General features: G+C 37.7%; 3 protein-coding genes across 3 annotated transcripts in view; 1 reads left to right on the top strand and 2 right to left on the bottom strand.

Moving 5' to 3' along the window:
• Window positions 1-1,783, top strand: part of LOC117330071 (GS homeobox 1-like) — a 2,200-nt gene extending 417 nt beyond the window's left edge. The window contains exons 1-2 of the mRNA XM_033888290.1: window positions 1-136; window positions 1,383-1,783. The exon at window positions 1-136 is cut by the window's left edge and continues 417 nt beyond it. Coding sequence (XP_033744181.1) covers window positions 1-136; window positions 1,383-1,783 — 537 coding nt within the window. The remainder of the gene's footprint in view (window positions 137-1,382) is intronic.
• A 32,517-nt stretch (window positions 1,784-34,300) lies between these two features.
• On the bottom strand, window positions 34,301-36,003 carry LOC117330070 (uncharacterized protein DKFZp434B061-like). The gene is made up of 3 exons (XM_033888289.1): window positions 35,724-36,003; window positions 35,052-35,235; window positions 34,301-34,466 (listed from the first exon to the last, which is right to left on the bottom strand). Exons 1-3 carry the CDS (start codon window positions 36,001-36,003, stop codon window positions 34,301-34,303), a joined length of 630 nt encoding a protein of 209 aa, XP_033744180.1.
• An 832-nt stretch (window positions 36,004-36,835) lies between these two features.
• LOC117330069 (iron-regulated protein FrpC-like) lies at window positions 36,836-60,521 on the bottom strand. Its single transcript, XM_033888288.1, has 11 exons — window positions 60,214-60,521; window positions 47,919-48,167; window positions 47,358-47,605; window positions 45,095-45,256; window positions 43,987-44,148; window positions 43,285-43,557; window positions 41,841-42,140; window positions 40,418-40,690; window positions 38,861-39,106; window positions 37,331-37,484; window positions 36,836-37,172 (listed from the first exon to the last, which is right to left on the bottom strand). The coding sequence occupies exons 1-11, from the start codon at window positions 60,519-60,521 to the stop codon at window positions 36,836-36,838; spliced, it is 2,712 nt and encodes a 903-aa protein (XP_033744179.1).
• Window positions 60,522-72,089: the final 11,568 nt, after the last annotated feature.

The raw sequence follows: 72,089 nt of genomic DNA, 5'->3' as shown, positions 1-72,089 counted from the left end.
CATCCCGGGGGTTACAGTCTTTCCCGATATCACCATCAGCCTTTCCAGGGGAAACAACAACCACCAAGCTCTCCCCTGAGGAGCCCCGGTCAACAACAGACAGACAATCTTAAAAGGAATAGACTATCAAGTATTGGTAAGAATATTTTTATATTGTTTTGTATTAATTTTGGTTTATTAATTGTCCACGCTACGTTGACAGATTTTTAATAGATTGTTTTTCATGTTGGCTTAATTTGTAATTTCCTAAATGAAAATTAAATCCTATTTCAAAATAAGTATTTGAACATATCCGTATGATTATTTAAAAAAAAAGAAAAAAAAAACATTATTTTGAAATTTCCAAATATAAATTACATATATGTATATAAAGATTATTTGCAATTTAATTATGTTAAGGAACAAAACTTTATCATGCGCTAATCACTTATCTACTGCCATGATAATTTTAATGTCAGAAATATCGATAACATTGAAACAACTTTATTTAAAATGAATATAATGATCAAATACATAAAAAAAATCAGTCTCAACAATACCTTGGTCATGTGTTTGGTTTGAATTTAAATATTTGTTAATAGAAGTTCATTGTGTAATATTGAATCAAAACTAAGAGTTTAATAGTATTAACAATAAAATCCTTTTATAAGAAAAATTAATTGAAGGAATAAATGTTTCATTTTCGATACCGGTCATGCTCCATTAATCCAACTTGTATGAGGTACGATGTGTAAAATGATCTTAAGTTGTTTGTCGATAGCATCATTGTGTTGTGTATACAACACTGCTGAAACTCATTTATATTCTGAGCAGGTACTTTACTGTTCATAAAATGTGAAACATTTTAATACGAACAACGACGTATTTAAATACCTGATAAAGCCGAAGGAAGTGAACTTATGAAATGTATTTATTTATTGTTTAAAATTTATTTCTAATTTCATAATAAGTATCGTATGTTATAGGTTCAATGAAGTTTTACTGTACCATCATTATACGTTTATCTTGCATATATTCATCTTACCCATGATTGTAGCATTAATTATATTCGCAACCGCATGACAAATAATTGTAGTCATGTGAAGAAAAACTGTGCATGTTTAGTTATATAACAACATCACTGGACAATATTGGTAGCTAATTTAGCGTAGCAGCTGCAATATATGTTTAGGTTGGAGGGTAATAAAGTATGGTCATAAACCTTTTACAGACTTTGCTAATGTTGCAATGGAGGGAAGGACGCTTTCAAAACATTAAATACTTATATACAATTTGTATCAAGCGATCATTTGTAGCCTACGAATTCACGTGGTAATTTATATGTTCATTTGATAACTGGAATGTTTGGAATGCTCGTTACCATTTCTTATTGTCTATTTTAGGTGTAACCAGCTCTACAGAAGACCTCAGCAGCAGTAGCAAAAGAATCCGGACGGCTTTCACCAGTACACAGCTTCTGGAACTGGAAAGAGAATTCTCCTCAAGCATGTACCTCTCTCGACTAAGACGAATAGAGATCGCCACATACCTCAATCTGTCGGAGAAACAGGTGAAAATTTGGTTTCAAAACCGCCGTGTAAAATACAAAAAGGAGGGTGTATCAGACACACGGGAATCATGTCGGTGTTTGCGCACATGTACACAAAGAAACGATCGGCGACGACCCTCCGACAAATACGATTGTACCACCGAGTCGGAATTTATTGATAGTCCTGAAGATTGTAAGAAATTACACACACCATTGATTAGAGACGAAAGTGATGAGGACTATGAGATGGAATGATTCCACATTCCTCTAGACTGTGTTCAATGGGGAACGACACCCAACAAAAGTGCAATTCCTTTCTTCGTGCAATATTATCTGTATGAAAGACTTTAACAGTGCCTTTGACATTAAATTGACTTTTTATTATATTTATTTATTGATTTATTTTGTATGAAATGTTTGATGTACATTTATTTTGATAGAGCTTTTTAAATTGAACAAAAATATAATCTATTCAATAGACTACTTGCTTTATTTCTTTTTATGAATTGATAAACGGGTTGAATAAATATTCTGAATGACTCCAGTACTCATTTGACCCGAGGGAGATGTTTCGTAGTCTGTGCTCGTTGTAGATATTTTTTACGAAAATCCTGACAGAATGGATGCATATCCACCATACTTAACCATCAGCATCACAAATAAAATAAAAAAAACTGCTGTTACTTAAACGATAAAAGGTAAGAATAACAAACGATATGTTGGCTGTAATACTGTTACACCATTTATTACCTGACGGCCTTAAATTGCGTCTTTCACCTGAGAATGTAATGGGAGAGAGATATCTTAAACACGTCATTGTGATTTGTTCTGGTTCACGAATCTTACATAATAATGTACACAGGGGCTATACGGACTGTGCGATACGAGTGAAGATGTTGATTGTATCATTTTCTTTTTATAAACCAATCTCATAATACTGTAACTATATCAGCTTTCATAGTAATCAAATTTCTCAGAATCATTGAAATGAAATATTCTTTGATACACATGATGGTTAATACGTGTATAAAAAGTTTTATTCAGAAGTAAGTTTCAGTGTTACTTTTACTGAGCATTTCGTTTTAGAAAATAGCGTGAATTGAAGTTAAAATTTTTTTACATGTCTTCTCTAGTATATATCAAATTGGTATTCTTAAAAGAAATGACTACAGAAATATCAGCTATTCGTTTTGATAATACATGAAACGCATCATAGTTATATGAACACTTCTAGGGGAAAAAAAGTAAAAATGAGGGGAAAGTAGAAACAAATATGATACTTTATGAGTTGAGAATTAAGATTATTAAAAAACGCAGAGCTTTGTATTTCAGAATTTATTATGTTAATGTCGTTGTTTGAAATTAACACATATCTGACAAATAATGAAGACGGGAAATTGAAAGTCCCTGAGGAGCATTTAATGTGAAGCAGGCAGGACGACTCTGGTTGGCTGTTCTGAAGAGTAATTATCGTTTGAAGAAAAGAAAATTAGTTAGCGTTTATAGCGGTTCAGGGGATGATTCACGAGAAAAAGTGATTTATATTAGAATTATAAATTAATATTCTCTAAGAACAAATTGATAACGTTGCATATTCATGAGATGAGGGCTGCTAATCAAAACCTCGTGACTATCTAGTCCAATCACGTTATTAGAAATTGCAGATACAATTAAGATAATTACGTTGCAAATAATCAATGAGCTACCATGCAATTGGTATTGTGTGTATGTGGGAGAGTTTAAAGCATCATGACTCCTGATGGTAAGGGGCGTGTGTCTTATGAAAAATAGTAGAGTTAAAAAAAAAATAGAAAGAAAATAAAACACACCGGGTCACTGTTTTTACATATAATATAAATAATATGATATATACGTGTATATAGTAACAAACAATAAAGATGATGTGTGACATAGTCATTGTACAGTAGTTAACATGGTATATATTTAAGTAGTTTTGTATCCTCCCCATAAAGAAAACACAAAAAAAAGGATAGTACTTATTAAAAACGACCACAAGAAGGTGACAACATTATCACAAAATATAGAGGCATATAAAAGGATGATAGATGCATACATATATTTGATACACAATATACTATATATCATACACTTGATACTTAATGTTTGGGTTCGGAGGAACATGTTCTGACTTTCGCCTTACCTTGATACAAAACAGAGCTGTTAAATCCCTTAGCGTGCTTTCATGGGGATTTCCGTTTACTATAGAGTTGTTAGGGGATTCGTGCACTGATTTATTTCGGTTTCTAATCGGTTCCTTTATTTGTTTCAGATATATCTTTTGCTCCATGAATGTTTTGTTTGTATTGCAGTATACTATGTGTTGTGGTATGCGTTATATGTATACACACTGAGATAGTATGTCTTTATGTTGAGGAGGTATACACACCGTAAGATGGTATGTCTTTATGTTGAGGAGGTATAGACACTGTATGATAGTATGTCTTTATGTTGAGGAGGTATAAACACTGAGATAGTATGTCTTTATGTTGAGGAGGTATACACACTATAAGATAGTATGTCTTTATGTTGAGGAGGTATACACACTGTAGGATAGTATGTCTTTATGTTGAGGAGGTATAAACACTGTAGGATAGTAAGTCTTGATGTTGAGGAGGTATAAACACTGAGATAGTATGTCTTTATGTTGAGGAGGTATAAACACTGAGATAGTATGTCTTTATGTTGAGGAGGTATACACACTGTGAGATAGTATGTCTTTATGTTGAGGAGGTATACACACCGTAAGATAGTATGTCTTTATGTTGAGGAGGTATAAACACTGAGATAGTATGTCTTTATGTTGAGGAGGTGTACACACTGAGATAGTATGTCTTTATGTTGAGGAGGTATACACACTGTAAGATAGTAAGTCTTGATGTTGAGGAGGTATAAACACTGAGATAGTATGTCTTTATGTTGAGGAGGTATAAACACTGAGATAGTATGTCTTTATGTTGAGGAGGTATACACACTGTGAGATAGTATGTCTTTATGTTGAGGAGGTATACACACTGTAGGATAGTATGTCTTTATGTTGAGGAGGTATAAACACTGAGATAGTATGTCTTTATGTTGAGGAGGTATAAACACTGAGATAGTATGTCTTTATGTTGAGGAGGTATACACACTGTAAGATAGTATGTCTTTATGTTGAGGAGGTATAAACACTGAGATAGTATGTCTTTATGTTGAGGAGGTATAAACACTGTAAGATATTATGTCTTTATATTGAGCAGGCACTATCTGTGTCGAAGTAACGATTTTTAATCGTCATTGTGCATGAACAATGCCCATACTATCAAAATCACATGCATTCTTATCCAAATTTATATCTAAAGCAATTCATTTTATCTAATAGTTACTGTGCTTGTTTCAGTCAAAGTGTGTACAGTGTGCACTCATTTGGAGTTAAAAATACCCTTGAGCAAATCCACAATTACACACTTCAGAAACAATAAGCAGTACCAAAATCTCATTCAATTCATAAACAAAAGAACAAGAAACAAAATTTTCCGACACCACATGTGGCACCGTTGAAGTCGTCAAATCTTCGTCAGTATATATAGGTCACCAACAATGGTTGACCCCGGGTCAATACAAAATACTGTTATATACATTACAGTGACCAAGTATTTCTAATACGAGGTAGTTTTTTTAAATGATAATTTAAAACCTTAAATGCAAAAGTTATAACTTTCTATATACTCATTTCTTATACACAATTTAAGTTATATACCTTGAAAGGATTTTGCCAATGACACACATGCATTATATCTTCTATATGAATTCAATAATTCAAATCAGTTGACGATAAATTCAAAACTGCGAAATACATACTCTATCAAATATAAGTTGTAGACAGTTTGTTTTTTTCACATGAACATTTTGGTAAAAGCCTAAAATTTTAAACTAACAAGTAAGCTGGCATCTTAACATCGTTTTACAATTTGATATATTTTACATTCAAGCAGCTGAATGATAAAGCGCTACTGCGGAAATAATTATCGATAACGGCACGATTTAGAGGAAGATAGTGATATTGACAATAGCCATTTATACTGACGAACAAACAGAGTCAACGGTTAAAATACTGTTTTTTTCTCTTTAGGAAATATAATTGATCATTCATAGGTTTTTACACATCTGTCTAAAAACAGAACTAAAGATGCTCATTTTAAATGTGTTTAATATTATTTTGAAACTGACGTAAACAGACATTTAACTGTGTCCCCAATATGTGTGCCATTTCCATATACAGTCAATAAATGTATTCATAGATGTAATATTTAAAATCTTGATACATTTTGATGAATCTCTTACGACTTTATCCAATTCCCAACCTCGTTTCAGTGACTGTAAAATACGCTGGTCAGATAAGTGGGACATTCTTGAACCAACAAATGCTCGCCGAAAATAGAATGATGGTCATATGACTTTCAATTATAACCGTAAAAATAAGTTTTGACTAGCAAAAACTTGACATAAATACATATTAGATAAGACAATGAACACACACAAATATTTCATATTACGTTTTTAAAGTTAAACCTCTGATAAATCTGACACTATGGCGATCAGTATATAGTAATGCTTGTTTGTAAATACAATTATCCTACAATATAAATGTATCGATACTTATTTGTTCTTCACATTGGTGTTATTCCTGCGCAATTTTACAATAGAAAATTAATTATGGCCTGATAACATGTGGTCAGATCTTGAATGAAGTATACAAATTACTCCGCAAGGTAAAAATGCACCGTGCCATCTCTTTAATATGATACACAGTTGTACTCTTAATGAAGCTAATTCAACGAATATCAACTCTCCTTGTTAAATGGGCATTAGTCATTATTCAATCTGATACGTAATTCATGAGCAGACGACACAACAGCACACGTGGCGATAAATTGACGATATTTATGTCACAACTTTTCTCCTTTAATACATCATTTTCTCAAATGATACTATATCCGTCAAAATGTAACAGTGGGAATGGAGTTCTGGGTATTTAACCTCCATCAAGACGACAATATGAGCTGAGATTTCGACAAAAGCCAAACAAGCTTGACTGACATAGGACTCGCTATATCATTACATTAGGTCATACATCAAACTCCCCAGTACAGCTAGCGCTGTAAAATAAGAACCTCTTTTGGTATCACCTGAGCGTCTGTTCGGGATTCCGGGAGGACTAATTTTCGCTTTTATGTTTCATTCTTCTGTGTTGTTAAAACATGAAAAAAGAAAATTTTCCCCAGGAAAAAGGACTGAATAAATACTCTTATTTAAATTAAACATTTGAATGCATGAAAACAGAAGTAACCGCAATATCCTGACATTTGGCACATAATCAGTCAGGTTTTTTGCGACCCCGGGATATGTGATTCGATTAGACTGTTGTCATTATCTCGTGCGCGTCGCGAGACATCCACACGATAATCGGGGCCAAGTCGACCCTTCGTGGACCCTTTCAGGAACGACGGGTGAAAACAGATTGGCTACATGACCTGAAATGACACCGTTCATAATGCGGTCAGCGTGATCGATTGACTTCAAGTAATTAGTATTAACCTCATATCGTGATTACAGCATGATTTACACTCATGCGTGAACAACTATTTAGCAATTTATTATCATGGCCAATCGCTTGTATTGTGCTTCTTTGGAAGTTTTGAAGTTTTACCTAACATTAATTTTATAAATACTACAAGAATTAAAGTAAAATGACAGGATTCTTTTGTTTTTAGCTTCTGATTAATCAGTTCTTTTTATGAATACAATTTGTGTTGAACGCTGTATAGCTGCAAGGCTAGGGTCACCTATCAATCATTAATGAGGGTCAGTGCCGTTGGGGTCATGTGGTGACCCAACTTTGATGTAATTCGTCCGGAAAATCTGGAAACTTTGAATAAACCGTTACAAACTTCAAACACATCTTATGTGAATTAAATTATCTTGCGAACTGTCAATCAATGTTAAACATTCTCTCTGGCAGTAAGTTTGTGTGTATTGTGCCAGATCGGTTTTTATTCGAATAAGGATATCGACAATAATGATAAATAGTAATCATTCATGTTTCTGTAGAATTTGTTTGTGTATTTAAATCAACTTTATTAACACAAACGGAGCAATTTTAAATCACAAGCTTTATATATATACATCTTTTTTTTGGTTCTCCGGTTAATGGAGGAGACCGCTAATTATAATGCATGATGCAACGGAGTTATTCATACTGATATGAAAAGGTAGGTTACAATTTTTATGCAGACTGAAATATATAATAAGATAAGACATTTTGTAGTGAAGCATTGTTTCTTTTTCCTGTAGCGATATTGACTAACACGGAGGAGAATAATCAGTAATTGATGTCAATGATTTAATGACTCGTGAAACCCATTCATATCTAATGATAAAAATGGTATAACACAATCAAAATGTTCATATTTTCTAGAATGCAAGATCAGAAATATAGTAAAATAAATCAAAATACTAAATACATTGTATGAGATGCTATATGATGTTCGATATGAACATATTGATCTCGGTGACGCAGACAGTTGTGTCTGTGTTTCTATAAATAAAGATATCTGAATTGCCAGTGCAATCAATAATCGTATATTATATAAGTTAAATTATGATAATTAAGATATCATAACAGTAGTAATTTGTGTAATACATGTAAGATTTTTTTTCGTTTACTTTCGTAAAACATTTATATATTTCACTCGAATACATCGCTGGTTCCATCTGTTAATTGTCTGAAGCAGTTTTTTTATGTGAACGCGTCCATTAACAGAGTTATTATCTATTTATTTATAGAGATAATGGTATACATAACATCCTTAATCTATGGTGGCATATTTCTGCCATCGAGTTGCCGACTTACGACTTAAAGATGTCGACATATTTCCGAGAAGATGTCGACATAAACCGAAAAATATCTCGACTTAATAGTTTACTTACCGAGATAATATTGCCGTGCGATATAAAGCCGACTTTCCGACTTCCTAGATAATTATCACGGCATTATTATCTCGGCAATTAAGCTAATAAGTCGAGATATTTTTCGGTTTATGTCGACATATGTCTTGATGATGTTGATATCTTCTCGGAAATATGTCGACATCTTTAAGTCGTAAGTCGGCAACTCGATGGCAGAAATATGCCACCATATTAATCAGACTTCAATAAACAGAACAACAGGAAGTATTAGCGGCTCTAAGCACACGTATTGTGACGTAAAAATGGCCAGGGATGCTTTGTAGTAACTGTTAGATAAATACCTACCATACAGAGATCAGCGATATGGTGACGTCCATCCCTTCACACCTGCTAGGTCATATCTGTTAATTTATCCCAAGATTGACGAAAATTCTGAATTAGAAAATGTTGGTTTTTGTGAGCTTACTTTCTGTCAAATGTTCAACATTTTCGATCGTTGATTCCCTCGCTTTTATAGATACAGATTATACAATATTACTTTAATATGCTGAAGACAAAATACTTTTAAAAAATCAACAAAGAATACCAACATAATAACGAAACTATAATTCAAACTTAAATGAATTAAACGTGGACAAACTATAAGCTAGAATATAGATTTCCATGGAGACTACTGTACAAAGACCAGATGATCCATCAGACATAATGATGACTTTTAGAATTAATATCGTTCAGGATATTTTTTTATGCGTTCTGTTTGCTTATCTCCACACTGCAAGTCCGATCTCGGGTGATTACTCTTATAAAAACTTGTTTGTAAGTATGCAGCCACGTGCGGGATTTATGATATTTTGGGAAGTGTACCAAGCCGTCAAGATTGGACAATAAAAACAACAACAACAACAACAACAAAAGATCAGATAGGATATCCTACAAAATAGTTATACAGATTTGGATGATTAATAGAATATACTGTGTCATCAATGTTATCTTCTGATAACACAATATCATCAGTTTCACAATATCACACATTGTAATATGTATCTTTCATAATTTGTTCATTTGGTAATTATTTGTCGTCGGTTTATTGATTTTCAGTTAGAATTACGATTTCGATCGTTAGACTTGGTATTCTCTTTTTTCTTTTTTCCCACTTGTCTTGATTTTTTGTTAATATTTTGCTTTCGGTTTTTTTATCGATTTTGAGTTAGAATTACAATGCCTCCAATGAATCGATAGTCTTTGTTGTTATTCCGTGGTTCGACCTCTAAATAAAACCACTTTCAAATCTAACAATAGGAGCAAAGTATGTTACAAGTGACTATTGTCTTACCAATACTTACCGAATCTTACCGTCCGGCCATAACAGTAACATATGACAGATCATAAATGATATGGCATAAAATTCCTAATGGGTATATCTAAATTCAAAGGAAATTCTTCATAAGAAATTTTCGAATATAACAGAAAATTCTAAACTGAAATAACCAAATGGTTTCCGTATGCATTAGTTTCCTGAAGAAAATCGGTACCATTTAGACGTGCACCATATGTTTGAAATGCACAAAGTACCAAAGAAAAAGGTAAAAATATTAAAAACAAAAAACAAAAAACAAAAAAAAATCCCACACACAAACACAAAATTATCATTGTTGGATATTTTCTGTGTGTATTTGATGTCATGAAACTCGTTCACATGTTATGCTTATGAGCAAGCTGGTCTGTTACTGACATGAATGTAAAGAATGATTTAGTCTGTGTCTTCCATCAGGGTGACAATTTAATTCTAAATGAATGGGTGATGTTCTTGATTGTTTTGGATAACCTGATGCTTGGCGAAGGTAAACGTTTCATTTATATTGCGATTTTCGATGATGAAGCAGATACACTTACCCTTCCGAAACGCATGGTTTTACATTTTCAATGGTATCAATGACCTACATATTATGCACCCAACCTTGTGAACTGAACAGAACCATGTCATCAGAGTGACGGAAATATTGGGAGCAGGCAGAATAATATTTCTAAGATAAGTTGGAGAAACGTTTCAATTTAGAAAACTCAACCAAGACGTTATGATAATGATATTCACAAAGACACAGGAGAAGGCATTAGGCAATTTCGACAAAAACATAAAAGTTTCTTTTTATAAATATGATACACATAATTCGTGAATACTCCCAATGCCTTTTTGTCTGACGTCTCAATTTATCAGGAAAATGTCAGAAATTCACGTTGGCTGTTTCAAGTCAAAACAGGGCGCAGTGTTGCTTTACCCGCTAGGTGTTATCTATTGAAAGATATCATTTCGAGCTCATTGTATTGTTTTCTGAGTGTAATAAAGTCCTGCTCTGGTCCTCCCATGCTTTGACCTCACACCACCTCCCGGCACTTGAAGAGTCACCTGGTCAGACTTTAAAAATACAACCAACCTCATCATGCACTTCATTTCTTCAGCATAAAAGGCTGGTACTCATCAGTGTCTAAATTAGCTCCTTAATGCGCTTGTTAGTGTTTTTATCCTCGTGACCTTTCGACATCAGTTGCTAGAGGATACTGTCCTTATCTATCAAATCGAAACTCTATCATTGGACAATTATATTATGCTCGTCGTTAAAATCTCTGGTCAGGCTGCGGTACTGAGTTTTTATTCTTCCATTTTATACAGCAAACAAAAGCAATAAAAGGCCTCTCTGGAAACGAAATACACATGTGTGGAATAGCAATGAATTTAGTGGTGGAAATCAACGATAAAAAAGACAAGCTGTGCACCAATTAGCAAAATTTATTTTTTCGACTTTTGTTTTCATTAGTCATTTTAACGAATGGAAATCGGCATGTGACATGAAATGCAATGAAGAGAGGTATGTCAGCGGTTAGCTGGACACACATCTGTTTACTTAATATAATTGATTCAAACTGTGAAATAAAAATGAAATTTTCCTCAAAGGGTCAAGTGTACAACTGACCATCAGGGGCCAACAATTTATGATATTTTGTCCGTTCAAATGATCACAAAACATTTTGTATTAAAGCATACCTTTCTTCATTAAATCATATTGTAACTACAACTTGGGTTCAAAATCAGCGGGGTCAGTCTACGACCAGAATTGATACAATGCTACATTGACAAGCCCTTGTAATTGGACAAATTGTCCACCATTTTAATCTGTCATCGTAACTTACAATCTTTTAAAACTCGAATCAGTGTCTTGGGCAACTTGGACTATTGTTGTTTGCCTCCTGCAGTGACTCTTGACCAAGTGGCCGTAGAACCTTTGTCCTGTCCCGTTAACGTATCATGACCTCATGTCCAGGCTGTTTCGGACACTTCATTGAACCCAGTTTCTTAGCTGTCACCGAGAATAAGAGCTAGAAAAAGAGGGTAATTTAGCGTAAAATGCTAGCAAAACAAAATATAGGGGTTGCCAGACTATCGATGGCAGATCGTTTGTGTACCGTGTTATTAACTTTTATCAGTTTTCAATCGTTTTGTCCACTATTAGGGACGGTTATAATGTAAAAAGAAATATTCTGGTATTAAGGATAAACATCTTGATAAAATATGCTAGCTATTTATTAACACTTTACTTTTTTAATATTCTGACATATTTCTATTTTCAGAGCTTTAAGGCTGGAATGAACTGCATCATCTGTTCTTTTAGCAACTATTGAACTGGAAAATCACTCAAACGACAACTTCAGATTTCCTTAATTTTACACATAGTTGTATGAAATGATATGAAAAGGACTAGATTGAAAAGACAATTACATTCTATCGTATTTTACAGGTACAATTCATAAACCAGGTGTTGAAATTATTTTGCTTAGTTTTCCAATCCACACAGATTACTGCGATGGTTTTAGACAACAGAACACAAACATTGACTGATTACTGTTTATATTGGTAACGTTATGTTTCTACAGTAACATAACTCTTATATAGCATATACCATTTTCAGTGTTGTATCGAGATATTTACAGCATAAGACATCCCTTTTGGAAATTTTTCGTTTGTATTGGATCATATATATGTTGGGGTTTTTTTTGTATTCGGCAAATATTATCAAAAGACAGTGCAACGTTTGTTTTTTTTTTTTGTTTTTTTTTGGTTTTTTTTTTTTATAATTACATGTATATATATTATCATAATCATCAACTAAGAATGTTTAAATAAAGAATCAAATGTATATGCGGGCATCAATACACATTCACGACGGTTAAAAATCAGATTTTTTGTTTCGTACATACATCATTTTTGTAGTTCCATCTTTATTGACCTCGAATGAACTGTAATTTAAAAACTAGCCCACCATCACCCTTTGCGAATATAGTGTAATCTAACAACCCTAAACTCTCGCGAAGATATAGTGAAATTTAAAAACTCGCCGAACCATCCAACCTCGCGAATATAGTGAAATTAACAGCCTGCCCACCTTCACTTCTCACGAATATAGATGAATTTAACAACCCACCTTATCCTCATCCCTCGGGAATATGATGAAATCGTACAGACTGCCACCACCCTCATCTCTAGCGAATATACTGATATATAATTGAAACTGTGTTTTATTTGTCACTTTCCGTTTGACAATATATATACAACATATAAATGATACAAAAATTAATCAGAAATAAGTGTGAAGTCACTTATATAAATCTGACACCTATATATATAGATTGACCTTACATAACAGCATAGACATGATAAAACACAACTTGAAATTTAAAAACCCGCCCAACCCTCAAACCTTGCGAATATAATGAAATTTAACATCCAGTTTCCCACCTCCCCACTCGCGAATATAGTGGAATTTGAAAACACGCCCTACCCTCACCCCTTACGAATTTAATTATATCTAACAACCCTCGGGAATATAGTGAAATCTAACAACCGCCCCAATCTCACCCCTCACGAATATAGTTGGCGCTCACCTTACTTCAGTTTCAGCTAATCTAGTTTCGTATTTTATAGGTAGTGTATGATATATGATGAATATTTATCATTACATTTGTATAACTAATCTTAATGTCAATTAAATTGATAGTATTTCATATTCTCGCTTTACATGGTGTTTCCCTTTAGGGATAATAATCACCGGTATGACTACTTACACATTGTATCTGCTGCAGAAACTCTGGCGACAACTCTCTGTGAACTCCATAAATTTATATAGCGAATGATCGTTTTGATCTTTACTCTACCAACCTAGTACCGGGAAGCTGATGGTAAAATATGCACTTCCATCCTTGCAACATACTGTTCTCCCTGTTTGGCTCACTTACCTACTGTATTTGATTTGCTACGTTCGAACATATCCTGAGGATGTATCATCTACCCTTTGTTTTGGATAGAGGCCCGAGGCTGAAGGTCGAGGGCCAGACCTCGGCCTAATGTCACTTTTATTGATTAACAGTAGATATTAAATCTAAAGTTTGTTAATTTTCGTCTTTTGGGGGCGAAAGGACGAGAATTAAGATATTTGATTTTCGTCTTTTCGGGGCGGAACGTTTAAGGGTCATCTATATAGCAGAATAGTGTTGAATTTCAAATACGAATAAATACCTAAAGATTTGCACAAAAAATGTGATATAATATACCAAAATGTTTGTTTGGACATGTAGCTTCTTACAATCACCAATAATATGCTATAGATGCTACCAGCTTCTTCTATAGAGTAACTTTGTGGTAAGATGTAGCATGGAATAATTCTAAGTCACGCAAATTATCAAACCTGAAAAATAGCCATGCTGTTATGCTCACAAGTGTCTATAGCACAGGGTAGGAGCATTTGTTTGACCGGATTTTACTGTATGTACGTATAAACACTTATTTTGTTTTGACCTTGAAATGCAAATGGCGGCTGAGGATAATATTACATAAATATGGCTTAGAGGAGGCATTTCAGTTAATAACAATACTCCTATATCGTACTTTTAAGACATCTTATCATAGTAACATGAACATTTTGAAGTCAATTTGTTAAACTGGTGAGTTTCGAGTCTTTTTCAGAAATAGGCTTATTTTACCCCAAACTCAAAGGTTGAACATTTTTTCATCAAAGCAGTCTTCTTGCCATATCAAGAATACTTTATATTGTCTAATAAGAGCATTTTTGATGTTTTAAATACCTCCTAATATGCCATATTTGTGTGATATCATTCACGACCGCCATTTGCAATTCAAGGTTAAAATAAAAACAGCGTTTATACATATAATAACGTCAAAGCTGGTCAAACCAATGCTCCTATTTTGTGCTTTAGACACTTGTGAGCAAAACGACATGGCAAGTTTGTGTAATATATGGGATACAATTGAGTTAATTATGTCCCCCTGAAACATGCATTTTTCTTACGTTTTGTTGAAATTTACAAACAGCTTAACAAATTACATGTCAATAGCAAGTCCCACGGTTTGCCATGATACATACTAAACGTTCATCATGTTACTTCTGTGACATTGCAACATAATAGGGATTTAAAGGCCTGTAAAATATCAATGTTTTGACTGGATTTGCTGTTTAGATGCCCCTTAAAGGACGAAATGGCACAAATCAGCCACCGTAGTTATGTCTGTCCATGTCTGATAGCAATACCCCTGGCATATCCTCATCATTTTTCGCATCTTTTGTACAACGACTACCTCATCATGTTATTTGTTGTTTGAACAATCTCGAGAAATTCCGAATGAAGTTTACTTCCGATTTTGCGGAATTCTCATATTAGCCGACTTAAAAGTCGGCTAATAACATATAACCTGAGTTGTGATAATTCTGTCAATATCAGCCGACTTCGGTCGCAATATTGATGGACTGGAAAATACATACACATATGAATGTGGAAAACTTGATAGTTAATTAATGATACACTCTTTTGTCTGAACACACCAAGATATAAATGAAACCACACAATATCTGTCATCAAAACCGATAGGAATGGAGTTGTATTTCTTTTAATCACTGACATCACGTCTCGGCAATAAATCGGAGGATATTGACATAAAACGAAACCATGATTCTTTCTCATACTTGACAAAAAAGTGGAAATTATGAACGAAATTCAGATCGGTATAGAAACCATTGGAAATGGTCAATGATAATGAAACCATTGGAAATGGTCAGTGATAATGAAACCATTGGAAATGGTCAGTGATAATGAAACCATTGGAAATGGTCAGTGATAATGAAACCATTGGAAATGGTCAATGATAATGAAACCATTGGAAATGGTCAGTGATAATGAAACCATTGGAAATGGTCAATGATAATGAAACCATTGGAAATGGTCAGTGATAATGTAACCATTGGAAATGGTCAGTGATAATGAAACCATTGGAAATGGTCAATGATAATGAAACCATTGGAAATGGTCAGTGATAATGAAACCATTGGAAATGGTCAGTGATAATGAAACCATTGGAAATGGTCAGTGATAATGTAACCATTGGAAATGGTCAATGATAATGAAACCATTGGAAATGGTCAATGATAATGAAACCATTGGAAATGGTCAATGATAATGAAACCATTGGAAATGGTCCGTGATAATGTAACCATTGGAAATGGTCAATGATAATGAAACCATTGGAAATGGTCAGTGATAATGAAACCATTGGAAATGGTCAATGATAATGAAACCATTGGAAATGGTCAGTGATAATGTAACCATTGGAAATGGTCAGTGATAATGAAACCATTGGAAATGGTCAATGATAATGAAACCATTGGAAATGGTCAGTGATAATGAAACCATTGGAAATGGTCAATGATAATGAAACCATTGGAAATGGTCAGTGATAATGAAACCATTGGAAATGGTCAGTGATAATGTAACCATTGGAAATGGTCAATGATAATGAAACCATTGGAAATGGTCAATGATAATGAAACCATTGGAAATGGTCAATGATAATGAAACCATTGGAAATGGTCCGTGATAATGTAACCATTGGAAATGGTCAGTGATAATGTAACCATTGGAAATGGTCAGTGATAATGTAACCATTGGAAATGGTCAATGATAATGAAACCATTGGAAATGGTCAATGATAATGAAACCATTGGAAATGGTCAATGATAATGAAACCATTGGAAATGGTCAATGATAATGAAACCATTGGAAATGGTCAGTGATAATGAAACCATTGGAAATGGTCAATGATAATGTAACCATTGGAAATGGTCTGTGATAATGTAACCATTGGAAATGGTCAATGATAATGAAACCATTGGAAATGGTCAATGATAATGAAACCACGTGTTCTTGAAGGATAAGCGTCTTATACTTCATCAACGACAGCCACCATACAAATCTAGGTTAATTTTCTAACACTCTTACACTTAACCATATGTACACCAAAACGACAGCCACCATACCCTTCCTACCTAGAAATGCTACTATATTGTTAATCAGATGTTCAAAGTTTTGGCTATATTTATCAGAAATGATAACGAAAAACCAGACACACAAACCCAGGAAACCAAAAGAAAAACTAAAACAGATAACACGAACATGAACTTTGACAAAAGCAGATAACTGTGTAGATAGAAGGGGTTGTCAGAAATCACATATATAAATATTCCAAAAAAAAAAAGACTTAAACACACTTTTATCAAGGATCATTAAAAGGATATACACCAAACTGCAATAAAAGGAACGATTAAAACTATGTTAAGCTATGTTTAAATCATCGTGATATTGGTTATTTTACTCAATCTTCAGATTATGATAATTGCGTGTCTACTTAGCATAAATACACACACAAAAACTCGCATCACTAATGTGATTGAATTTACTATAATTTATTTTAATTATTCGAATAAATGTCAGTTAAGCGCGACATAATCTCTCGTTGGTAATATTTATAATGTCTCAATGGAATTTAGTTACCCCAAATATTCACTGGTCATTGAAAACAGGAACTTTCTCTTTGTGATAACACAGCTATGACCAATTTCCGGAAAGTATTTTTATTCAAAATCACAATAAATGTTTAAAACACTTCAAAGATATACGGGGCAAACCTCGGCCTCTTGCTGGTGGACGGTCTGAAATGAAGGGGAACATATCAAAGTTAATACCGCTTTGACAAGAAAAAAACTTTATTGGGTTACTGACACATTAAGATAAAAATCTGCATATTCAAACATAAAGTACATATCTTTGGATTCAAATTAACAAATCCTTAATAAATATAGAGTAACTCGAGCAACTCACTACAGAATCATATAAAAAATAATTTTAATTTTTACTGTGAATTTCATAAAGCTAACTAAACATGATCAATCTACCTCTGTAGTGTGACGATTCTAACCTGTCCGAATCACTGGTGTAGGCTAACAGATTTATAACGCTTTGTTTGGGCACAAACTGACATAACCTCACAGGTCACTGTTCGGGTCACTGTGAATTATTACCTAATTGACTTGAAGGGGGTCATTGTACATTCATTTTTTACACATGTTTAGTTTAGTGTCCAATTGTCCTAAATCTCTATTTGATTTTTAGTATGTTCACCCCTAGGACGAAACAGCTGTTTGATACAGTTTTAAATTCATAATTCGTTAGATATTATCCATTTTATCAATGTTCATAGTTATATGGGATATATTTTTTCCTTTATACATGTAGATTTCACAATGAAAGATTGTTGTATATGCTATTTCTTTCATCCGAATTAGTTATTTTTTTAAAGTTACAAAAACACTAGCTTTGTAGCGAGTGTTTTTTGGTCTTTTTTTAACCCTGGAAAAATAACTAACGAGTTTGTGTGACCTATTTCTACCACAATAGAAAAGCTATTCTGAGGATGAATTGACCTGTTTGTGTCAATGTGTGTTCTTTTCACAATACCAGGTGTGGTGTAAGGATATGACCTAAATTGAAGTGCCGCTAATTAATATCAAAAACTAACAATTTCGGAAATATATGGAAATATTACAATTTATAACAAACCATTACCAATAAAATCAAGTTCATTCTTTTCAAAGCAGTAAATTGATAGAATTCTAAAAAAAAAAATTTCAAGAATATAACAAAAACAACTGCGAACTACTTCTCGAGCGTTATCATTTCCTGGACATTGTGATGCGGCCTTCAAGTGTTTGACGATCAAATCACATTGAACCACGTGATCAAAAAATTTTCCTGTCAAAGGCAACCGTGTCAACCAAACGCATTTAGAGTTTATTCCAGGTGTGGTATGAACTGAATGTAATTCAACAGTTGTAATGATAATTCCATGACTTCGGAGTTGAATAACACCAACCTATTGTGGCACAAAAATTTTTTAACAAACATCGCTGTTATTTTATACGGTTTCTTCTTCATGACTGATGAGTCGTATCTCATATTAAGACTTCTGAGCATGTTTGGTATGTTTTCAGAAAAAAAACTGAATTAAACAAGAATGCAGTAATGTTTCATATTGAAACATACATACATAAATCTGGTACGGGTAACACACCTGCCTTTCACCTAGGTAATGCGGTTTCCTCCCACAGTGAGACCCCTGCGCACTTCCGTCCGACAAAGAAAAGTGATTCATATAAGTTGATATAACTTGTTATGCAGTTGTTATAAAATAAAGAAAGTTTACTTTTACAGTCAGTGTGGATGAAGGTATGGAGTTTGTTAAAACAAAGTATTTAGGGTGTAAAAGGGACGACATGAATTGGTGCGTTTAAAGAGGATTCGGGGAACCCGACCAGGTGTTCCATGAGGGTTATCACCTTCTGCTTTATTGATAGCACCCCTGAGTAAATCCATGTTAATTCCTTGTCATTTCACGTTTTCATAGATAGAATTTCTTTGGTATTTTTAAATCACGTTTTATGCAAAGTATAGTGAGTTTAACTTAAAGGGTTATGTTTCAGTTCTAATATGCCGCTTTACCAAAATTAAAATTTCAGTATATTTCAATGTGACAAATTAGTGAATGAATGCAATATCGTCGGCAAATTTTGCAGATTTAGCATCAGTTCTTGTAATTTAATTTAATACTCGGGGACAATTCAAACTACATACAATATTATAAGACTCTATCATATGTGGTCATGTAGGATAGGGATATTCCACCCGAGGGGTCACAAAATGTGGTAAAACCCGAGGCTCCGCCGAGGGTTTTACCACATTTTGTGACCCAGAGGGTGAAATATCCCTATCCTACATGAACCACATATGATTGAGTATTTTTCTCTCATTTCCCAACCTAAAATATGCAAAAATAGGCACTATCTGTCGATAGCTTTCTCAGATAGACGCCATTTTTTCTCAATCCAAACTTTTTTTCTACTGCATATAATAAAAAAAGAACAGCGCCAATCGATTTACCATACCCCATATATGCAAACGCTGTTTGCTGTTCTAAAAACGTCATTGAAAGCGAAGCCAAATCACTTGATGTCGGCCAACCTAGTGTGTCCTTTCGCGTGAAAATATAGTTCCATGTTTTATTAATAAAAAACAATAAAAGAACGTGTTTTATACATAATTTATATCATAAATAAAAACAATTATTAGATCTGGCCTAGCACATGGAGCAGACGATGTGTTTACAAATCTATAGATAGATCTACTTTCGGTTCGGCGACCTACTTTTGTATCATTGCGCGCGCGTGGCTATCCTACACCGGAAGCGAGGTAATACACACACAGCAAGCATGGGTGTATTTACCTGGACAGACCAGTATGATACCGGTAGGGATGAGAGAAAAATGTATATTTTGGCATATCGAAGTATCATCTGTAATGTTGGTTTGGTTGTATTTCATTTCTTACTGCTCATTTAGTGTTTCCTTCAAAGATACAATATGAGGATCATCCAAAACTCAATGAATTCTGAGTGTTTAAAGTTATGAAGTTGGATCAGGCTTTCATTTTTCTTTTCTAATTGCGAAAAGTGTTAACAAAAAAATACTTAAGAACAGCTTTCTACAGCAACTCTACCTTTACAACAATAACTCAACATTTACTCGAAGCAAAAACATCTCAACAGTTACAGCAGACGTAAATTTACAACTCAACAATGACTCATAGCAGACATACATTTACAACAACTTAATAATGACTTACAGTGGACGTACATTTACAACAACTTAACAATGACTGACAGCGGACGTACATTTACAACAACTCAATAATGACTTACAGCGGACGTACATTTACAACAACTCAATAATGACTTACAGCGGACGTATATTTACAACACCTCAATAATGACTTACAGCGGACGTACATTTACAACACCTCAATAATGACTTACAGCGGACGTACATTTACAACAACTCAATAATGACTTACAGCGGACGTACATTTACAACAACTCAATAATGACTTACAGCGGACGTACATTTACAACAACTCAATAATGACTTACAGCGGACGTACATTTACAACAACTCAATAATGACTTACAGCGGACGTATATTTACAACACCTCAATAATGACTTACAGCGGACGTACATTTACAACACCTCAATAATGACTTACAGCGGACGTACATTTACAACACCTCAATAATGACTTACAGCGGACGTACATTTACAATAACTCAATAATGACTTACAGCGGACGTATATTTACAACAACTTAAAAATGACTTACAGTGGACGTACATTTAGAGCAACTCAATAATGACTTACAGCGGACGTACATTTACAACACCTCAATAATGACTTACAGCGGACGTACATTTACAACACCTCAATAATGACTTACAGCGGACGTATATTTACAACAACTCTATAATGACTTACAGCGGACACACATTTACAACAACTCAATAATGACTTACAGTGGACGTACATTTACAACACCACAATAATGACTTACACCGGACGTACATTTACAACAACTCAATAAAACCTTACAGAGGACGTACGTTTACAACAACTCAATAATGACTTACAGTGGACGTACATTTACAACAACTCAATAATGACTTACAGCGGACGTACATTTACAACAACTCAATAAAACCTTACAGAGGACGTATATTTACAACACCTCAATAATGACTTACAGCGGACGTACATTTACAACAACTCAATAATGACTTACAGCGGACGTACATTTACAACACCTCAATAATGACTTACAGCGGACGTACATTTACAACACCTCAATAATGATTACAGCGGACGTACATTTACAACACCTCAATAATGACTTACAGCGGACGTACATTTACAACAACTCAATAATGACTTACAGCGGACGTACATTTACAACACCTCAATAATGACTTACAGCGGACGTACATTTACAACAACTTAACAATGACTTACAGCGGACGTACATTTACAACAACTCAATAATGACTTACAGCGGACGTACATTTACAACACCTCAATAATGACTTACAGCGGACGTACATTTACAACACCTCAATAATGACTTACAGCGGACGTACATTTACAACAACTTAACAATGACTTACAGCGGACGTACATTTACAACAACTCAATAATTACTTACAACAGGCGTTTATTTACAACAATAACTTAACAATTACAGCAGGAGTACATTGATATTGTGACGATACTTCCTGGATTCAGTCTTAAAGATTTTGTGCTCCGACAATTGTGGTGCTAAATTCAACTATTTTTCGGTTCATAGATGTAGTCTGTGTGTAACTGGCTACACGATAAGTACCTATAGGTCAATGTTGGTCATTATGTGAGTTTCCACAAAAAGAATATTCCCAGCTACAGGTTCGGAGATGACGGGAGAAACCGACAGGTCGCCAAGCAGGACGTTAATAAGGGAAACGCGGGCAACGCGAACATCCAATGAGACCGGTTAAATGACCAACTGGAATTTGGCGGGAGAATACAATAATCAAGACTAGTACTTTTAATGAAAGACGGCTATATCGGAACTATCGAAGAGAGAAGAATGCGGGCGTTGCAAAGACCGGATTTGCATAAAATGGCTTAAGATAAAAGACAGTGAGTACAAGATGTCATGTGGTTTTATACCCAATGCCGACCGAGCGTGGAAAAGAGCACTTCTGTTCACAGAGCCTTAGAGGACAAATGTAAAGAAATATCTAAGGAACGTAAAGAACGCATCATATATCTGGAAATGCGTTTAGAGTGTAAATATAATGAACAAATAGTGAGATAAATAATAAAGGAGAAAATTGTCCGGCAACATGTCCCATTAACAACTAAAGGAACGAAGGAAGAGCGATAGCAAAGTCTTGACACAGTGATGTCCAAAATATTGGAGAGAAAGAACATAGAACGTAACATAACGTAACGTAAGAGAGGAAAAGGAGGACCTAACCAAGATACAGAATATATTCTCCTCTGCATATGAAATAGAACTTAAAGAAGAGAACGTTCTTCAAATTTCAAGACAAGTAAAAATGCCAAATTCTAGTAGGCAGCGAAACTTTGAATTGGTCAATTCTAGTTGTTTTAGGATCGGAACAATTATAAAGAGACCTGTTTCGTAACATCAGCAATTTCCTTAACAATAATCAATTTAATGACATAACATTAGTAGCGATGTATCCATGGATGAGATAAGATCAGAAGAAAAGAAAGAAAGAGACGAGGCAAAAGAAAAGGAGGAAAAGTCGTCGGGGGAATATATATTCAGAGTACGCGGCCCTCCATGGGCTCGGCAAATAGTCTCTATCTAAAAAAAGCAGTCCGAACTATGGAAAAAGTAGTCATGGTGCTTAAATGTTGATACAACAACGCGAACAAGCTCAGAAATTAACTGAACGATTTTTTGATAGAGACAATATATAGGAAATCCACAATTATTGGGGTCAAAATTGAGGTAAAAACGAAAAATAACAAATACGCGGTCTCAAAGGTATTGACGGTGTTTTTGACACAACTTATGAAGAATATCTCTCAGTTAGCATAGTTTTGAATAAAAATGATGATTGGTATGTTTGATATACAGATCAAACAGTGCGAAAAACGAACATAATGAAAGGCTGCGAACTTTTCTAGAAGATATATCCAACATTACTCGCATATTCTTGTATCGGGGGACTTTAACTATCCCGAAATACACTGGAAATCATGGAATGAAAACGTGAATAGCACATAGGCACAGGAATACAAATATCGAATGTGTTAAAGGTTTCTATCAAGACCAAAGAATTTATACGATGGGGCTGATAACATTAAAAATAGATAAAGCTATTGTTGAATTTGAATGCACAGGACACTTCAAAGAAAACGTGTGAAGATGGAAGATTTTCATAGCAAACTATGGAATTCGATGAACAACATGTACCGGTAAAAGTTCCAAAATCAGCACATAAAAGGCATGGATATACTATAACCAACGACGTCAAGGAACTCATCAGAAAAAACACTCTCTTGGAAAGAAGGGGATGGAGGCTAACGATAAAGTAAGGAAAGAATACTGTCAAATTAGGAATAAAGTAAAGAAATTAGAAAATATTTGGAAAACAAATATACAACGGAAGCAAAATGCAATTTGAAAGCAATTTGGAAATATATCAGATCGAAGTCTAACACACAAGCTGAGATCTATTTCCACAGCCAGGTATAAAAAAAAACTGTAAAAAACGAATGACAGGATAAAAGCAAATATATTAGCATGATACTTTAAAAGTGTGTTTGTTACAATACAATGCGGTAAAACGGAAATACCAACTCATTCTCATTAAAAAAATCCATTCCCAATGTAATAGATTGGAATAAATCGCGAGTCTGTCCTAAACGAATTTCTAGAATTATATGTTGATTAATCACCGGGGACTAATTTCTCGGGAAAACAGCGGAAGCGATAGCCACATCACTAGCTAAGTTATTTAATATCTCACTAAAACAAACAAGTGCCGTACAGGATGATTAGAAAAAAGTTCAAATAAGAAAGGGGACGAATGCGAGCCAGGTAATTACAGACCGATTTTTTTGACATCAATTGTTTATGAAATATTGACAAGTACACTGCGAAGTTATGTCACTTGCTGTGATAAAAAAAAACGCATTCTTTTCAAATGAAAATTTTAGATTTATGTCTGGTAGGTCAACGTATTTACAACAATTAAAGAGTTTTAAATTAATTGACTGAACAATTAGTGAACGGTCACCCAATCGATTGTATATAAATGAAATTTCAGCGTTTGATACAGTCCTACACTTTTCACTAATTTAAGTCATCATATGGAATTAGCAAGGAGTTTATTGAATGGACGGTCAGCTTCATCTTAAACAGCAAGCAGAGAGCTACCCTAAAAACAAAATTCTGATTGCCGCGAGATATCCTCAGGGCCAACCTTGTACATTGTATATATAAATGGCCTGCCGGGTACAATAAAATCATAGACTCATCTTTTTGCGGATGATACCAAACTATATAGTTATATACAGGGTAGTACTAATATAAGGCTGAAATGGACCACCTGTCAGCTTGGAGTGAAAAATAGTTATTAAAATTTCATCCCCCCCAAAAATGTAAATCTATGCGTGAGATAAGCGTTTGATGAACACAAAAGTATTCATGTTAAAAAGGCCAATTCTGTGTTTGTACTGATACGGCGAACTTTTCATTTTCCCAGTAAATACAATATTCTGTTACTGTACAAGACACTAGTTAGAGTACATCTCGAGTCACGAATACTTATGGCATCCGTACAAAATAAAACATATTGATATGATCGAGACTGTGCAATGGAAGGCAACCAATAATTACCCATATTTAAAGAAATATCCTATGTAGACAGACTTAGAAGACCTGGGTTACCAACACTAGCCTTCAAAAGGATCAACATCATTGAGGTCTTTAAAATTACGAACAATTTATTTGATGGTAAGACATTGGATGTTCTGACACTATGGAGAAACAACGGCCAAAAACAAGGGACAAGGAACCACTCAAAAAAGGTATTGCCTCAGCATTGTAAGCTGGACATCCGGAAAACGTGTTTGCACAGCCTGTAGTCAAACTATGAGGTAGTTGAATCGGTACTAACAGTTATTTCTTTCAAAAATTGAATAGACAGGCAGTAGGCGGATCACGAACTTTTATATAATAATCAATCATAAATTGTGAAGAAGTAGAACTGTTGTCACAATCAAATCATTAAATTATTAGTTGTGTTGTATATCTGATTCCGCTGTAGAGGATCTTAAATTTACTTACAGCACGTGTACATTTAAACATGGATTCAAAAATTACTTACAACCGGCGAACATTTAGAACAACAACTCAACAATAACTTACAGCAGGTGTACTTTTACAACAACAACTCAACAATTACTTATAGCACGTGTACATTTACAACAACAATTCAACATAACTTACAGCACGTGTACATTTACAACAACAATTCAACAATTACTTATAGCACGTGTACATTTACAACAGCAACTCAACAATTACTTATAGCACGTGTACATTTACAACAGCAACTCAACAATAACTTACAGCACGTGTATATTTACAACAACTCAACAATTACTTACAGCACGTGTACATTTACAACAACTCCACAATTACTTATAGCACGTGTACATTTACAACAACAACTCAACAATAACTTACAGCACGTGTACATTTACAACAACAACTCAACAATAACTTACAGCACGTGTACATTTACAACAGCAACTCAACAATAACTTACAGCACGTGTACATTTACAACAGCAACTCAACAATTACTTTTTGCCTCCACTGTAATAAAACTCTCTTCAAATTTATGACAACTGCTTATCCCCCTCCCTTTTACAAATCGATTTGTTATTTGACATGTTACCTCCATGTTGTAGAGCTCTGTTTGCTGCATGGTCTCCTTCTAAACACGTGTACCAAATAAAAAACCAGCAAGACAAATGTTTGGCGATAAATTGGCTCACTTTTTTAGGAGTGGCCGCAATTATTTTATTTAATTTTTCATTCTTTTATGTTGATAATGATAATTGAAAAGATTTTGATTATTAATAGTATTTCTTTGAATTCTTTGTATGAATAACACCTTATACAGCAAAGGTGAGCGGAAGATAGATAAGTCCGCTTTACAAAATTACAACATTAGTTAACTCTACAAAGCACCATAACATAATGGCAAAATATCTCACATACAAAACATTTCTCGCATACAAAACATTTCTCACGTACAAAACATTGCTCACATACCAAACATTAAACAGGTAAATCTATCATGTACATGCAATAAAATATGGGAGGGATGGGAGGGTAAGCAGTAGATTTGTGAAATTCGCTGACAAGATTTAGATTCTTCCAAATTAAAATGGCGACCGTCCGAAAATTTTTTCTCAATGCTGGGATGCCTAATTAGAATTGACCAATGAGAGGTGACCTTTGCTCTATGACCCCGGATGTGACGCTTACCATATAAGGGTCACGGGGCGTGGTTTATTGTTATCGAACTATTGGTAATAAAATTCTGCCAGTTAGTGCAAAAACATGTTTGTTTGCTACAAACTATAATTTTTGCCTCCACTGTAATAAAACTCTCTTCAAATTTATGACAACTGCTTATCCCCCTCCCTTTTACAAATCGATTTGTTATTTGACATGTTACCTCCATGTTGTAGAGCTCTGTTTGCTGCATGGTCTCCTTCTAAACACGTGTACCAAATAAAAAACCAGCAAGACAAATGTGTGGCGATAAATTGGCTCACTTTTTTAGGAGTGGCCGCAATTATTTTATTTAATTTTTCATTCTTTTATGTTGATAATGATAATTGAAAAGATTTTGATTATTAATAGTATTTCTTTGAATTCTTTGTATGAATAACACCTTATACAGCAAAGGTGAGCGGAAGATAGATAAGTCCGCCAAAATGACAATATATAAAAGATATATATTGTCATCCGCCACATTATAGCACGTGTACATTTAAACATTGATTCAAAAATTACTTACAACACGTGTACATTTACAACAACAACTCAACAATAACTTACAGCACGTGTACATTTACAACAACAACTCAACAATAACTTACAGCACGTGTACATTTACAACAACAACTCAACAATAACTTACAGCACGTGTACATTTACAACAACAACTCCACAATTACTTAAAGCGGCCGTTCATTTACAACAGCAACTCAACAATTACTTACAGCACGTGTACATTTACATCAACAACTCCACAATAACTTATAGCACGTGTACATTTACAACAACTCAACAATAACTTACAGCACGTGTACATTTACAACAACAACTCATAAATTACTTACAGCAGGTGTACATTGATGGCAACTACATATACAGTAAAACAGACGACCATTTGCACGAATTATGTGCAGAGAGCTTTCCATTATGCAAATACACGGTGCATGGCTAATTTGCAACAGCTACATTAATGAGATTTACTTTTATGACAACCCCTTACAACAGTTTTACCCTAATGACAACTTTCAAGGAACAACGAAACTTACCTTATTTATGATTTTGAAAATATCAACAATAGGTGTTTGATTTGGATGCTCAGTTAATGAAACCGGGCTAACGATTGACTGACATATGTTTTGATGTTATTTTGTGGGTTATGTAGAATACGTATTTGTGATGTTTAAACTACTTGGTCAAGCTTGTTGGTAACGGTGTTGCAACTTTCATTTACAGTCATAAATATTAATTATAGGGAAGAATGAATGTTTTAACATCAGGACAATACCAACCTCACAATACTGTTAATCGTGATAGCTTTTAACCTCAAGGTTATTCTGAAACAATTTTGTTTAAACAGTGATGCAGAAATACAAAAAAAATGTACTTTTTTCCTGAATGATTTCTTAAAATAGATCAAACTAAGGCTGAGATGAATAGAAGACATTTCATAAGAACCTTCAGTAAGTTGGGAAGGGGACGGAATGTACATATATACTATATCAATGTAAACATCAGCTGATGTGTGAGCTCCCTGGAAAATAAAAAATATTCGGGAGAATACGTTGTCGGTCATAAAAGGGACTAAGGTTAATCTGCTTGTTTCGCAACTTAAGTTAGCGTTCGCAAACTTTATGGGTTCTCTTCTGAGGCTAAGCTTATCCAACGTCCATAACCTTTGTAGTTGACACTCTTTAGTTGTAGATAGGTGTTTCATAAAGCGAAGTGGGAAGTCCATCATCAGTATCATGTAACCAAACAAACATATCAATATTATGATTATTGCAGGCAGTATGATGTTTATTGAAAATGACAATTAAAGTGTCTCCTCGTTCAAAAACACAGTTTTCACCTGTCTCGAGCTAATGCTAGAATGTAAGACTAGAATTACAAAAATAAACTTTAAAAGAGCAATTCTTTGGCTGGCATCGCTTATCTGAAATCCATTGATTTGATGATGCTTGGCATTTCAGTTACCCAAAAAGTTGCCTCCGTATTTTAACAAATTTACAAAGTTGCCTTCAGTACCATTGGGTATGGGTTTGGCCATTTTTTTTATTACAAAGTATGCTAGACTTCATCAAAGATATCAAAGACGATAAAAACCTTTCAGTTAACAAAAAGAATCACAACTAGTTAGGGTTCATAAAAATCAGTAGTCATTTTAGTGTTTTAACAAATTAGACCTTTGTGATCTTAAGGTCGTTTCTTTCGCAAACTTTGTCGGGGTTCTTTTCATGAACGTACCAGCCACATATCTTGATCTAAAACTTTTGTCGTCGAGAAGAGGATGTTTTAGCGTTTCAACAAGTAATAATGGTAGTTTTTCGCTTAATCTGACCTAGGCCAGGTACATCGATAGTCTGAGCTAAAATACAGGTAAGATATCACGTGACCTTTTGTGATTCCCAAAGTACCAAATTACATAACCATGGCCCATTGGTACGCTGTGCATTGTAAACGGATTACGAAAACAAATAAAGCAAATTTGAAATATCAAATTGGAATTTTACACTGCCCATCCATGCGTGTCCCTTGTCAACGCGGCAGTTTGACGCACATTTTACTTTCAGTCTTCTTATTTTGCTTAATGTCCTATTAAGAGCCCTACGTGGGTTTCAAACTCGCAACCCAGAGGTGGAGGGCTAGTGATAAAGTGTTGGAACACCTTAACCACTCGGCCACCGTGGCCCCTTACTTTTAAAGAATACGGAGTAAATCTATCTCAACATTTTTTTCTTGATGCTAAATGCTTCAAAAATACTTTTAATGTTGAGAATATCTTTAAGATAAAATCAAGAAAAAGTAAAAAGTATTTAGAATCATATAAAACAATACGTCTCGTCGAATCGAAATTTAAAACTCCATGTTGCTAAGCTTGTCGATAAATGAAGTTTATATTATCGTTTATAACCAGTCTAGTTAATGTTATGAATATTTTAAATAACGGTTTTTTTTTCAAATTTTTAATACCAGCGCATCAGAGGATCACTTTAAAGATTTAGGATTCTAGTTGTCTTTTGGTACCTAGAATAAAATAAAACATTGTAGATGTCGGTCCTTCGATTAGCTCTATATCAAAAACGTATTTTAATTCGTTAAACCACCACAAATAGCCCGATGATGCAAGTTTACGACCAGGAAATGAAATATCTGTTGCAATTAACAAACACATCTTCCGCAAATAACAATATAAATATGCAATATATTTCAAGCTGGTTCAAAACCTCAGTTTTTGACATTTAGTTTTTAATTTTGAACACGATCAGCGGCGAATATGTGCCATAGCTCTTTGACCACTGTAACTTTGTTTTTGGGACAAGAACAGTTCTTTTCGCAAATTGTATTGGATTTTATCACATACACCTACATGTACCATCTAAATATCTCGATCCTAGGACTTTTAGTCATTGAGGAGAAGTTAATTGTTTCAACAAATTTAACACCTGTGACCTTGTATATAAGTCAAGGCCGTTATTTTTCGTAAACTTTGTCGGACTTATTTTGATTCTCGGATTTTTGGTTATTGAGAAGAAGCTGTTACGACAAATGTGACCCTGTAACCTTGAAAATTGGTCAAGGGCATTATATATAATTTTCGGAAACTTTGTCGGGCCTTATCCCAGAAACCTACCAGTCAAATATTTATTGATTTCGCACTTCATATCTATATTACCTAAAACGATATATATCACTGCATGCATTTCAATCTTCTCACGTACATGCTAACTATAATCTTCTCACGTGCATGCTAGCTACACTCTTCTCACGTGTATGCTAACTACAATCTTCTCACGTGCATGCTAACTATAATCTTCTCACGTGTATGCTAACTACAATCTTCTCATGTGCATGCTAACTACAATCTTCTCACGTGCATGCTAACTACAATCTTCTCACGTGTATGCTAACTACAATCTTCTCACGTGCATGCTAAGTACAATCTTCTCACGTGTATGCTAACTACAATCTTCTCACGTGCATGCTAACTACAATCTGAGTATATCTTTCTGTTTTGTCTTCATCATGCGTTTCACGAAATGCGCTCTGGTGTGTTTAACAGTCATAACATTTAATCACCGAAGAAAGTGTTCATTTTAAGAACGAAAAATGAGAGTCGTTTTGGTTAAAATGTGTTAATGGTATCGTACAGAGCAAAAAAATAAAAAGTTATTAAGCAGGGGTTTTAAAGGTTGATCAGGATATTTTTAGATGTATTCATTTTTCTCTTCACATAAATTCTACCTCGGAATACTCAGTGTCGCAAAACGACTTCAGTCATGATTTTTATAGTAAAAGAATTGAGCAATTGACCAATATAAACGAAACAAATCCATAGCATTATCACTGGCCAGTGGTCTGAAAGAGTTTGGTTTAGTGGCAAGATCATCGTATATCACGGGCTTCAAAGGTCTCAATGTAAATTTATACTTTTTTTCATATTTGCCCAAGTTTTAGTAGATTTTTAGTTTTTGAGCATTAATTTTTCTTTAATATGTCGGACTGTTGTTTTTTGAGTTTTGAGAATTACGGGTCCGTTAGCATGTTAACTCACATCGCATCTTATAATCGCATCTGTAAAATTGCTATGTTCTATCATAAACTTTCCCTTTCTTGATAGTAACCTCCATGACTCATCTAAATTTTGACGAACACAAATATAAGTCATACTGCGTCATCATTATCTCGTTATAAATGAATATCGGCGTATTTTATAATGTTTCAACGGTGTACTCTGAGAAAATCCACTTATTCGGGTAGGTGGCCCATATAAGTTTTCACGTCCTAGAATCGACCCCGACCACTATTATTGAGGAAGCATAAGACGTTGATGCTCACAGAATTCCTCATCCTGGATTCTCTGTATTACTTTGATATCTATATTCCCGTTGATCGTGTTATAAACTGTTCTTTATGTTCTATCAATGTCTACAGTCATGACTTGACTTATATGTATATTATGTCATATGTTAGTTCCAATTCCCGAGAAAATCGAGATATAAATATCGGTCAAAAGCCAAAAACCCGTTTATGAGGTTAATATTGGTAAGTAGAAGACAAATAAAAAAGAAAGAAAGGAAAATGAAATCTTCTCAACGTGTTTGGTTTGTTCACGTATTAACATACCAAAATGACTTGCAATCCTAGTTCACCTGGCCGAATACATTACCTCACCTGGCCGTATGGCTCGAGATCTTTTTTCATGATGCGGCGTCAGTCGTCCGACGTCAGCTCCCTATCTTTTTTTCTTGTATATTCCTTTGATAAAGCCCGACGAAGTTTACAAAACGAAATAATCCGGTTTTTTCCTAAACGGTCTTTTGGTGTGATTCTGTAGGAGTATTTATGAAAATACTCAACGCGAAGTGTTGTTTTTCCTCGGACATTTTTGTAATGATTTAGTGAGTAGTGCCCTTCCAGATGTGGTTTCTGCATCAGTGTTTTACTCCTTTTTTGAGGTTGATGCACGAGGCATTGTTATAGCAGGCCCTTGTTTATTTCATCAGTCATTGCTATCCTCCGGATTACCGGTTTATGATAAGGACACGCAGATCCCCTTGCTTATTTTGGATTCCGCAATAGGGTGTTCTTCTTCATTCGTTTAGAAATTTTCTGGTTGATGAAGATCATATGGTCTAAATAATAACATCATTAGAAACATACAATATATTTGTTCAATAGGCGGGTTTACGTATTCCAGGTGGATAATAAATAAAACATGATTAAAGCACTGCCGCCCAAACTCTCATTTTGATGACATGACATTCGGTTTAAGATTCAGACTAGATCTACATTACTGACTTTATCGATCAAGCAAACGAGACTAACACTTTCTAGTTTGATCAAATATGACTAACATTCAAGAAGCGGATCGTAATAGAACGTCATGGATTCCGAATAATTAATTCAAGTGATAAATGGTTGATTATGTAATCATTTAATGAACTGTTGATAATAACATAACTCCTTGTGAATGTTGATGATATTGTTGCTTTATCAACTATTAATGATACCACCACCAGATGGACTGTTGATGATACCATCACCTGATGGACTGTTGATGATACCATCACTTGATGGACTGTTGATGATATTATCACATGATGGACTGTTGATGATATCATCACCTGACGGAATGTTGATGATACCATCACCTGACGACTGTTGACGATACCATCACCTGATGGACTGATGACGATACCATCACCTGATGGACTGATGACGATACCATCACCTGACGGAATGTTGATGATACCATCACCTGACGACTGTTGATGATATTATCACTTGGAGGACTTGTTGATGATATCATCACACCATGGACTGTTGATGATCTCATCGCATGGTGGACTTTTGATGATATCATCGCATGGTGGACTGTTGATGATACCATTACCTGATGGACTGTTGTTGATACCATCACTTGATGGACTGTTGATGATTTCATCACATGATGGACTGTTGATGATACCATCACCTCATGGACTGTTGATGATAGTATCACTTGATGGACTGTGGATGATTCCATCACTTGATGGACTATTGATGATTCCATCACTTGATGGACTGTTGATGATAGCATCACCTGATGGACTGTTGATATCATCACATGATTGACTGATGATGATATCATCTCTTGATGGACTGTTGATGATAGCATCACCTGATGGACTGTTGATATCATCACATGATGGACTGTTGATGATACCATCACTTGATAGATTATTGATGATACCATCACTTGATGGGCTGTTGATATCATTTCTTGATGGACTATTGAAGATACCATCACTTGATGGACTGTTGATGATATTATCACCTAATGGACTGTTGATGATACCATCACTTGATGGACTGTTGATGATATTATCACCTGATGGACTGTTGATAATACCATCACCTGATGGACTGTTGATGATACCATCACCTGATGGACTATTGACGATACCATCACCTGATGGACTGTTGATACCATCACCTGATGGACTGTTGATGATACCATCACCTGACGGAATGTTGATGATACCATCACCTGACGACTGTTGATGATATTATCACTTGGAGGACTTGTTGATGATATCATCACACGATGGACTGTTGATGATCTCATCACATGGTGGACTTTTGATGATATCATCGCATGGTGGACTGTTGATGATACCATTACCTGATGGACTGTTGTTGATACCATCACCTGATGGACTGTTGATGATACCATCAATTGGAGGACTTGTTGATGATATCATCACCCGATGGACTGTTGATGATCTCATCACCTGGTGGACTTTTGATGATATCATCACATGATGGACTGTTGATGATTCCATCACATGATGGACTGTTGATGATATCATCACCTGGTGGACTTTTGATGATATCATCACATGATGGACTGTTGATGATTTCATCACATGATGGACTGTTGATGATGCCATCACCTCATGGACTGTTGATGATAGTATCACTTGATGGACTGTGGATGATTCCATCACTTGATGGACTATTGATGATTCCACCACTTGATGGACTGTTGATGATAGCATCACCTGATGGACTGTTGATATCATCACATGATTGACTGATGATGATATCATCTCTTGATGGACTGTTGATGATAGCATCACCTGATGGACTGTTGATATCATCACATGATGGACTGTTGATGATACCATCACTTGATAGATTATTGATGATACCATCACTTGATGGGCTGTTGATATCATTTCTTGATGGACTATTGAAGATACCATCACTTGATGGACTGTTGATGATATTATCACCTAATGGACTGTTCATGATTCCATCACTTGATGGACTATTACTGATAGCATCACTTGATGGACTTGTTTATGATACCATCCCTTCATGGACTGTTGCCGATACAGTCACTTCATGGGCTGTTGATGATACTATCACTTGATGGACTGTTGATGATTCAATCACATGATGGACTGTCGATATCATCACTTGATGGGACTTGTTGATGATAGCATCACCTGATGAACTGTTGATGATTTCATCACTGGATGGACTGTTGATGATATCATCACCTGATGGACTGTTGATGATATCCTCACTTGATGAACTGTTGATGATTCCATTACATGATGGACTGTTGATGATATTATCACCTGATGGACTGTTGATGATACCGTCACATGATGGACTGTTGATGATACCATCACCTGACGGAATGTTGATGATATCATCACCTGGTGGACTTTTGATGATATCATCACATGATGGACTGTTGATGATTCCATCACATGATGGACTGTTCATGATATCATCACCTGGTGGACTTTTGATGATATCATCACATGATGGACTGTTGATGATTTCATCACATGATGGACTGTTGATGATGCCATCACCTCATGGACTGTTGATGATAGTATCACTTGATGGACTGTGGATGATTCCATCACTTGATGGACTATTGATGATTCCATCACTTGATGGACTGTTGATGATAGCATCACCTGATGGACTGTTGATATCATCACATGATGGACTGTTGATGATACCGTCACATGATGGACTGTTGATGATACCATCACATGATGGACTGTTGATGAAATCATTTCTTGATGGACTGTTGATGATATCATCACATGATGGACTGTTGATGATATTATCACCTGCTGGACTGTTGATGATTCCATCACATGATGGACTGTTGATGATATTATCACGTGATGGACTCTTGATGATATCATCACCTGATGGACTGTTGACGATACCATCACCTGATGGACTGTTGATGATACCATTACCTGATGGACTGTTGATGATATCATCACCTGATGGACTGTTGATATCAGCACTTGATGGACTGTTGATGATACATCACTTGATGTACTGTTGATGATTTCATCACATGATGGACTGTTGATGATATTATCACTTGGTGGACTGTTGATGACACCATCACCTGATGGACTGTTGACGATACCATCACATGATGGACTGTTGATAATATCATCACATGATGGACTTTTGACGATACCATCACTTGATGGACTGTTGATGATCTCATCACATGATGGACTGTTGATAATATCATCACATGATGGACTTTTGACGATACCATCACTTGATGGACTGTTGATGATATCATCATCTAATGGACTGTTGATCATTCGATCACCTAATGGACTGTTGATATCATTACTTGCTGGATTGTTGATGATACCATTAACTGATGGACTGTTGATGATACTATCACTTGATGGACTGTTGATGATACTATCACTTGATGGACTGTTGATGATATCATCACATGATGGACTGTTGATGATATTATCACCTGCTGGACTGTTGATGATTCCATCACATGATGGACTGTTGATGATATTATCACGTGATGGACTCTTGATGATATCATCACCTGATGGACTGTTGACGATTCCATCACCTGATGGACTGTTGATGATACCATTACCTGATGGACTGTTGATGATATCATCACCTTATGGACTGTTGATAATACCATCAACTGATGGACTGTTGAAAATACCATCACCTGATGGACTGTTGATGATATCATCACATGATGGACTGTTGATGATATCATCACCTAATGGACTGTTGATGATTCCATCACTTGATGGACTATTACTGATACTATCACCCGATGGACTGTTGATGATATCATCACTGATGGACTATTGACGATACCATCACTTGATGGATTGTTGACGATATCATCACCTGATGGACTGTTGATGATGACATCACTTGATGGACTTGTTTATGATAGCATCACCTGATGGACTGATGATGATACCATCACCTGATGGACTGATGATGATACCATCACCTGATGGAGTGTTGATGATATCATCCCTTCATGGACTGTTGATATCATCACTTGATGGACTGTTGCCGATACAGTCACTTCATGGGCTGTTGATGATACTATCACTTGATGGACTGTTGATGATTCAATCACATGATGGACTGTCGATATCATCACTTGATGGGACTTGTTGATGATAGCATCACCTGATGAACTGTTGATGATTCCATCACTGGATGGACTGTTGATGATACATCACTTGATGTACTGTTGATGATTTCATCACATGATGGACTGTTGATGATATTATCACTTGGTGGACTGTTGATGACACCATCACCTGATGGACTGTTGACGATACCATCACATGATGGACTGTTGATAATATCATCACATGATGGACTTTTGACGATACCATCACTTGATGGACTGTTGACGATACCATCACATGATGGACTGTTGATAATATCATCACATGATGGACTTTTGACGATACCATCACTTGATGGACTGTTGATGATATCATCATATAATGGACTGTTGATATCATTACTTGATGGACTGTTGCCGATACAGTCACTTCATGGGCTGTTGATGATACTATCACTTGATGGACTGTTGATGATTCAATCACATGATGGACTGTCGATATCATCACTTGATGGGACTTGTTGATGATAGCATCACCTGATGAACTGTTGATGATTCCATCACTGGATGGACTGTTGATGATATCATCACCTGATGGACTGTTGATGATATCCTCACTTGATAAACTGTTGATGATTCCATTACATGATGGACTGTTGATGATATTATCACCTGATGGACTGTTGCTGATACCGTCACATGATGGACTGTTGATGATACCATCACATGATGGACTGTTGATGAAATCATTTTTTGATGGACTGTTGATGATATCATCACATGATGGACTGTTGATGATATTATCACCTGCTGGACTGTTGATGATTCCATCACATGATGGACTGTTGATGATATTATCACGTGATGGACTCTTGATGATATCATCACCTGATGGACTGTTGACGATTCCATCACCTGATGGACTGTTGATGATACCATTACCTGATGGACTGTTGATGATATCATCACCTTATGGACTGTTGATAATACCATCAACTGATGGACTGTTGAAAATACCATCACCTGATGGACTGTTGATGATATCATCACATGATGGACTGTTGATGATATCATCACCTAATGGACTGTTGATGATTCCATCACTTGATGGACTATTACTGATACTATCACCCGATGGACTGTTGACGATACCATCACCTGATGGACTGTTGATAATACCATCAACTGATGGACTGTTGAAAATACCATCACCCGATGGACTGTTGATGATATCATCACTGATGGACTATTGACGATACCATCACTTGATGGATTGTTGACGATATCATCACCTGATGGACTGTTGATGCTACAATCACATGATGGATTGTTGATGATACCATCACTTGATGGACTGTCGATGATATCATCTCTTAATGGACTGTTGATGATATTATCACTTGATGGACTGTTGATGATACCATCACTTGATGGACTGTTGATGATATCATCACCTGATGGACTGTTGATGATACCATCACTTGATGGATTGTTGACGATACCATCACATGATGGACTGTTGATGATACCGTCACATGATGGACTGTTGATGATTCCATCACATGATGGACTGTTGATGATGTTATCACCTGGTGGACTGTTGATGATATTATCACATGATGGACTGTTGATGATACAATCACATGATGGATTGTTGATGATACCATCACTTGATGGACTGTCGATGATATCATCTCTTGATGGACTATTGATGATTCCATCACCTGATGGACTGTTGATGATCTCATCACATGATGGACTGTTGATGATATCCTCACTTGATCAACTGTTGATGATTCCATTACATGATGGACTGTTGATGATACCATCACCTGATGGACTGTTGATGATTTCATCACCTGATGGACTGTTGATGATATCATCACCTGATGGACTGTTGATGATATCATCACCTAATGGACTGTTGATGATTCCATCACTTGATGGACTATTACTGATACCATCACCCGATGGACTGTTGACGATACCATCACCTGATGGACTGTTGACGATAACATCACTTGATGGACTGTTGATGATATCATTACCTGATGGACTGTTGATGATACCATCACGTGATAGATTATTGATGATACCATCACCTGATGGACTGTTGATATCATTTCTTGATGGACTATTGATGATACCATCACTTGATGGACTGTTGATGATATCATCACCTAATGGACTGTTGATGATTCCATCACTTGATGGACTATTACTGAGAGCATCACTTGATGGACTTGATGATACCATCACCTGATGGAGTGTTGATGATATCATCCCTTCATGGCCTGTTGATATCATCACTTGATGGACTGTTGCCGATACAATCACTTCATGGGCTGTTGATAATACTATCACTTGATGGACTGTTGATGATTCAATCACCTGATGGACTGTCGATATCATCACTTGATGGGACTTGTTGATGATAGCATCACCTGATGAACTGTTGATGATACCATCACTTGAAAGACTGTTGACAATATCATTACCTTAGTGACTGTTGATGATTCCATCACTGGATAGACTATTGATGATATTATCTCTTGATGGACTTGTTGATGATATATTCACCTGATGGACTGTTGATGATCTCATCACCTTATGGACTGTTGATAATACCATCAACTGATGGACTGTTGAAAATACCATCACCTGATGGACTGTTGATGATATCATCACATGATGGACTGTTGATGATATCATCACCTAATGGACTGTTGATGATTCCATCACTTGATGGACTATTACTGATACTATCACCCGATGGACTGTTGATGATATCATCACTGATGGACTATTGACGATACCATCACTTGATGGATTGTTGACGATATCATCACCTGATGGACTGTTGATGATACAATCACATGATGGATTGTTGATGATACCATCACTTGATGGACTGTCGATGATATCATCTCTTAATGGACTGTTGATGATATTATCACTTGATGGACTGTTGATGATACCATCACTTGATGGACTGTTGATGATATCATCACCTGATGGACTGTTGATGATACCATCACTTGATGGATTGTTGACGATACCATCACATGATGGACTGTTGATGATACCGTCACATGATGGACTGTTGATGATTCCATCACATGATGGACTGTTGATGATGTTATCACCTGGTGGACTGTTGATGATATTATCACATGATGGACTGTTGATGATACAATCACATGATGGATTGTTGATGATACCATCACTTGATGGACTGTCGATGATATCATCTCTTGATGGACTATTGATGATTCCATCACCTGATGGACTGTTGATGATCTCATCACATGATGGACTGTTGATGATATCCTCACTTGATCAACTGTTGATGATTCCATTACATGATGGACTGTTGATGATACCATCACCTGATGGACTGTTGATGATTTCATCACCTGATGGACTGTTGATGATATCATCACCTGATGGACTGTTGATGATATCATCACCTAATGGACTGTTGATGATTCCATCACTTGATGGACTATTACTGATACCATCACCCGATGGACTGTTGACGATACCATCACCTGATGGACTGTTGACGATAACATCACTTGATGGACTGTTGATGATATCATTACCTGATGGACTGTTGATGATACCATCACGTGATAGATTATTGATGATACCATCACCTGATGGACTGTTGATATCATTTCTTGATGGACTATTGATGATACCATCACTTGATGGACTGTTGATGATATCATCACCTAATGGACTGTTGATGATTCCATCACTTGATGGACTATTACTGAGAGCATCACTTGATGGACTTGATGATAGCATCACCTGATGGACTGTTGACGATACCATCACCTGATGGAGTGTTGATGATATCATCCCTTCATGGCCTGTTGATATCATCACTTGATGGACTGTTGCCGATACAATCACTTCATGGGCTGTTGATAATACTATCACTTGATGGACTGTTGATGATTCAATCACCTGATGGACTGTCGATATCATCACTTGATGGGACTTGTTGATGATAGCATCACCTGATGAACTGTTGATGATACCATCACTTGAAGGACTTTTGACAATATCATTACCTTATGGACTGTTGATGATTCCATCACTGGATGGACTATTGATGATATTATCTCTTGATGGACTTGTTGATGATATATTCACCTGATGGACTGTTGATGATTCCATCACTTGATGGACTATTACTGATACCATCACCCGATGGGCTGTTGATGATATCATCACCTTATGGACTGTTGATAATACCATCAACTGATGGACTGTTGAAAATACCATCACCTGATGGACTGTTGATGATATCATCACATGATGGACTGTTGATGATATCATCACCTAATGGACTGTTGATGATTCCATCACTTGATGGACTATTACTGATACCATCACCCGATGGGCTGTTGATGATATTATCACGTGATGGACTATTGACGATACCATCACTTGATGGATTGTTGACGATATCATCACCTGATGGACTGTTGATGATACAATCACATTATGGATTGTTGATGATACCATCACTTGATGGACTGTCGATGCTATCATCTCTTGATGGACTGTTGATGATATTATCACTTGATGGACTGTTGATGATACCATCACCTGATGGACTGTTGACGATACCATCACTTGATGGACTGTTGACGATACCATCACCTGATGGACTGTTGATGATACCATCACCTGATGGACTGTTGACGATACCATCACTTGATGGACTGTTGATGATACCATCACCTGATGGACTGTTGATGATACCATCACCTGATGGACTGTTGACGATACCATCACTTGATGGACTGTTGATGATATCATCACCTGATGGACTGTTGATGATACCATCACCTGATGGACTGTTGACGATACCATCACTTGATGGACTGTTGACGATACCATCACCTGATGGACTGTTGATGATACCATCACCTGATGGACTGTTGACGATACCATCACTTGATGGACTGTTGATGATACCATCACTTGATGGACTGTTGATGATACCATCACCTGATGGACTGTTGACGATACCATCACATGATGGACTGTTGATGATACCATCACGTGATAGATTATTGATGATACCATCACCTGATGGACTGTTGATATCATTTCTTGATGGACTATTGATGATACCATCACTTGATGGACTGTTGATGATATCATCACCTAATGGACTGTTGATGATTCCATCACTTGATGGACTATTACTGAGAGCATCACTTGATGGACTTGATGATAGCATCACCTGATGGACTGTTGACGATACCATCACCTGATGGAGTGTTGATGATATCATCCCTTCATGGCCTGTTGATATCATCACTTGATGGACTGTTGCCGATACAATCACTTCATGGGCTGTTGATAATACTATCACTTGATGGACTGTTGATGATTCAATCACCTGATGGACTGTCGATATCATCACTTGATGGGACTTGTTGATGATAGCATCACCTGATGAACTGTTGATGATACCATCACTTGAAGGACTTTTGACAATATCATTACCTTATGGACTGTTGATGATTCCATCACTGGATGGACTATTGATGATATTATCTCTTGATGGACTTGTTGATGATATATTCACCTGATGGACTGTTGATGATCTCATCACCTTATGGACTGTTGATAATACCATCAACTGATGGACTGTTGAAAATACCATCACCTGATGGACTGTTGATGATATCATCACATGATGGACTGTTGATGATATCATCACCTAATGGACTGTTGATGATTCCATCACTTGATGGACTATTACTGATACCATCACCCGATGGGCTGTTGATGATATCATCACCTGATGGACTGTTGATGATATTATCACCTGATGGACTATTGACGATATCATCACCTGATGGACTGTTGATGATACAATCACATTATGGATTGTTGATGATACCATCACTTGATGGACTGTCGATGCTATCATCTCTTGATGGACTGTTGATGATATTATCACTTGATGGACTGTTGATGATACCATCACCTGATGGACTGTTGACGATACCATCACCTGATGGACTGTTGACGATACCATCACTTGATGGACTGTTGATGATATCATCACCTGATGGACTTTTGATGATACCATCACCTGATGGACTGTTGACGATACCATCACATGATGGACTGTTGATGATACCGTCACATGATGGACTCTTGATGATTCCATCACATGATGGACTGTTGATGATATCATCTCTTGATGGACTGTTGATGATATCATCAACTGATGGACTGTTGATAATACCATCACCTGATGGACTGTTGACGATACCATCACCTGATGGACTGTTGATGATATCATCAACTGATGGACTGTTGATAATACCATCACCTGATGGACTGTTGACGATACCATCACTTGATGGACTGTTGATGATCTCATCACATGATGGACTGTTGATAATATCATCACATGATGGACTTTTGACGATACCATCACTTGATGGACTGTTGATGATATCATCATCTAATGGACTGTTGATCATTCGATCACCTAATGGACTGTTGATATCATTACTTGCTGGACTGTTGACGATACCATTATTTGCTGGATTGTTGATGATTCCATCACTTGATGGACTATTGATGATACCATCACCTGATGGACTGTGGATGATACCATCACCTGATGGACTATTTATGATATCATCACATGATGGACTGTTGATAATATCATCACATGATAGACTGTTGATGACATCATCACCTGATGGACTGTTGATAATATCATCACCGGATGGACTGTTGACGATACCATTACCCGATGGACTGTTGACGGTGTAATTTGTTCATGGACTGTTGATATCATCACGTGATGGACTGTTGATGATTCCATCACCTGATGGACTGTTGATAATACCATCACCTGATGGACTGTTGATGATACCATCACCTGATGGACTGTTGATGATACCACCATCTGATGGACTGTTGATGATATTATCACTTGATGGAATGCTAATGATAACATTCCCGGATGAACTGTTGACGATACCTTTACCTGATGGACGGTTGCCGATACCATCACTTGATGGACTGTTGACGATACCATCACCTGATGGACTGTTGATGATATCATCACCTGATGGACTGTTGATAATATCATCACCGGATGGACTGTTGGTGATACCATTACCTGATGGACGGTTGATGATTCCATTACTTGATGGACTGTTGGTGATACCATCACTTGATGGACTGTTGATGATATCATCACATGATAGAGTGTTGATGATATCATCACCTGATGGACTGTTGATAATATCATCACCGGATGGACTGTTGATGATTCCATCACCTTATGGAATAATAATGATAACATTCCCGGATGAACTGCTGACGATACCATTAACTGATGGACGGTTGTTGATACCATCACTTGATGGACTGTTGACGATACCATCACTTGATGGACTGTTGACGATACCATCACTTGATGGACTGTTGATGATACCATCACTTGATGAACTGTTGACGATACCATTACCTGATGGACTGTTGACGATACCATCACTTGATGGACTGTTGATGATTCCATCACCTTATGGACTGTTGATGATACCATCACCTGATGGACTGTTGATGATTCCATCACTTGATGGAATGCTAATGATAACATTCCCGGATGAACTGTTGACGATACCATCACATGATGGACTGTTTATGATACCATCACTTGATGGACTGTTGACGATACCATCACCTGATGGACTGTTGACGATACCATCACCTGATGGACTGTTGACGATACCATCACCTGATGGACTGTTTATGATACCATCACTTGATGGACTTGTTGATGATATCATCACCTGATGGACTGTTGACGATACCATCACTTGATGGACTGTTGATGATACCATCACTTGATGGACTGTTGATGATACCATCACTTGATGGACTGTTGATAATACCATCACCTGATGGACTGTTGATGATACCATCACCTGATGGACTGTTGATGATACCACCATCTGATGGACTGTTGATGATATTATCACTTGATGGAATGCTAATGATAACATTCCCGGATGAACTGTTGACGATACCTTTACCTGATGGACGGTTGCCGATACCATCACTTGATGGACTGTTGTTGATACCGTCACTTGATGGACTATTGACGATACCATCACCTGATGGACTGTTGATGATATCATCACCTGATGGACTGTTGACGATACCATCACCTGATGGACTGTTGATAATATCATCACCGGATTGACTGTTGGTGATACCATTACCTGATGGACGGTTGATGATTCCATCACTTGATGGACTGTTGGTGATACCATCACTTGATGGACTGTTGATGATATCATCACATGATAGAGTGTTGATGATATCATCACCTGATGGACTGTTGATAATATCATCACCGGATGGACTGTTGATGATTCCATCACCTTATGGAATAATAATGATAACATTCCCGGATGAACTGTTGACGATACCATTACCTGATGGACGGTTGTTGATACCATCACTTGATGGACTGTTGACGATACCATCACTTGATGGACTGTTGACGATACCATCACTTGATGGACTGTTGATGATACCATCACTTGATGAACTGTTGACGATACCATTACCTGATGGACTGTTGACGATACCATCACTTGATGGACTGTTGATGATTCCATCACCTTATGGACTGTTGATGATACCATCACCTGATGGACTGTTGATGATTCCATCACTTGATGGAATGCTAATGATAACATTCCCGGATGAACTGTTGACGATACCATCACATGATGGACTGTTTATGATACCATCACTTGATGGACTGTTGACGATACCATCACCTGATGGACTGTTGACGATACCATCACCTGATGGACTGTTGACGATACCATCACCTGATGGACTGTTTATGATACCATCACTTGATGGACTTGTTGATGATATCATCACCTGATGGACTGTTGACGATACCATCACTTGATGGACTGTTGATGATACCATCACTTGATGGACTGTTGATGATACCATCACTTGATGGACTGTTGACGATACCATCACCTGATGGACTGTTGATAATACCATCACCTGATGGACTGTTGATGATATCATCACTTGATGGACTTGTTGATGATATCATCACCTGATGGACTGTTGATGATATCATCACATGATGGACTGTTGACAATACCATCACCTGATGGACTGTTGATGATATCATCACCTGATGGACTGTTTATGATACCATCACCTGATGGACTGTTTATGATACCATCACCTGATGGACTGATGATGATTTCATAACCTGGTGGACTGTTGATGATACCATCACCTGATGGACTGTTGATGATTCCATCACTTGATGGAATGCTAATGATAACATTCCCGGATGAACTGTTGACGATACCATCACATGATGGACTGTTTATGATACCATCACTTGATGGACTGTTGACGATACCATCACCTGATGGACTGTTGACGATACCATCACCTGATGGACTGTTGACGATACCATCACCTGATGGACTGTTTATGATACCATCACTTGATGGACTTGTTGATGATATCATCACCTGATGGACTGTTGACGATACCATCACTTGATGGACTGTTGATGATACCATCACTTGATGGACTGTTGATGATACCATCACTTGATGGACTGTTGACGATACCATCACCTGATGGACTGTTGATAATACCATCACCTGATGGACTGTTGATGATATCATCACTTGATGGACTTGTTGATGATATCATCACCTGATGGACTGTTGATGATATCATCACATGATGGACTGTTGACAATACCATCACCTGATGGACTGTTGATGATATCATCACCTGATGGACTGTTTATGATACCATCACCTGATGGACTGTTTATGATACCATCACCTGATGGACTGATGATGATTTCATAACCTGGTGGACTGTTGATGATACCATCACCTGATGGACTGATGATAATATCATCACCTGATGGACTGTTGACGATACCATCACCTGATGGACTGTTGATGATACCATCACTTGATGGACTGTTGACGATACCATCACCTGATGGACTGTTGATGATTCCATCACCTGATGGACTGTTGATGATACCATCACTTGATGGACTGTTGATGATACCATCACCTGATGGATTGTTGATAATATCATCACATGATAGACTGTTGATGATATCATCACGTGATGGACTGTTGATAATATCATCACCTGATGGACTGTGGATGATACCATCACCTGATGGACTATTTATGATATCATCACATGATGGAATGTTGATAATATCATCACCGGATGGACTGTTGATGATTTCATCACCTGATGGAATGCTAATGATAACATTCCCGGATGAACTGTTGACGATACCATTACCTGATGGACGGTTGATGATTCCATCACCTGATGGACTGCTGATATCATCACCTGATGGACTGTTGATGATTCCATCACTTGATGGACTGTTGATATCATCACCTGATGGACTGTTGATGATTCCATCACTTGATGGACTGTTGATATCATCACCTGATGAACTGTTGATGATTCCATCATTTGATGGACTGTTGATATCATTGTCTGATGAACTGTTGACGATACCATCACTTGATGGACTGTTGATGATATCATCACCTAATGGACTGTTGATGATTCTATCACTTGATTGACTGTTGATGATACCATCACTTGATGGACTGTTGATGATACCATCACTTGAAGGACTGTTGACAATATCATTACCTGATGGACTGTTGATGATTCCATCACTTAATGGACTGTTGATGATATCATCACCTGATCAACTGTTGAAGATTCCATTACATGTTGGACTGTTGATGAGATTATCTCTAGATGGACTGTTGATGATATCATCACCTGATGGACCGTTGATGATCTCATCACATGATGGACTGTTGATAATTCCATCACCTGATGGACTGTTGATGATATCATCACATGTTGAATTATTGATGATACCATTACCTAATGGACTGTTGATATCATTTCTTGATGGACTATTGACTATACCATCACTTGATGGACTATTGACGATACCAGCACTTGATGGACTGTTGATGATATCATCACCTTATGGACTGTTGAATGATTCCATCACCTGATAAACTGTTGATATCATGACTTGATGGACTGTTGTTGATATCATCACCTAATGGACTGTTGATGATATTATCACGTGATGGACTGTGGATGATACCATCACCTGATGGACTGTGAATGATACCATCACCTGATGGGCTGCTGATGATACCATCACTTGATGGACTGTTGATGATACCATCACCGGATGGACTGTTTATGATACCATCACCTGATGGACTGTTGATGATATCATCACCTGATGGACTGTTGATGATATCATCATATGATGGACTGTCCACGGTTTCATGACCTGATATAATGTTGATGATACCATCACCTGATGGACTGTTTAGATATGTAGTGATGGAGACATATACCAAATGAAAATGTGACGTACGTGTGTTTTCTTCATCTCCATCAATGCTGTTGTTGTCCAAATAAATGTTCCCGTTTGATACAATGTACCGTGGGTGACTACTATTATGTATACGGAACTGTCTCCAGAAATGACTGAAATTTCATTTCGATCGCTTCAAATCAAGCTTCATACAGACCTTTTAACTAAACATCAATTTCAAGGTAAACATTTTGGCTGATTTGTTTGTTTGTTTGTTTGTTAGCTTTACCGCCTCGTAAACAGCCTGAGTAATGTTAAGGCGCGATCTCCTTGTAGTAGTTGGTGACTACCTTACTGAACAACAACATGTAGGAGGCCAGTCGAATGCCATACAGAGCAATTAGGGTAAAGTGTCGTGTCCAAGGACAAGATTAACACAGACACAAGACAACACAGAGCGGTATATTTCTCAGCTTCCCAAGAAACACAAACTGCCACGGGAAGGGAGAATCGAACCACGTTCATCGGACCTTCATCTTAAGGTTGCGTGGCCGACAGAGCTATTGCGGCTCATTTTGTTTAAGTCAAGGTCGATGTTATTATAAACTGAAAATTAATTACCAAGGTCTACGCAATACTTTCTTACTGTGTTTGCTCTAGGAAGCATGTTATGACGTCATTTATTTTGACAAGTCAGACTATATGATATTACATGACAAGTACACAGTTGAGACTGCAGGTAGAGATTTTGAAAAACTTTATTATTATTTTAGATAGGAAACCATGGAAACACATTTGATATTTTATTCTAAATAGAAAATACTAATCATACTTCAATATTTCAATCTTCCAGGTAACTTGTTAACTACTAAGACAAGACTTGTCTTGTTTATATTGGATTTCTAAATTTCACCCAACTCCTTAGAAAACGTTTTATTGCTTGCTCGGCTCTTTCGCCAACTTTTCGGAATATCTTACTAACATAGTACATACAGTACTTAATCAAGTGGTACAAAAGTAACACTAACCGAATGTCGAGTTTGTAGGACTCCAAAAGGATTTAAACCAGTCGGAAACATCTGCTAATTAAAATCCTATTTTCTATAATAACAGTTTAATTTTCCACTCTCTGCACTACCATAGCCTATTCCAAACCTAAGGATTGCCTTTTGTTTTAAGAGGTTCATTTTCGAAGAAAGGCGAACAAATACAATTCAAGTAAATCGTAGTATATGATTATGAATCATACTGCAACTGATTTCGTGAGTATAATGTGACCGGGTGGGGTGTGCTGCTGGGTGTCTTCGGCAGTATGCTTCAGTGAGGTAGCACTATAAATCGGCAAAAGTTCGGCCTATCACAAGGAGACTTAACACATACCGCAGCCTCCCAAAACACACATACGCACTCAATACACGCATGCATGTCGCACGCACAGCAGGCCGTCCTTAAATGACCTTAGCTGTTAATAGGACGTTAAACAAAATAAACCAAACCAAACCAAACATTTCGTGAATTAGTGAGGCAAATATCAAATATACCGAGCATGAGATCGTGAAAAGATTGCATTTCCAGTTTGTTCCGTTCGATGATATATCATATAACGGACTATTGCCATGCCCTTTGGGGGAAAGTCTACTCATGGACGACTCCTTTTCGTATGATTTTCACTAAGACCTTAACAGAACACGTATTGTTGAGTCTTCAAATTTCGTCTGTAAATGTAATGATGATGTGATGCAATCGAATAAGAAAAAATCGTTAACTATGTAGATTGTTTACCCTGAAGACCTTGGAATCTAGGATACAACACACTTTGACTACATGAGTTACCATTAGTATCTGACCTTTTCTAAGAATCTAATCAATAGGGTTCCCTTCCGTCTAAGCTTTACATTAAACGTTATGATGTCAATGTCCTGAATATTGCAAACTTCCATTTCCAGATAGTAATATGCCTGCTTTCTCAGCCTACTCTGTTATCAAAGCTGATTCGATTCCCAAAAACTTGTTCAAAAACATTGGAATTTCTGTGCTAGATGTCGCCTGCTGACGGGAAATACAACATTGCGAGAGATACATGTGATGGACACAAAAGGACATGGTCGACAGCAAGATCGTATTGTATAAAATTATATTTCTTAATGATCGATATATAAAGTATGTTGACTTTGATGTTCGTTAATATGCATGTACCTCGAGGTCCTGTAGTCACTTATCGTGTTTTCTTTTTGTGAACGTGGCATTAAATAGATTGAACAAGTGTTGCAGACATAAAATCGAAGACGCTTACCATTTTGGAGCGCCTGGTCTCATTCCCTTGTACTTTTTGAATGCTACCATTACCCAGCAAATACGTACATTTTAAACTTACGTATTAACTCTCAGACATCACTACAACATGTTGGTAATTTTGTATTTTAATCCAAGACTTCTGTCCGAATGCTTCTGTCTCAGATTAAAGAGTTTCTATTGTAAGAGTAACGATGATTAAAAATGTTGGTCCCCTGTTCAAGAATAGACACATTAGAAATAACAAGTGTTTTTATCAATATTGAATATAAACATCCTGACAAAATAAATAATATTTAAGTTAAATAATGCATACATGTATTTACAGCTAACGCCTTACACACTGTTTAATATGTATATGACGGAAATTCGCTAAGCCGGACGATAAACTGTAGAGCGTCAATTCCTTATAAATGGTTTACCTTCACATAGGATGCGTAAAGGAATGTTTGTTTGTTTTATTTTATTTTTGCTTTTTTGTTGTTGTTTTTTTGTTTGTTTTTTTGTTTTTTGTTTTTGGTTTTTTTGTTGTTTTTTTTTCAGTCGAATATGTTGTTATTGCGGTTGCTTCATCACGAAGTATGTAATAAGAACAGCAACTGTGCGCAAGTATAGTTACGACCTTTCAGGACTGACCTTGACCTTAGTCTTAACCTTGGCTTATTCAACAATCACTTCCTTAACTATTTACATTTTACAGTATGTCCTTTAACCTTTTATTCGCTTTCATTAATTGTGATGGAAAAACAATACGAAAACTTCTTTCAAGCATGTGGCCTTGACCTTTGACCTCATGAATATTGCCTTTACTTTTCAGCGTTGTTAACGAAAAGTAATCATACAAAAGTTTATTTGAATTAATGTAATGAACAACTTGTTGAAAGTTTAACAAAGATATATATATGTTTTATCAAAATAGTCTACTTCGTTTCCACGCATTCGTATTATGGTACTTCAAATCTTTACTTTTGACATTTGTTGTTTGACCTTTGACCTTCAAATGTTGCGAAGGTACTTTAAGTCACACACATGACTAAGATATAACACGATATGTTTTGATACAGACGCCATACATGAGTACACGAGACATAAACATGTAATCAAGAACCATAGATAACATGTATCAATCTTATTCCACCAATATATACTTTGGAAAGACTATTTGCCTATCTGTAACATTATCTAACATTCTCAAACTTTTCAGAAAATGAGTTACTTATTTGGATTATTTCACTGAAAATTGAAATTGCTCTTTGATCCACAAAGTAGCATACAGGTGATTTGTTAACAAATGTTTTCATTTTTCTATATGAATATGAGATAATCGGACCTTATAAGACATGTCTTTTATGAAGACTACAGAAACGTTGATAATGGAATTAAAATGAACACTGTGTATAATCATCAGACATAGCTTGCATGTTTTTGAAACCTGATAATAATGTCATTTTTATCTCAGTACCAGTGATGCTGGCCTGGAACACACTTCTCCATGATTTTGATTCTATGGCCGATCGGGGAACATATTACAAATTGCAGTTTCAAATAAATCTGACTTTGATAGAGGAAAACATGTCATAAAGGAGTGAATGGTATAAAACATGCGATATAAATCATGAAGATAGCTAACAAACCGCAGGTCGAGGCTCCAGGGAACATTTCTGACACCGGAAGTTGCGCGTGGCGGTGAATACAAAACCATTTCTCACCACCAGATCTGATAAATCAGAACAAAATGTCGTGGCGGTAAAAACACCCGGAACAGCTTCACCACAACAGAATGGAATCGGATTTATTTCACATGTGCATTCTGTTTGTGTCTTGTTGAAAATTATGGATGACCAAATGTTCTTAAATCAGATGCCTTTAAGGCCAATTAGGTTTCATTTTGTTCAGGAAACACACAACTCAGTTGCATCCTCGTCGAGGTTCCCAGCGCTGCAGCATGATAATGATTGGAGAAATTACATTATTTGTTAAAATATCGACAATCAAAAACTAAGTGAAGCATGTAACTGTAGAGAGGGTAATTTCCTCCAATGGAACACAGTTCTAACGAGAAACAAGCCGAGGTTTTGGATTTTCAATCAGGTGCGCCGAAATCTGCTTTTAATTTTTTTGTCAATACGAACGAGGTGGACCGTCCCGATACGTATGCCTTCATCCTTTATTCGGCAAGCCTCATAAAACCTTTATCCCCTAATTGCATCGACTATGAGCTATTTGAAGCACGTAATTGTTTAGTTGGGACAATAATTCGGCTAAATTTATTCGACCAATTTTGATTACATCTTGATTCGACATCATTCAACGAGCTCATAAAAGTACATTGGGCCTTTATTGTCTATGACAAATATGTTCCACAAGTTAATTGTGATTACCTAATTCCAAATGTATTGCAACAGATTTTTATTATAGATATGATTCTGAGCCAGGAAAGGTGATCTGTGGTCTTTGTCGTGGTGGGCGCATTGGATTTATGAAGGAGAACGTGATTCAAGCTTCTGGGAGAGTTGGGATTGTCAGAGGTTTGAGCTTTTTGTTACTTCGCTTCTGACTTCGTCCAGCCTCCCAGTTCGTAACTCATTACCGTAATAGTCGTTAGATCACACCCCTTAACGATTGGTTAAACTTCAACTTGAAAACTTTCTCTCCATCTACTAATTTTTCGGTCTTTAAACGACGGCGCTGTTTGCGCCACAACAGCGTGAAAACGGCCCTTTTTGCGAGGGTGGGGTGGTTCTCGATGCAGCCAACGTTCCGAAGAGCAAGACGCTTATGGAAACTTTGGTCTTCAGAGTCGCATTGTGATTTTTGTAAAGAAAACTAACAATTCTTCCCCAACAAAGAACAATTAACATGTTATTTTCTGTCGGCCTCGGCAGATGGTGCTAGCGAGAGCGTATTAAACTTTAGTAAAATGATGAAAAGTTTGTTCGCTGTTTTTCTGCAAAAGTCGCCTTTCCATCCTCTATCCAATTAGAAAGTCAAATTTTAATTAACTTGACGTAATCAGGAGATGATTATTTCATTCTTCACAATACAACTGATCAATTTGGTGGAAATAAAGATTTCATGAACAATTAGAATATGAATAAGGAACACGAAGCTGCAGTTAGGGGGTTGGCACGTGGGCATGGATTCCTGCTTACGTTGGATGCACGTGTGTCGCCGACAAGAGAAACAGAAGTGTGTGTGCCGATTCACACCCAGAACACTCTATTTTCTTTGTAATTAAGCACACTTACCAGCACAAGAGCGACCGCTGAGTAATTTGTATGTAATGTTACCTTAAGCCACAATCATGGGCATAAAGTCAGTCTTTAGAAAACTGCACGCGCATTCGCTATTCTGTCAGGACATAGAGTTATGTTTTTAAAGAATTGAAATCATTTTTTGGGTCCATTTGCAATCACCTGCCAGGGCAGGATACATATGAGGAGACAGATGCAGGCTGGCTAACCGATCCACACCTAGATAAAAACACTCCTCCATGATGGTTTATGATAGAAGAGCTGTACTGGTTTAGGACCCCTACGTTGACAAAAATGAAATAATGAAAGTGTCTGCTCGATTTTAATTTGTTATTACGTGATCTGAACAAATCGTCGCACTTGCGACGCTATCGAATGCATTCAAGAACCAACTTCTGTTTTTTTTCAGTTTCCAAAAGGATAGCCCGTGCCCCTGGCCAAATATCTAAATATGAATTATTCATGGTACTTGGTTTGGAATGGGTTGTTATGGAATATAAAAGGCTTTAAGGAGAGACTGAGGTTTACTTAGGCTCCTCTATGATATAATTATTCACATAATAAGCCCTGCTATACGATAGATTTCTGCAAGGCTTTCAGGCTCTCTTTGTCAAACAGATGTTGAAATTTCAACTTTCGAGATGACTTTGAAAATGAATGTGTAGTAGCCCTCACCCCTGTGTCGCGGAGTTGTTCACGTAATAGGCCTGTTGTTGTGCAATGATAAATGTAACTAACATTAACAGGGTTTTAAGTGCATTTCAAAAAATCTATCTACTTACACGTCAGTTTCATTCTCATTTAAACGATTGCGCCCGCAGAAAAAATTCTGTTCAATTCGAATTAAAAACGTTGCGCAACGCCGCTATGAAAAATTTTCCTTTGTGTTGGTAATAAAAAATCAACACAACTGTTTCCAGACATTTCAATTAGCCCCTAGATATTTGTAAAGCAGATGAAATGACAAAAATAATCACTTTAGAAAACTTTTTAAAAGTTTTCGAAAGTTTGATGAAATTGCAATAGTTCGTTCCCTTATGCGTCACGCTCGCCTCCCAGCCAACCAGACGAACACCTGCTCCGAGGATCAGCGTGCTGAAAGCCGTATGTTTACCCTACCATTCTGTCAATTTTCGTCTTATTTCATCAAAAGGTACAGGAAATATGAAGTAAATAACATTTGCATCTAGAAATCTGACGTTTTGGCGGTAAAACTTTGAAACTTTAGCCTTCCCGTCTTTCTTTGCGAGTCAAAATAACATAAACATCCGGTGCGTCAAGTCCTGATTAACATTAGAATGAGGCTTTGTGTTCATTCATTGAAAAGGATGCATAACGCTTCAAGGCTTGTCGGCGTAGTATAGGGCTGGGGAGTGTTTATTACCTCAAAATGTCTCGACGAAGGGATACATCATTATTTAAAATTATTAGAATTATGTCTTTTGTTTATACCAAACTGTTTTATAAAGTAAACAATGGAGACAATAGCATCGTAGTAATATGTTGAAAGACCCGTTATACAATTGTCGGTTAAAATACTACCGAAACGACTTGTTCAGACAGTGGTACTGCATCCTATCTGTACCATTTCTGATCAATTCTGTACGGTCAAAAGGGGGTAGTCGTGCATTTTAATTAATAACAAACACCATATTTGGCTAATTACAATTAACAGACAATCAAAATATATATCAGGCAGTCTAGAAAGAAATTTAAAGAAACCCAAACTGAAAATTTGAATTCATCATCAAGACCATTTACGATAAGCCTATGAATGAAGTTAGTGATTTAATACATTTTTATTGGCAACATGGAAATGTAAATTAACAAAATAAGTCGTTAAATATATGTAAGTAATTAATTAACACAATTATATGTTGACTTTTTCCTAGATACGTTTCGGAAACTCAGTCCGCGGCTGACCAGTAGTGTCGTCACGTCATAAGTTCCCATGCGCGTTTCAAGAGTGCATGTGACTCGGAGAGCCATCTAGTGGATTCCGCGGCAAAGGTTTACCCATAATACCGGTATCTCCCATACATCTCCTTGTGTCTAGGTGAGAATCTCAGGGCTGTTCCTCTATCACCTTTTAATTGTTGTGTTAATGCTGTTTTATGTAAGATTTTTTACACTGTAAGCATATCATAATATGGAAAAGTACAATAACGTATGTTACGTAAACCTGTTAGCTTAAGCGTGCGAAGAGACAAATGTTTGAAGTTCAGACTAGAGGAGATTATCAATATAAAACATACTACCTCGTTCCTGTGAAGAGAGGGCTGTGAACATGCGTGTGAGTTTTGCCATTTAAATCAACCGGTATATTAAAATCATAGAAAATACATTATTTTCATCAAAAACACATTTAACTTGTTATCAAAGCGAGGTTTGTAAAACTGCTTTAGAATAGAGAGAGATGCGGGTTTGATAGGCCTCGAAGAGACTATACCAATCATACTGTTTAGCCGGGCGGGAGCGACAATGACAATTTTATGACGCGAGAAGCATGCAGAAGATATCCAGAAGTTATTGAAGGATAAAGCTATATTAGTCGTTAGCTTGTAGTATCGGAGGGTGTCTGTAATTCATAGCCCTCTCCTTGTGTCTGTAGTGATCGTTAAATAGACCTACGTTCTATTGTCGCCAATACAAACGGTCAACTCCCGAAATACTTTAAACGAGCAAATTAGCAGCACACTTGATGTAAAAATTATGCTATACCTCCAAACTTCTGCTCACTGCTGACATAATGTTATTTGTGTGTAAGTGTGTGTGTGCGTTTGTGATTGATATTCGTTTGCGGGAAGTATTGAACCTCCTACACCCCTCTCATCTACATGTAATCCTCAGATGTTTCCATGTTACACAATGCAGTCGTCCTTTAACCTTGTAGAATACTCCGGCTAAAACTGAAATAGTTTTGTGTAAAATAGGAGAAAATTGAAGGTATCAATGCTCCAACACTATACCACGGAAGGAATTGTGCCCTGTAATTCGCCATCATTGTCGTACGCCAGGTGTATCGCGCCGATTAATTAAGATAAATCACAGGTAAGGCGTTTCATCATCTTACATGTGACACCTAGATCCCCTGGTAATGTAGAATACCCCATATTTACATATAAAACCTGCCGCAGCATTATTATTCCACCCCGTATATCACAGATCGCTCGTGGGGCCTACATACACTCGGGTTAATTATATACCCAGTGAAATGTCCGATATTGAGATATTAAAACACGACAGTACACATTACGTACCTGAAGGTTCCATGTCATACCATCCTGTTTACCCATAAACCTGAGTCCCGTCCGACAGTAAACATTCCGGAGACAAGATACAGTCGGGCCCGTTTACAGGCGGGGGATTTGCTGCAATAAAACTTTAAAGTAGGATTATATTTCTTTTCATGATACTGTCCTCTATCGAAAAGTCATTAGTTTCCCTGTGTTAGTATTCACTGAACTGCCCTCGCTCATTCTCTATTGTCTTTTACTTTCGGGTTTTTTTTCTTATGAAAAGAAATTAAATGGATAAAAAATAAGGCTTGATCAGTCTCCTTGTGTTGTGTCACGAGTCTTTCACCTGGGGCCATTGATTTGACAGGCTAGTTTGTTGGCCTGTTTGCCGAGTTAGATAGGGGTACTGCTGTAAGATATTGTAACATTACCACAGGACGTGGCGTTATTGCAGTCCCCATATTAGCCCGTGGGTCCCCCCTTGTGCGGTCAATGTAAATACGCCCGTAACCTGCAAGCAGATTACATTTTTGTCGTCGGCAACTCGGGAATGGAAATTATTTAAAGCTATAAACATCGTAAGGAGCGAATCGGCCTCCGTAACAAACAAACAATATCCGTAACACAATAAGAAATTATCAACACCATAAACTATGAAATGCAAATGTCACGTATTGCGATCTTAAAAGTCATCAAATTTTTAAAGAACAGAAATGCTTTTGATTTTGTAAAAAGTTATCAAAAGATTATATCACTGTCATAAAATTCAGAATGTCACATAACGCAGAATGCCTCTTCGTAAGAATTCAAACGGTAAAAAAATCATTTTACATTTTTTATTTCTTCTTAAAAGAATTAATTACAGTTTATGCCAAGAAAGACTTTTTTCAAAGAAGAGAATTAGTATTCATTCGTGTTAAATCAAATAATACGCATTGTTGCTGCCGCTGTGTAGTGTAAAGAGAAATGGATATCGCAGTCGAACATTAAACGGCCAGATATTTACATACAGGTTGACGTTAACGTCTGGCACATGTGAGGCACGTTCAGCATCTCAAACAAGACTAGATAATTTAGATTCCACCAATTTGTTCTGAGTAAAAACACTGTCAAAACAAAACAACATTTGTAGTTGTATACTTTTTATTCGAACACATGCAGAAATCAAATTAATTTTTTATCAAATATTGAAAAAAATATTCGAGAGACGTGGTCGCTGGACCGTGTCCATGCCTTCCTGTTAGCATCTATATTAATTGACTCCATTCACGCTGAAATATATTCCTGAAAAAACACGACCACATAAAGAGAAGTCGCATTTCGTTAACTGCGTATATTAGCTGTAGTAAGCAGATTGTATTAGAACCCTTCTGCGCCGTTATGCATTTAACATATTGAAAATTGACATGCTTCAACTGACATGTAATGTTCCATGTAAATGTACCCAAGCCGGTCTCTATTGCTTTTATACATGTTAAAGTCGGGGATTAGGAGACATTGACCACGGGGATGGCACTGGGCTGAAGGGAGCTAACACAGATCCCTCACAGGTGGTATCGGGGGCAGGTGACACGACCATGCCCCTTTTACCTCAGTGTATCGACTATCAACTCCTATTTGTTTATGGCTGTGGCAAATCCATCGCCATACTGAAAACACGCTCAACCGAATTATCCCTTCTTTTCACGCTTAAAATCTCCAGCGTTATTCAGGTGAAGTGTAGCGAGAATTAATTAAACCTTTTAGGTCGTTTCCCATAATATGATAAGATGAAGATTGGAAATAAAATTATGATGTAGTAATCGGGGGTCATAGTCTTATAAAGACCACCACTTGTACCCAGTGGAGCATGAGACTGATTGGGAACTAAATACAAAGTGAGATGGTAGCTGTGTTTTGTCTGGATCTGCCATGGCTGGGACACGCTCTGCTAAGTCGTCGAGTATCACCTTTATGGCACTGGCACGAGACTGGAACTAGCCAGCACCACTTAGTGTAGAGAACTGGAGTATAACAGAAAGTTAACGGATTCAGACCTGGTTTTGTTCCGTTTTTAGTCGTTCAAAGCGAGTTTTAGAAATCGAAGGGAGCAAGAATTGCCAATAGGTTAAATAAATCAAATTTGGAACATGTTGAAATGTTGAAATCCTAGTTCAATGAAATGTTGAAATCCTAGTTCAATGTTGACAAAAAATGTTTGTATACAACTGTTTTAACGAGAAAGGATAAAGATTAACAGGATGATTAATTGTGAACCAAAGTAAAATGGTATACATGAATTCTAACATGCGTTTCATCAAAAAGACAGTTAATCCTCTCAGTGAAATCAAAGTCTGTTTTTCAGACTTGGGAAAATCGGGATCATCTTTGAAGAGTTTTGGCCAAAGGATGAAATTAATCATTAATATCTTACATGCTCTATAGAAATCTGCATGATTGTTATTCATGCATCTGTTTTAATAATTCCGGACTTTTGGGTCATTATCCGACTCTAGTTTAGATAATTAGAATTTAAGTCCTGGATTTAAGTCATGGATACGCTTGTCTGGTATGCAAGTTCAACGCCAGCTGTAGAAAGCGCCAGCGTGAGCCCTGTTAACCTTGTTCGCATTGGACCGTTTGCATTAATTCTGCTTCAACAGAGTAATCTATTTCATAGAAACAACGAATACAATTTACTAAATTAAATCAAGAGAAAACACCATAACGAGTGGAACTTGACGGCTTAACGGATATCTCAAATGTGCCGAGCGAGCTAGTCCGACAACCTATTGGTCACATTATTTTTTGATAAAAAAAAACGAGTCTATTTCATAGCAGTAAGTACAAACCAGTTACAACTTCTTCGCCTTTTGAGTAGATATGGATATCATAATTTTGTTACACAGACTGTACTAGATATGTATTTGAGAAATATTTGGAACACTTAAAGTAATTTAATTCATTATCTATCTTTTGTCATTGGTAACTAATATTGTCATTCGTCATAGTGGAGATCAAACTGGAAACATCACAAAGAAATGTAGAATGGAGAAAAATATATATTTTTACCATAAGCACCTGTGTACTGTACATATATAGAACGGAGAAAAATATCTACTTTAACTACAAAGATCTGTCGACTTAACATATGTAGAATGGAGAAAAATATCTACTTTTACCATAAGGATCTTTCTAGTTGTATATTTGGCATCCGTCGCATCATGGCATCATGACTGTTGATGCCCCCTGACACCCGTCGCCATATGACCCTGACTGTTGGTGCCCCCTGACAGCCGTCGCTGACACTGACTGTTGGTACCCCCTGACACCCGTCGCTGACACTGACTGCTGGTACCCCCTGACACCCGTCGCCATATGACACTGAATGTTGGTGCCCCCTGATACCTGTCGCTGACACTGACTGCTGGTACCCCCTGACACCCGTCGCTGACACTGACTGCTGGTACCCCCTGACACCCGTCGCCATATGACCCTGACTGTCGGTACCCCCTGACACCCGTCGCCATATGACCCTGACTGTCGGTACCCCCTGACACCCGTCGCCATATGACCCTGACTGTCGGTACTCCCTGACATCCGTTGCCATGGACCCTGACTTTTGGTGCCCCCCGACACCCGTTGCCGTGGACCCTGACTTTTGGTGCCCCCCGACACCCGTCGCATTATGACCTGACTGTTGGTGCGCCCTGGCACCCGTCGCATTATGACCCTGACTGTTGGTGCCCCATGACACCCGTCGCTATATGACCCTGACTGTTGGTGCCCCCTGACACCCGTCGCCATATGACACTGACTGTTGGTACCCCCTGACCCCCGTCGCCATATGACACTGACTGTCGGTGCCCCCTGACACCCGTCGCTATATGACCCTGACTGTTGGTACCCCCTGACACCCGTCGCTATATGACCCTGGCTGTTGGTGCCCCCTGACACCCGTCGCTATATGACCCTGACTGTTGGTGCCCCCTGACACCCGTCGCCATATGACACTGACTGTTGGTACCCCCTGACACCCGTCGCCATATGACCCTGACTGTCGGTGCCCCCTGACACCCGTCGCCATATGACACTGACTGTTGGTACCCCCTGACACCCGTCGCAATATGACACTGACTGTCGGTACCCCTGACACCCGTCACCATATGACCCTGACTGTTGGTGCCCCATGACACCCGTCGCCATATGACCCTGACTGTCGGTACCCCCTGACACCCGTCGCCATATGACACTGAATGTTGGTACCCCCTGACACCCGTCGCCATATGACCCTGACTGTTGGTGCCCCCTGACACCCGTCGCCATATGACTCTGACTCTCGGTACCCCCTGACACCCGTCGCCATATGACTCTGACTCTCGGTACCCCCTGACACCCGTCGCCATATGACCTGACTGTTGGTGCGCCCTGGCACCCGTCGCCATATGACACTGACTGTCGGTGCCCTCTGACACCCGTCGGAATATTACCCTGACTGTCGGTACCCCCTGACACCCGTCGCCATTTGACCCTGACTGTCGGTGCCCCCTGACACCCGTCGCCATATGACCCTGACTGTCGGCACCCCCTGACACCCGTCGCCATATGACCCTGACTGTTGGTGCCCCCTGACACCCGTCGCCATATGACCCTGACTGTCGGAACCCCCTGACACCCGTCGGAATATAACCCTGACTGTTGGTACCCCCTGACACCCGTCGCCATATGACCCTGACTGTTGGTGCCCCCTGACACCCGTCGCCATATGACCCTGACTGTTGGTGCCCCCTGACACCCGTCGCCATATGACCCTGACTGTTGGTACCCCCTGACACCCGTCGCCATATGACCCTGACTTTTGGTGCCCCCTGACACCCGCCGCCATATGACCCTGACTGTCGGTACTCCCTGACACCCGTTGCCATGGACCCTGACTTTTGGTGCCCCCCGACACCCGTCACATTATGACCTGACTGTTGGTGCGCCCTGGCACCCGTCGCCATTTGACCCTGACTGTCGGTGCCCCCTGACACCCGTCGCCATATGACCCTGACTGTCGGTACCCCCTGACACCCGTCGGAATATAACCCTGACTGTTGGTACCCCCTGACACCCGTCGCCATATGACCCTGACTGTCGGTGCCCCCTGACACCCGTCGCCATATGACTCTGACTCTCGGTACCCCCTGACACCCGTCGCCATATGACTCTGACTCTCGGTACCCCCTGACGCCCGTCGCCATATGACTCTGACTCTCGGTACCCCCTGACACCCGTCGCCATATGACCCTGACTGTTGGCGTTCCCTGACACCCGTCGTCATATGACCTTGACTCTCGGTGCCCCCTGACACCCGTCGCCATATGACCCTGACTGTCGGTGTTCCTGACACCCGTCGCCATATGACCCTGACTGTCGGTGCCCTCTGAGACCCGTCGCCATATGACCCTGACTGTCGGTGCCCCTGACACCCGTCGCCATATGACCCTGACTGTTGCCAGACCATTAATGCCACTAACAATGTCTAAGAAACCTTCTAAACACATCACATATAAATTTTCCTCGTGAATTCTTCAAATAAAATTGTTTTCTGTGATTGATTCGCAACCCATCTAACACCTAGTAAATCGCCTTGCCGTGACGAAGATCAAAATGAGGTCAAAAACGCAATTGTTCTTAATTAGTCCTGGCTGCATGTGGTTTATCCCTAACGCAGTGCGAAGCACTTCGGTGACGTTGATCAAACTGGTGTACATGTAACAACCACGTGATGTGATCGAGACTGTATTTATGCGATCATAAATGCAGTCCATATTAATATTGAGGTAATGGGAGATTGTGGCACCAAATGTAAATATTTGTTCATGAACTCATCCAGACCATAGGTACGAAATACTGAAAATAGAAACGTATGTATACGTATAAAATACCCAAGCGTGAAACACGATATTCAATGTATATGTAAGTTAGTTGAATGATTTTGTTTTAAAATTTGTTATAACGATTCATAAACTACATCACTGTGGGTTTTCCTCTGCGCCATTCTGGAGTGAATGGATTTCCAGCAAACAAAATGCATGATTTCTTGACATATTCCTACACCTATCACATCCGAAGTTATATGTGACAACCGGGGAGTTTCGATTGAGAAAGTTTAAGCTAATCAAAATTATATCAAAATATGAAAGAACTTTTTATTGCATTGACAATGGTGGATCCACATTATGCACTCAAACATTTGTTTGTTTTTTTGTTTAACGTCCTATTAACAGCCAGGGTCATTTAAGGACGTGCCAGGTTTTGGCGGTGGAGGAAAGCCGGAGTACCCGGAGAAAAACCACTGGCCTACAGTCAGTACCTGGCAACTGCCCCACGTAGGTTTCGAACTCGCAACCCAGTGGTGGAGGGCTAGTGTTAAAGTGTCGGTACACCTTAACCACTCGGCCACCGCGGCCCCTTGCACTCAACCATCACACGATGATGTCTGTCAATTTAACCAATCAAATGTCACGTTTCATATCAACCTTCGAATCACATTTGATCAAACACTGAGAAGAAGGGCTTAATTTCGGTCGATTAGGTACAATCATATCTGCGCTAAACAAATACCAGTGATCGTTTTCACAGTCTAGTACGTCTTTATAGATCACAGATATTGATATTAGAGAATTAGAAAGGGTAGAGGTTGGCGTGGTATCTACAGGAGAGCTCTCTTCAGTATCTTATATCACGAACAACGGAGACGTATCCAGGTGAAGATTGAATTTCAGGTGCAGTATAACGGTACATCATTGGAATTGACCTTTTGATTGTAAACCAAGTATGAAACTGGCCAATCCGCCTTCTTATGGTACATCGACCATCCGAATCCTGCTATCAGAAGCCGCGTTCAACCTGAACGTAGAATATCATATAATTTTATTTAATTAAACAGATGTATTCCTAAAGATTTATAATTTATTTGAAAGGTTAGTGCAAAAGATTTCATCGTGCGGGGGACTTTTTCCGCCGGAGACTTCTATTTGATTACAGTGACTCCGGAATAAAATCATTTTAATTGTACAGTTTTCATTGTTAAATCAGTTAATTAAAAAGACCAATTACTTTTTAAAATCGTTCATTGTCATACCTGAAGTAAACAACTGGAAAAAAAAGATAAACTCCCTCACCTTCTCTTCCGTTTTGTGAAGACCATTGCAAACTGGTTACTGGTTAATGCCGGCTAATGATAAACTTTTGAATTAGATCTTCGTCAAGGTAAGCTATGCACTGTGTATTAGATGGGCTGCCAATTAATCATTCAAATGAATTTGATTTAAAGATGATATTCTTTCAAATGAACGTACAGGGAAGTGGTTGGAAATAAAGCACGTATTTATTAAAGAAAGACAGAGTTTAACATTTGTAAATACAACAAACACTTGTTAGATTGTATTTATTGACAATATAAATGTAATAAATGTGATCGGGGTGATAGATAAATATTCATTGCGCTCTAACGGGCGCCACTCTGTTTATCTACCAGCAGATGGCATTGATATAGACCAGTAGATATATTCTAACAAGCTTTAAATTGTTGAATATAAACAGACAAATAATTTAGCACAAAACAACTCATGCGAAAACATTTACATATAGATAGTTGAACCTAGCATTAATAGCAGCCAATTGACTGTTTAACCTGCAATTTCCATTTAACAGTTAAATATTGACATAAATATGACAGAGACTTATTTACTCTGGGAATCGAACACTAGTTCTACGTACCAATGCTTCCACGAAGTGCGAGAGATTGGAGGTCAGATGTACTGACTAGGAGAACGGACTAGATTCTATATTCTATAAAGTACAGACGACCCTCGTATTTAGAAATTCCGCCCAATGTCCTTTTCTATAATTGCATTCGAATTGTAGATCATTTAACCCTCTACAATTTTTGTAGACATTGATCAAGGCAAGCGACCCCTGTAAAGAAACAATTACACAACTTGTAACGTTGTGCTTGGTAAAAACCGCAAGCTACAAATCATGGGCTATCTCCCCGCTCACACGAGGCTCGCTTGGGCTGCATCTGTATGATAGATTTGATTTCGGTAAATTATATTTTTGTATTTCTTTAGTTTCACAGTATAGGTGACAAATGATCTGTCGGTAGCGCCATTGTTCACAACTTGCCCGTACATTCTCCTACGACCCCAAACGACCGGGTCGAAAACCGTCATCCAATATGGCCGCAGTAGCTCTCGCGACAATGGACACACGAGACCCTGTCAACACTCGCCTGTTAACGCTAACGGAACTCATCGACGAGAAATCAAACGAAAGACGAGCAACAAAGGTTAGGATTGGTTTAGGGGCTGAATGACACATAAGAATGACCCATGACCTATCACGTAAAAGGGGTACCGTGTGTGTGCGCGCGGGGCACCACGGGCCTACCCGGTCATTAAGGCGCCATAACCAGGACTGTCCTAGGACGTCCACGGTTGTCTTTCCGAGACCATTGGCGACTTCTGACATTTAAAAGCAATCAACTACAGTTAGGGGGGCATGGTGGGGTATGATATCAAAACGAGCAATTCGTCATTATTTTATTCGTATTTGTTTATATTTTGTTTATATTTCTTAGACATATATACATTTTGGTTTATCAGGCTGTTACTTACATTTTATCTTATTAAAGAAAACTAACAACATTATGTCCATTTCCAGGTACATACCTTTAAATTACCCCTCGGCACACCCGATCCACTGGTCTCGGAAATGTGCTCCGATGTTAGAATTAAAGGAATCATTTTGTAAATGTTTACCCTGACAAGTGACCGTAGAAATTGGTCAATATTAAATCAGTATAAAATTGATGACCCCTACCGGTTTTTTTCAATGGCTATGCGGGAAACTCCGATTTTTAATTGGTTATTTTTATTAATTTGTCTAATCTAGGAAATATTTACAGAGTAAGGTCTACTGATAATCGTCCGTTTATGATGTGTTTATATCTTTTGTTTCAAAAGGGCAAAGAAAGCCAAACCAGATGTGTTAAATGCCGAACATGATATAACGACGGGTCGATGGTGATTTAGGAGAGAATTGTGATGAATTTCTCGCATAAATTTGACAGATTAAAAAACACTGAGTAAGAGGATACTGGAACATATGTTCCATACAAACGGGGAAAAAAACATGGTTGAGCTTTGAAAACTGATCTGCTTGTCTTGTGTCCGTGGACTCTGTAACAGAGGTTAAAGTCATTCCTTCTCAATCTATCCATTACTACATTACTGTGTCATCCAATCACACTGTAGAAAGTACAAAAGACGTTCTCCACTAAAATAGATACGCTTTACAGTGGTATGTTAGAGTCGTCCCCCTTGAATAGTGATATCGCCTAAAGATGGAAAGTACATGATTTGCAATTTTTTTATGAAAATTGATAACCACAATTTTCCTAAAAGGGTTTGATATACATAATTCAAAGTTCAGTGGATATATGAATAATAATAGGTAAATAAACTATACGATAATTAGCTATTCGGTGTATAAACAATAACGCTTTCTATGTTTTATGTTTGGAAGAAGAAAACAAGAGACAAATGTAGTAAGGATTACATTACAGGTGAGGGGTGTGTCTCATGATGTACAGTAATACATACAGGTGAGGGGTGTGTCTCATGATGTACAGTAATACATACAGGTGAGGCGTGTGTCTCATGAGGTACAGTAATACATACAGGTGAGGGGTGTGTCTCATGATGTACAATATCATTAGTACATACAGGTGAGGCGTGTGTCTCATGAGGTACAGTAATACATACAGGTGAGGGGTGTGTCTCATGATGTACAATATCATTAGTACATACAGGTGAGGCGTGTGTCTCATGAGGTACAGTAATACATACAGGTGAGGGGTGTGTCTCATGATGTACAATATCATTAGTACATACAGGTGAGGCGTGTGTCTCATGATGTACAGTAATACATACAGGTGAGGCGTGTGTCTCATGATGTACAGTAATACATACAGGTGAGGGGTGTGTCTCATGATGTACAGTAATACATACAGGTGAGGCGTGTGTCTCATGATGTACAGTAATACATACAGGTGAGGCGTGTGTCTCATGATGTACAGTAATACATACAGGTGAGGCGTGTGTCTCATGATGTACAGTAATACATACAGGTGAGGCGTGTGTCTCATGATGTACAGTAATACATACAGGTGAGGCGTGTGTCTCATGATGTACAGTAATACATACAGGTGAGGCGTGTGTCTCATGATGTACAGTAATACATACAGGTGAGGCGTGTGTCTCATGATGTACAGTAATACATATAGGTGGGGCGTGTGTCTCATGATGTACAGTAATACATACAGGTGAGGCGTGTGTCTCATGATGTACAGTAATACATACAGGTGAGGCGTGTGTCTCATGATGTACAGTAATACATACAGGTGAGGCGTGTGTCTCATGATGTACAGTAATACATACAGGTGAGGGGTGTACTCATGATGTACAGTAATACATACAGGTGAGGCGTGTGTCTCATGATGTACAGTAATACATACAGGTGAGGCGTGTGTCTCATGATGTCAGTAATACATACAGGTGAGGCGTGTGTCTCATGATGTACAGTAATACATACAGGTGAGGGGTGTGTCTCATGATGTACAGTAATACATACAGGTGAGGCGTGTGTCTCATCATGTACAGTAATACATACAGGTGAGGGGTGTGTCTCATGATGTACAGTAATACATACAGGTGAGGCGTGTGTCTCATGATGTACAGTAATACATACAGGTGAGGCGTGTGTCTCATGATGTACAGTAATACATACAGGTGAGGGGTGTGTCTCATGATGTACAGTAATACATACAGGTGAGGGGTGTGTCTCATGATGTACAGTAATACATACAGGTGAGGGTTGTGTCTCATGATGTACAGTAATACATATAGGTGAGGCGTGTGTCTCATGATGTACAGTAATACATACAGGTGAGGGGTGTGTCTCATGATGTACAGTAATACATACAGGTGAGGGGTGTGTCTCATGATGTACAGTAATACATACAGGTGAGGGGCGTGTCTCATGATGTACAGTAATACATATAGGTGGGGCGTGTGTCTCATGATGTACAGTAATAGATACAGGGGAGGCGAGTGTCTTATGATGTACAGTAATACATACAGGTGAGGCGTGTGTCTCATGATGTACAGTAATACATACAGGTGAGGGGTGTGTCTCATGATGTACAGTAATACATACAGGTGAGGTGTGTGTCTCATGATGTACAGTAATACATATAGGTGAGGCGTGTGTCTCATGATGTACAGTAATACATACAGGTGAGGGGTGTGTCTCATGCTGTACAGTAATACATACAGGTGAGGGGTGTGTCTCATGATGTCAGTAATACATATAGGTGAGGGGTGTGTCTCATGATGTACAGTAATACATACAGGTGAGGGGTGTATCTCATGCTGTACAGTGATACATACAGGTGAGGCGTGTGTCTCATGCTGTACAGTAATACATACAGGTGAGGGGTGTGTCTCATGATGTCAGTAATACATACAGGTGAGGGTTGTGTCCCATGATGTACAGTAATACATACAGGTGAGGCGTGTGTCTCATGATGTACAGTAATACATATAGGTGAGGCGTGTGTCTCATGATGTACAATATCATTAGTACATACAGGTGAGGGGTGTGTCTCATGATGTACAGTAATACATACAGGTGAGGGGTGTGTCTCATGATGTACAGCAATACATATAGGTGAGGCGTGTGTCTCATGATGTACAGTAATACATACAGGTGAGGGGTGTGTCTCATGATGTACAATAGCATTCGTACATACAGGCGAGGCGTGTGTCTCGTGATGTACAATATCATTAGTACATACAGGTGAGGGTTGTGTCTCATGATGTACAGTAATACATACAGGTGAGGCGTGTGTCTCATGATGTACAGTGATACATACAGGTGAGGCGTGTGTCTCGTGATGTACAGTAATACATATAGGTGAGGCGTGTGTCTCATGATGTACAATATCATTAGTACATACAGGTGAGGGGTGTGTCTCATGATGTACAGTAATACATACAGGTGAGGGGTGTGTCTCATGATGTACAGTAATACATATAGGTGAGGCGTGTGTCTCATGATGTACAGTAGTACATACAGGTGAAGGGTGTGTCTCATGATGTACAATATCATTAGTACATACAGGAGCGGCGTGTGTCTCGTGATGTACAATATCATTAGTACATACAGGTGAGGGTTGTGTCTCATGATGTACAGTAATAGATACAGGTGAGGCGTGTGTCTCATGATGTACAGTAATACATACAGGTGAGGCGTGTGTCTCATGATGTACAGTAATACATACAGGTGAGGCGTGTGTCTCATGATGTACAATATCATTAATACATACAGGTGAGGGATGTGTCTCATGATGTACAATATCATTAGTACATACAGGTGAGGGTTGTGTCTCATGATGTACAGTAATACATACAGGTGAGGGTTGTGTCTCATGATGTACAGTAATACATACAGGTGGGGCGTGTGTCTCATGATGTACAGTAATACATACAGGTGAGGCGTGTGTCTCATGATGTACAGTAATACATACAGGTGAGGCGTGTGTCTCATGATGTACAATATCATTAGTACATACAGGTGAGGGATGTGTCTCATGATGTACAATATCATTAGTACATACAGGCGAGGGTTATGTCTCATGATGTACAATATCATTAGTACATACAGGTGAGGCGTGTGTCTCATGATGTACAATATCATTAGTACATACAGGTGAGGCGTGTGTCTCATGATGTACAGTATCATTAGTACATAAAGGTTAGGACTGTGTCTCATGATGTACAATTTGATGTACACTATCATAAGTACATACAGGTGAAGCGTATGTACATTATGTGCAGTAGAATATACAGGTGAGGCGTGTGTCTCATTATATATAGTAGTACATGTGAGACGTGTGTCTCATTATATACAGTAGTACAGGTGAGACGTGTGTCTCATTATATATAGAAGTACATGTGAGACGTGTGTCTCATTATATGTAGTAGTACATGTGAGACGTGTGTCTCATTATATGTAGAAATACATGTGAGACGTGAGTCTCATTATATACAGTAGTACATGTGAGACTTGTGTCTCATTATATTTAATAGTACACGTGAGACGTGTGTCTCATTATATAGTAGTACAGGTGAGACGTGTGTCTCATTATATATAGTAGTACATGTGAGACGTGTGTCTCATTATATATAGTAGTACATGTGAGACGTGTGTCTCATTATATATAATAGTACATGTGAGACGTGTGTCTCATTATATATAGTACTACATGTGAGACGTGTGTCTCAGTATATACAGTAGTACACGTGAGACGTGTGTCTCATTATATAGTAGTACATGTGAGACGTGTGTCTCATTATATATAGTAGTTGATGTGAGACGTGTTTCTCATTATATATAGTAATACATGTGAGGCGTGTGTCTCATTATATATAGTAGTACATGTGAGACGTGTGTCTCATTATATACAGTAGTACAGGTGAGGCGTGTGTCTCAGTATATACAGTAGTACATGTGAGACGTGTGTCTCATTACATATAGTAGTACATGTGAGACGTGTGTCTCATTTTATACAGTAGTACAGGTGAGGCGTGTGTCTCATTATATAGTAGTACATGTGAGACGTGTGTCTCATTATATACAGTAGTACAGGTGAGACGTGTGTCTCATTATATACAGTAGTACAGGTGAGGCGTGTGTCTCAGTATATACAGTAGTACATGTGAGACGTGTGTCTCATTATATACAGTAGTACAGGTGAGGCGTGTGTCTCATTATATATAGTAGTACATGTGAGACGTGTGTCTCATTATATAAGGTAGGACACACAGGTTAGATATAGTTTAATGTGTGTACGTTTTGTATTATTTGAACTATGACTGAGGATTCCAGAAGAGTCTACACAGAGTAAACATTAGTGAAAACTAGCAGGCTCAACTAATTGTGGTATCATTTTTTCGGAGGGCAGATGGATGGAAATATATGAATCTACATAAACATTCAAGCTTTTTCAGTTTCTAAGATGATACCGTTTCCGTTTCCCTATGTGAGTTAACCTTCCAGGGTGTCTCTACTGGTACCCTCCTGTTTCCGATACCCTATAAATGTGAGTTAACCTTCCAGGGTGTCTCTATCAGTACTCTCCTGTTTCCGATACCCTATAAATGTGAGTTAACCTTCCAGGGTGTCTCTATCAGTACTCTCCTGTTTCCGATACCCTATAAATGTGAGTTAACCTTCCAGGGTGTCTCTATCTGTACCCTCCTGTTTCCGATACCCTATAAATGTGAGTTAACCTTCCAGGGTGTCTCTATCAGTACCCTCCTGTTTCCGTTACCCTATAAATGTGAGTTAACCTTCCAGGGTGTCTCTATCAGTACCCTTCTGTTTCCGATACCCTATAAATGTGAGTTAACCTTCCAGGGTGTCTCTACTGGTACCCTTCTGTTTCCGATACCCTATAAATGTGAGTTAACCTTCCAGTGTGTCTCTACTTGTACCCTTCTGTTTCCGATACCCTATAGATGTGAGTTAACCTTCCAGGGTGTCTCTATCAGTACCCTTCTGTTTCCGATACCCTATAAATGTGAGTTAACCTTCCAGTGTGTCTCTATCAGTACCCTCCTGTTTCCGATACCCTATAAATGTGAGTTAACCTTCCTGGGTGTCTCTATCAGTACCCTCCTGTTTCCGATACCCTATAAATGTGAGTTAACCTTCCAGGGTGTCTCTATCAGTACCCTTCTGTTCCCGATACCCTATAAATGTGAGTTAACCTTCCAGTGTGTCTCTACTTGTACCCTTCTGTTTCCGATACCCTATAAATGTGAGTTAACCTTCCAGTGTGTCTCTACTTGTACCCTTCTGTTTCCGATACCCTATAGATGTGAGTTAACCTTCCAGGGTGTCTCTATCAGTACCCTCCTGTTTCCGATACCCTATAAATATG

Source organism: Pecten maximus, chromosome 6 (assembly GCF_902652985.1).
Source record: "Pecten maximus chromosome 6, xPecMax1.1, whole genome shotgun sequence".
Classification (NCBI taxonomy): domain Eukaryota; kingdom Metazoa; phylum Mollusca; class Bivalvia; order Pectinida; family Pectinidae; genus Pecten; species Pecten maximus.
The sequence above is the reverse complement of the archived record's forward strand: the minus strand, read 5'-3'. Positions and strand labels throughout refer to the sequence as shown.

Excerpts from the sequence above, each read along its gene's own strand:
- LOC117330070 (XM_033888289.1), bottom strand. The coding sequence starts at position 36,003 with ATGATCAACAGTCCATTAGATGATGATATCATCAACAGTCCATCAAGT. Across the intron at positions 35,236-35,723 it reads ATGTGATGAAATCATCAACA|GTGATGGCATCATCAACAGT; the intron begins GTACATCAAGTG and ends ACAGTCCATGAG. Across the intron at positions 34,467-35,051 it reads GATGATATCATCAACATTCC|TCCATCAAGAGATGATATCA; the intron begins GTCAGGTGATGG and ends TATCATCAACAG.
- LOC117330069 (XM_033888288.1), bottom strand. The coding sequence starts at position 60,521 with ATGGCGACGGGTGTCAGGGGGTACCAGCAGTCAGTGTCAGCGACGGGT. Across the intron at positions 48,168-60,213 it reads CAACTAGAAAGATCCTTATG|TCCATCAGGTGATGGTATCA; the intron begins GTAAAAGTAGAT and ends TATCATCAACAG. Across the intron at positions 37,485-38,860 it reads TATCATCAACAGTCCATCAG|GTGATAATATCATCAACAGT; the intron begins GTAATGATATCA and ends ACAGTCCATCAG.